At 42.4% G+C, this 68,724-nt stretch overlaps 7 protein-coding genes across 8 annotated transcripts; 5 read left to right on the top strand and 2 right to left on the bottom strand.

The window, feature by feature from the left end:
* The first annotated feature begins 8,438 nt into the window (after nucleotides 1–8,438).
* igdcc3 (immunoglobulin superfamily, DCC subclass, member 3) lies at nucleotides 8,439–33,176 on the top strand. The gene is made up of 14 exons (XM_062989751.1): nucleotides 8,439–8,481; nucleotides 16,119–16,409; nucleotides 22,981–23,125; nucleotides 23,356–23,486; nucleotides 23,932–24,069; nucleotides 25,150–25,308; nucleotides 25,812–25,977; nucleotides 26,314–26,564; nucleotides 26,784–26,948; nucleotides 28,937–29,125; nucleotides 29,577–29,681; nucleotides 31,430–31,562; nucleotides 31,679–31,907; nucleotides 32,324–33,176. Exons 1-14 carry the CDS (start codon nucleotides 8,439–8,441, stop codon nucleotides 32,402–32,404), a joined length of 2,226 nt encoding a protein of 741 aa, XP_062845821.1. The 3' UTR covers nucleotides 32,405–33,176.
* A 3,475-nt stretch (nucleotides 33,177–36,651) lies between these two features.
* Nucleotides 36,652–37,741, top strand: LOC134304214 (arylamine N-acetyltransferase, pineal gland isozyme NAT-10-like). The gene is made up of 2 exons (XM_062989808.1): nucleotides 36,652–36,694; nucleotides 36,780–37,741. Exon 2 carries the CDS (start codon nucleotides 36,796–36,798, stop codon nucleotides 37,666–37,668), a length of 873 nt encoding a protein of 290 aa, XP_062845878.1. The 5' UTR covers nucleotides 36,652–36,694; nucleotides 36,780–36,795; the 3' UTR covers nucleotides 37,669–37,741.
* A 1,418-nt stretch (nucleotides 37,742–39,159) lies between these two features.
* On the top strand, nucleotides 39,160–43,588 carry cnep1r1 (CTD nuclear envelope phosphatase 1 regulatory subunit 1). Its single transcript, XM_062989864.1, has 6 exons — nucleotides 39,160–39,226; nucleotides 40,588–40,659; nucleotides 41,684–41,757; nucleotides 41,850–41,959; nucleotides 42,358–42,412; nucleotides 42,583–43,588. The coding sequence occupies exons 1-6, from the start codon at nucleotides 39,202–39,204 to the stop codon at nucleotides 42,622–42,624; spliced, it is 378 nt and encodes a 125-aa protein (XP_062845934.1). The 5' UTR covers nucleotides 39,160–39,201; the 3' UTR covers nucleotides 42,625–43,588.
* A 74-nt stretch (nucleotides 43,589–43,662) lies between these two features.
* terb2 (telomere repeat binding bouquet formation protein 2) lies at nucleotides 43,663–46,537 on the bottom strand. 2 transcript variants are annotated; one of them, XM_062989861.1, is made up of 7 exons: nucleotides 46,407–46,537; nucleotides 45,746–45,827; nucleotides 45,417–45,556; nucleotides 45,059–45,117; nucleotides 44,887–44,969; nucleotides 44,271–44,356; nucleotides 43,663–43,840 (listed from the first exon to the last, which is right to left on the bottom strand). In XM_062989861.1, the coding sequence occupies exons 1-7, from the start codon at nucleotides 46,468–46,470 to the stop codon at nucleotides 43,728–43,730; spliced, it is 627 nt and encodes a 208-aa protein (XP_062845931.1). In that variant the 5' UTR covers nucleotides 46,471–46,537; the 3' UTR covers nucleotides 43,663–43,727. The 2 variants fall into 2 exon arrangements, with proteins under 2 accessions (XP_062845931.1, XP_062845932.1); XM_062989862.1 differs by having other exon boundaries at nucleotides 45,417–45,569; nucleotides 46,407–46,493.
* A 937-nt stretch (nucleotides 46,538–47,474) lies between these two features.
* On the bottom strand, nucleotides 47,475–51,820 carry pop4 (POP4 homolog, ribonuclease P/MRP subunit). The gene is made up of 7 exons (XM_062989715.1): nucleotides 51,733–51,820; nucleotides 51,588–51,637; nucleotides 50,542–50,765; nucleotides 50,368–50,445; nucleotides 49,737–49,798; nucleotides 47,885–47,986; nucleotides 47,475–47,715 (listed from the first exon to the last, which is right to left on the bottom strand). The coding sequence occupies exons 1-7, from the start codon at nucleotides 51,737–51,739 to the stop codon at nucleotides 47,579–47,581; spliced, it is 660 nt and encodes a 219-aa protein (XP_062845785.1). The 5' UTR covers nucleotides 51,740–51,820; the 3' UTR covers nucleotides 47,475–47,578.
* An 847-nt stretch (nucleotides 51,821–52,667) lies between these two features.
* On the top strand, nucleotides 52,668–63,111 carry shcbp1 (SHC SH2-domain binding protein 1). Its single transcript, XM_062989730.1, has 13 exons — nucleotides 52,668–52,814; nucleotides 53,435–53,662; nucleotides 54,026–54,141; nucleotides 54,393–54,601; nucleotides 55,481–55,576; nucleotides 55,939–56,169; nucleotides 56,841–57,018; nucleotides 57,488–57,608; nucleotides 58,232–58,363; nucleotides 58,569–58,687; nucleotides 59,735–59,821; nucleotides 60,360–60,468; nucleotides 61,400–63,111. The coding sequence occupies exons 1-13, from the start codon at nucleotides 52,721–52,723 to the stop codon at nucleotides 61,738–61,740; spliced, it is 2,061 nt and encodes a 686-aa protein (XP_062845800.1). The 5' UTR covers nucleotides 52,668–52,720; the 3' UTR covers nucleotides 61,741–63,111.
* Nucleotides 63,112–63,695: 584 nt separating this feature from the next.
* LOC134304107 (cytochrome b-c1 complex subunit Rieske, mitochondrial) lies at nucleotides 63,696–65,642 on the top strand. Its single transcript, XM_062989670.1, has 2 exons — nucleotides 63,696–63,927; nucleotides 64,944–65,642. The coding sequence occupies exons 1-2, from the start codon at nucleotides 63,717–63,719 to the stop codon at nucleotides 65,552–65,554; spliced, it is 822 nt and encodes a 273-aa protein (XP_062845740.1). The 5' UTR covers nucleotides 63,696–63,716; the 3' UTR covers nucleotides 65,555–65,642.
* Nucleotides 65,643–68,724: the final 3,082 nt, after the last annotated feature.

Below are 68,724 nucleotides of genomic sequence, written 5' to 3'. Positions count from 1 at the left end.
TTCTTTTTTTCTAAAGGTAATCTGCCTCCACTGCTAATGACAAATATCATTTATTTTTATTTTGTTCACTTTATTCATTGCTAATGTAACAAAACGCACTGTGATGATCCCAGTATTAATAAAAGTTGTACTTAAACTGTGAATGTGTGTCCAGTCTGTGTACTTTTCATTTAAAGTGTGTGTGAAGGTACACTATGTGACCAAAATGTGTGGACTTTTTGCCAGTTCACTAATGTTGGACAAGAAGGCCTGGCTCACAATCGACCATCCGATTTATGCCAAAATGTTTAAAAGCCCTGAGATCGGGGCTCTGTGGAGGCCAGTGGAGTTTCTATCTAACCTGTGATGGTGTGGGATTGTTATTTATATCAGTATTAAGGGTTTGGTTGGGGGAAACATGTTGGGTCTTCATGGTAAACTCGTGCATTAGCACATCATTGATACTGGCTAATATGTTCACTTTTAATGCACCAGAATTAGTCGAGCACTTGAAATTTTCTGAAACGGGTAGTTTTAATATATATCAAGATGGCGCTTCTTCCTCATCATTTCACTGCTAGAGCTCCCGCCATAGAAACTAAATAAAAAAGTTTTTACAAACTGTTTCATTAATAATTCTGTAAAATCTATTACTACTTTCATTTTAAGGCGGTTTTTATTGAAGTCTACTTGAAGTCTATTAAACCAAACGGGTAATGTAGGCTAATACTTTTTGTATTGATGTACGTTTTTAGTGGGGCAAGCCGTAGCCTAGTGGTTAAGGTACTGGACTAGTAATCAGAAGGTCGATGGTTCGAGCCCCACCACTGCCAGGTTGCTGCTGTTGGGCCCTTGAGCAAGGCCCTTAACCCTCAATTGCTCAGACTGTATACTGTAAGTCGCTTTGAATAAAGGCGTCTGCTAAATGCCGTAAATGTAATACTATTGTTATGGCAAACGTTAGACAGTTTCAACACTTTCTGTACAATATAAACACATTAAAATATGATTTAATAATAATCATAATATAAATGAATATTCGTCTCGCTTTTATGACCTTGATTGAGTCAGCTATTACCACCAGTAGTCTTTTAAAATAGGTCTTAATTTAATTTTGCACATGAAGGAATTCGGACCAAAACTATGTGGACACCTGATCATAAACAACTTAGACATTATATTTCATAACTGTGTTCAAACTCTGCTACAGCCAGGTTGCCACGGTTGGGCCCTTGAGCAAGGCCCTTATCCTTAATTGTTTGGATTAAGTTTAATTCAGTTTTTGAAATAGCTACAGAAGATCTATGTGGGAAGGGACGCCAAACCCACCCAAACAGTGGTTTATTATAATAATAGTATTTATTATTATTATTATTATTAATATTATCATCATTATAGGTTTTGTATAACATTGTATGTTTGTGTCTATGTACAGTGTATCACAAAAGTGAGTACACCCCTCACATTTCTGCAGATATTTAAGTATATCTTTTCATGGGACAACACTGACAAAATGACACTTTGACACAATGAAAAGTAGTCTGTGTGCAGCTTATATAACAGTGTAAATTTATTCTTCCCTCAAAATAACTCAATATACAGCCATTAATGTCTAAACCACCGGCAACAAAAGTGAGTACACCCCTAAGAGACTACACCCCTAAATGTCCAAATTGAGCACTGCTTGTCATTTTCCCTCCAAAATGTCAAGTGACTCGCTAGTGTTACTAGGTCTCAGGTGTGCATAGGGAGCAGGTGTGTTCAATTTAGTAGTACAGCTCTCACACTGTCTCATACTGGTCACTGAAAGTTCCAACATGGCACCTCATGGCAAAGAACTCTCTGAGGATCTTAAAAGACAAATTGTTGCGCTACATGAAGATGGCCAAGGCTACAAGAAGATTGCCAACACCCTGAAACTGAGCTGCAGCACAGTGGCCAAGATCATCCAGCGTTTTAAAAGAGCAGGGTCCACTCAGAACAGACCTCGCGTTGGTCGTCCAAAGAAGCTGAGTGCACGTGCTCAGCGTCACATCCAACTGCTGTCTTTGAAAGATAGGCGCAGGAGTGCTGTCAGCATTGCTGCAGAGATTGAAAAGGTGGGGGGTCAGCCTGTCAGTGCTCAGACCATACGCCACACACTACATCAAATTGGTCTGCATGGCTGTCACCCCAGAAGGAAGCCTCTTCTGAAGTCTCTACACAAGAAAGGCCACAAACAGTTTGCTGAAGACATGTCAACAAAGGACATGGATTACTGGAACCATGTCCTATGGTCTGATGAGACCAAGATTAATTTGTTTGGTTCAGATGGTCTCAAGCATGTGTGGCGGCAATCAGGTGAGGAGTACAAAGATAAGTGTGTCATGCCTACAGTCAAGCATGGTGGTGGGAATACCATGGTCTTGGGCTGCATGAGTGCAGCAGGTGTTGGGGAGTTACATTTCATTGAGGGACACATGAACTCCAATATGTACTGTGAAATACTGAGCAGAGCATGATCCCCTCCCTCCGGAAACTGGGTCGCAGGGCAGTGTTTCAGCATGATAATGACCCCAAACACACCTCTAAGACGACCACTGCTTTATTGAAGAGGCTGAGGGTAAAGGTGATGGACTGGCCAAGCATGTCCCCAGACCTAAACCCAATAGAACATCTTTGGGGCATCCTCAAGCGGAAGGTGGAGGAGCGCAAAGTCTCGAATATCCGCCAGCTCCGTGATGTCGTCATGGAGGAGTGGAAAAGCATTCCAGTGGCAACCTGTGAAGCTCTGGTAAACTCCATGCCCAGGAGAGTTAAGGCAGTTCTGGGAAATAATGGTGGCCACACAAAATATTGACACTTCAGGAACTTTCACTAAGGGGTGTACTCACTTTTGTTGCCGGTGGTTTCGACATTAATGGCTGTATATTGAGTTATTTTGAGGGAAGAATAAATTTACACTGTTATATAAGCTGCACACAGACTACTTTTCATTGTGTCAAAGTGTCATTTTGTCAGTGTTGTCCCATGAAAAGATATACTTAAATATCTGCAGAAATGTGAGGGGTGTACTCACTTTTGTGATACACTGTATATATATATATATATATATATATATATATATATATATATATATATATATATATATACAGTGTATCACAAAAGTGAGTACACCCCTCACATTTCTGCAAATATTTTATTATATCTTTTTATGGGACAACACTATAGAAATAAAACTTGGATATAACTTAGAGTAGTCAGTGTACAGCTTGTATAGCAGTGTAGATTTACTGTCTTCTAAAAATAACTCAACACACAGCCATTAATGTCTAAATGGCTGGCAACATAAGTGAGTACACCCCACAGTGAACATGTCCAAATTGTGCCCAAAGTGTCAATATTTTGTGTGACCACCATTATTATCCAGCACTGCCTTAACCCTCCTGGGCATGGAATTCACCAGAGCTGCACAGGTTGCTACTGGAATCCTCTTCCAGCCTGACAGGCTGACCTCCCACGTCTTCAACCTCTGCAGCAATGCTGGCAGCACTCATGTGTCTATTTTTTAAAGCCAACCTCTGGATATGACGCAAAACACGTGGACTCAACTTCTTTGGTCGACCCTGGCGAAGCCCGTTCCGAGTGGAACCTGTCCTGGGAAACCGCTGTATGACCTTGCCCACCATGCTGTAGCTCAGTTTCAGGGTGTTAGCAATCTTCTTATAGCCCAGGCCATCTTTGTGGAGAGCAACAATTCTATTTCTCACATCCTCAGAGAGTTCTTTGCCATGAGGTGCCATGTTGAATATCCAGTGGTCAGTATGAGAGAATTGTACCCAAAACACCAAATTTAACAGCCCTGCTCCCCATTTACACCTGGGACCTTGACACATGACACCAGGGAGGGACAACGACACATTTGGGCACAATTTGGACATGTTCACTGTGGGGTGTACTCACTTATGTTGCCAGCTATTTAGACATTAATGGCTGTGTGTTGAGTTATTTTCAGAAGACAGTAAATCTTCCCTGCTATACAAGCTGTACACTGACTACTCTAAGTTATATCCAAGGTTCATGTCTATAGTGTTGTCCCATGAAAAGATATAATGAAATATTTGCAGAAATGTGAGGGGTGTACTCACTTATGTGATACACTGTATATATATATATATATATATATATACCAAGGACGGATTAAGGATAGTCTGGGCCCCTGGGCAAAGTTATCTCTCTGTGCTGCCACAAAGTCTTGTAAAGACAAGAGAAGTTGTGTAGCTGTACATATGTCAATATCATGCTTCTGCAGCTGCAGGCTTGTGGCTTGGAACCTCTGTAGTATTGTGTCCCAGAAGTATGCCATGAAGGCCATCTCCAACGTGTCCAATTTGTCACAGAGTGCAGAGGCTTCACTTTGAGTTACACATTTCTCCTCCATATCTTTAGACATATCATTCAATGCCTCTCTCAGTTGTGCATAATATTTCCAAAGAGCCTTAGTTGACTCAGCTCGTGCGCTCCATCGAGTACCTGACAGTGATTTCAGTGTGAGTTTGATATCAGTAACCTTTCCCCACCTGTGTGTAGATGATGCACAAAATGTGTACATTGCCTGTACAAAGTCAAAAAAACGTCCAGCTTCTGGGCTACTGTCAACAGCATTGACACCAACTAAATTCAGTGAATGTGCTGCACAGGGGACATAACAAATCAAAGGGTTTCTTTGTTTAAGATGAGCTTGGACTCCATTGTACTTTCCCGACATGTTACTTGCATTATCATATGACTGGCCCCTACAGTTAGATAAGTCTAGGCCCAGATTCTCCACCATAGCAACGACACACTCTGCCAAACTGTCCCCACTATGGTTTTCAATAGGCTCAAAAGCTAGAAAACGCTCAACTACATGTCCGTCATTATTAACAAACCTGAACATAAAAGTAAGTTGGTCCACATGAGCAAGGTCTGGAGTGGAGTCAACTATAACAGAGAAGTATTTTGATTCTTTGATCTCATTAACAATTGCCTGCTTTGTTCTCTGTCCCATCAAATGGATAAATTCTTCACACACTGTCGATGATAAGTAGGACACAGAACCTTTTCCCTTTACTCCAAACCTTTGGAGGTGCTCAGCTAGGAATGGGTCAAATTTGGCTAAGAGTTCTATGATGCCCAAAAAATTACCATTGTGGGCTGATCCTAATAGCTCATCATCTCCCCCGAAAGCAAGTCCCCTCTCCCCCAAAAACTGGATGACTGCAACAACTCTTTTCAATTCTCTTTAATTTGTGTCTCTGCGCTTAAGAGAAATTGAACATAATAATTTTGAAACAATACAAATTCAGAAACATTAAGTAAGGGCCTGAATCGCAGGTAGCTTGCCTGGCAGTTTGTAGGTCCCTAGAAAGTCAAGGAGCCATGGTAAACGACTTCTATGGAAGTCAAGGGCCCCATAGCAGTATGCCCTAATGGTATGCCCTGCTCTTCTCTAGGGCCCCCTGGTAGGGGCTCTCATAACCAGGGCCCTCTAAAAATATGCCCCCCTTTTTCCTAGGACCCCTAATAGCCAGAAGTCGAAGTCAGAGCAGTGCCACAACGCCTCATCTATTTTCATAAGGGGCCCAAAAGCATGGCTAGGGCCCAAAAGCATGGCTAGGGCCCCCAAACGCATGGCTAGGACCCAAAAGCATGGCTAGGGGCCACAAAAGCATGGCTAGGGGCCCCAAAAGCATGGCTATGGCCCCCAAGAGGCCCTGGGGTCAAAGTCCCTAATAGTCAGAGGATCCTTAAAATGGAGGGCCCTCGGAAATAAAAATATATTGTATCATAAATGTTGATAGGCATCGCAAAATGTTTTGAGCCAGGGCCCCCCCGGGGCCCCCTGACCTCAAGGGCCCCTGGGCACTGGCCCCACTGGCCCGGTCAGTAATCCAGCCATGATATATACATACACGTTGCGTGTATTATGGTTTATGTGTATATATCTATGAATGTGAATTTGAGAATGTATGTATATATTAAATGTATATATTGGAATATATATATATATATATATATATATATATATATATATATATATATATATATATATATATATATATATATATATATATATATATATATATACAGTGTATCACAAAAGTGAGTACACCCCTCACATTTCTGCAAATATTTTATTATATATTTTCATGGGACAACACTATAGACATGAAACTTGGATATAACTTAGAGTAGTCAGTGTACAACTTGTATAGCAGTGTAGATTTACTGTCTTCTGAAAATAACTCAACACACAGCCATTAATGTCTAAATAGCTGCAACATAAGTGAGTACACCCCACAGTGAACATGTCCAAATTGTGCCCAAAGTGTCAATATTTTGTGTGACCACCATTATTATCCAGCACTGCCTTAACCCTCCTGGGCATGGAATTCACCAGAGCTGCACAGGTTGCTACTGGAATCCTCTTCCACTCCTCCATGATGACATCACGGAGCTGGTGAATGTTAGACACCTTGAACTCCTCCACCTTCCACTTGAGGATGCGCCACAGGTGCTCAATTGGGTTTAGTCCATCACCTTTACCTTCAGCTTCCTCAGCAAGGCAGTTGTGATCTTGGAGGTTGTGTTTGGGGTCGTTATCCTGTTGGAAAAGGGAGTTTTCGAAGGGAGGGGATCATGCTCTGTTTCAGAATGTCACAGTACATGTTGGAATTCATGTTTCCCTCAATGAACTGCAGCTCCCCAGTGCCAGCAACACTCATGCAGCCCAAGACCATGATGCTACCACCACCATGCTTGACTGTAGGCAAGATACAGTTGTCTCGGTACTTCTCACCAGGGCGCCGCCACACATGCTGGACACCATCTGAGCCAAACGAGTTTATCTTGGTCTCGTCAGACCACAGGGCATTCCAGTAATCCATGTTCTTGGACTGCTTGTCTTCAGCAAACTGTTTGCGGGCTTTCTTGTGCGTCAGCTTCCTTCTGGGATGACGACCATGCAGACCGAGTTGATGCAGTGTGCGGCGTATGGTCTGAGCACTGACAGGCTGACCTCCCACGTCTTCAACCTCTGCAGCAATGCTGGCAGCACTCATGTGTCTATTTTTTAAAGCCAACCTCTGGATATGACGCCGAACACGTGGACTCGACTTCTTTGGTCGACCCTGGCGAAGCCTGTTCCGAGTGGAACCTGTCCTGGAAAACCGCTGTATGACCTTGGCCACCATGCTGTAGCTCAGTTTCAGGGTGTTAGCAATCTTCTTATAGCCCAGGCCATCTTTGTGGAGAGCAACAATTCTATTTCTCACATCCTCAGAGAGTTCTTTGCCATGAGGTGCCATGTTGAATATCCAGTGGCCAGTATGAGAGAATTGTACCCAAAACACCAAATTTAACAGCCCTGCTCCCCATTTACACCTGGGACCTTGACACATGACACCAGGGAGGGACAACGACACATTTGGGCACAATTTGGACATGTTCACTGTGGGGTGTACTCACTTATGTTGCCAGCTATTTAGACATTAATGGCTGTGTGTTGAGTTATTCTCAGAAGACAGTAAATCTACACTGCTATACAAGCTGTACACTGACTACTCTAAGTTATATCCAAGTTTCATGTCTATAGTGTTGTCCCATGAAAAGATATAATGAAATATTTGCAGAAATGTGAGGGGTGTACTCACTTTTGTGATACACTGTATATATATATATATATATACACGCATGTGTCGTATCTATCTAAGAATTACTCTGCGCGCGCGTGTATCTATGTATCTGTGTGTGTGTGTGTGCGTGTGTGTGTATCTGTGTGTGTGTATCTCTGTGTGTGTGTGTGTGTGTATCTGTGTGTCTGTCTGTGTGTCTGTCTGTGTGTGTGTCTGTGTGTATCTGTGTGTGTGTGTGTGTGTGTGTGTGTATCTCTGTGTGTGTGTGTGTGTGTATCTGTGTGTGTGTATCTGTGTGTCTGTCTGTGTGTGTGTATCTGTGTGTGTGTCTGTGTGTGTGTGTATCTGTGTGTGTGTGTATCTCTCTGTGTGTGTATCTGTGTGTGTGTACCTGTGTGTGTGTATCTGTGTGTCTGTCTGTGTGTGTGTCTGTGTGTGTGTATCTGTGTGTGTGTCTGTGTGTGTGTGTATCTGTGTGTCTGTCTGTGTGTGTGTGTGTGTGTGTGTGTGTGTGTGAAGAAGGAGGAGTGGCTGCTGTGTACAGAGACACGGAGATACCGAGACCCGAGCGAGCGTGGTTGCGCGTGAAGAGGAACCAGTTCGGGATTAAAAGGACGTCGACAGTGATGTGGAGCATTAGAGAGAGTAATATTGTGTAATAGATGAATGAAGAACATGGCGCTGATGTTCTTCACCTCCAGGAGCTCAGTGCTGTGGATGTGAGGGAGGTTTCAGTGCTGCTCTTCGCTCCTGCTTTGTTTTTGCTCACTGGTGATTACAATGGCTGCTGCTGAAGGGCACAGCATGGCAGCGCGCCTCCTGGGCATCTGTCTACTGGTTTTACTGGGTAAGTCTTAATTTCCACTATATCATCTAACATAAAATAGCACTAGCAGGAGAAATCCCAGAACCGAATGACTGCACCCCAAACGGGTCCATACACTGAACAGTCATGGACTAACGCTGGCAGAGCCGTTTGGTGCCAACCTTACATCTAAATGAATTCAAGTTTATTTGTTACACTGTGGCCAGGGGTGAGAGGGCAGGGGTAGGTAAACAACATTCAGGTGCAAAACTCAAATACATAAACACGTTGCATTAATTATATTCCACCTTACTTCATCAGCATAAACAGTAGATCAATTAAATACTATAGTAATACTATAATAATAATAATAATAATAATGATAATAATAATAATAATATGTGTATTAAAGGTGAACAGGAGCATCCGTATCCTCCAGGCGGGCACATTCTTGGCGGGTTGTCGTTTGTTATTCAATGATGACGTGCCCACCCTCGTACCTACAACCCCACCGGTGGAGTTAGAATGTTCTCTTTGTGTTCATGTGAGTTTCCTCCAGGTGCTCCGGTTTCCTTCCACAAATCCAAAGATGTGCAGTCAGGTTAATTGAAGCTACAAGAAATGTGTGTGTGTGTGTGTGTTTGTTTGTTTGTTTGTTTGAAGACCAGTATGAACTAATAATGTTTGTAATAATTTGTGAACCTTCAGTCCGGTTCCTCGTTGGTTCCTGTAACCAGTAACGCAGCGGCCTGACCTCACACTCATAGACACGGGCAGTTGTGTCTGTTGGACACTCGGCCTGGTTGGCAGCACAGCTTTATTGAGATTTGATGGTGCGCTAGTGTAAAGTCAGGTCAAGTAAAATTTATTTGTACAACGCTTTTTACAATAGATGTCGTCTCAAAGCAACTTTACAGAATCCAGGACCGACAGACCAAAAAAACCCAAAAAGCCTTGTTAAGCAGCCTCGGGGGGCCAGTGCAACTCCCTTAAAAATACAGGAAGAAACCTTGAGAGGAACCAGACTCAGCAGGGACCTCCATCCTCCTCGGGTGACCTGGAGAATCATTTGAATGAATTAGACTTACACAAATCATACACACACACATACAATTAATTTAACTAAAAGTTATTGTTAGTGAACGTAATCCCCACCACCACTCTGTTCTGTGTGTTTGCATGATGTAGAAGATTCGTTCTGGTGGATTCTGTTCCTCATTTGTATGTTTGGGGAGTACTGTGCCCTTTGGCCCTGCTCACAGATGAACATCGATCTGTCCATCCTGACTGATGTGACCTTGACCGTATCGTCAATACGTTTTTCTCGGATTGATCCTGTTCTGTGTTATTTGAATCGTCGCTTGTATTGGGTTAGAAGAATGAAAATCTGACCCGATGTCCAACAAGCTGACAGTCAGGCGTTTGAACACTTCTGTCTATATATAGTGCACATTTTAAGGTGTGTGGGTGGTGCGTGTGCAGTCCTGTTGCATCTGTAAGCAGGTTTGATGGAAGTATTGGAGGATGTCGGTTGTTAGCCATCATTAGTGCGTGTTTGATGTATGTGCTGGTGTATAAGATGCTCAGCGTGTACAGGTTTGTGTTTGTGTGGATTTCTTCTCCCTTTCTGTGCTCTTTTTAAACAGATCGTGGCGGTTATGTGCCGGAGGACACCGACCCGCTGCTTCTTTGTAACGTGGGGGTATTGTTGTGAAGGTTTGGGGGGTGGGACTCTCGTGGCCTGCTGGGAGACGACATGGTAACGTCGAGCGTCAGTGCTTCGCTTCTGTTTTGTTGCCAGATCTTTTGTTTAAGGTGATCAGCAGCGTGAGTTGCTTTGCTCTCATGGACGACCAGAGTTTTTCTGTCTGGCTTTAATAAGAGCCAGCATGATTACTTCCAAGTTACTACAAAGTTTAATGTTTAACGTTCCTATTTGCTTTTCACAAATAGATTTTCATCTCCATCATCTGAGGGTTTCATAGATGTGGAACATGTTTACCTCTAACGATTAATTATTCTTATGTTTGGTTTGGATTAGGTGCTGTTACTTTTGTAAAATATTAAAAATCATTGCTTTGATATAATGCTGTGTGTTTGAGGGGGAACAACAGATCTAAAGTGTGGATTTTAAGGTATTTTATTTTAAGGAGCCGGAAGAATTTCTGAAGAATCTCTCTAGTCCCTTTGTTCCTGATATAATGTGATTTGGGAAAGTGTGTGTGTGTGTTTATATTATTTTTATATATTATAGGGACGCAACATTTTGGGATTTATTGTATGCAAAGATCTACCATCATTAGTGAATGCAGTAATGATGTTTTAGGGCAGGCTCGGTGCCCACACTAACCCACCTGGTCCAGGTAAATATTAGTGGTCAATACTGCACACATGTCGGAGGAATAGAGAGGAAGTGAAATGCAAAAAAATAGGATTAATGAATGTGTTTAAAGGTCGCTGGTTCAAGCCTCACCACTGCCAGGTTGCCTCTGTTGGACCCTTGAGCAAGGCCCTTAACCCTCAATTGCTTAGACAGTGTACTGTCACAGTACTGTAAGTCACTTTGGCTAGAAGCGTCTGCTCTCAGTTGGACCCTATCCTAAGGCTTAGCAAGTGATGGTGAGGTAGTAAAGTGAGAGGAAGTGTGTGTGTGTGTGTGTGTGTGTGTGTGTGTGTGTGTGTGTGTGTGTGTGTGTGTGTGCACACGTCAGATCTCTGAGAATTTGTCGTTATCTATAAGGCTCAAGGACTTGAAGGACGCGAAGATCTGCTGAAGGTTTTGGAAGTGCTGGAGTCAGACTGACGGATTGTTTTGAATAGATAAGAGTAGAAGGTCTCCGGTTCTCATCCCGCTGATCTACTCGGTTGTTCTTTATTTTTGTAAAAGCAGATCACAGAAACCAGGTTTCTGCAGGTTTATTTCAGCAGGAAGGTCCTGGGTTCAGTTCCCAGGTGGAGTGGTCTGGGTCCTTTCTGTGTGGAGTTTTGCATGTTCTCCTCGTGTCTGTGTGGGTTTTCTTTGGGTTCTCCAGTCCAAGGACGTGCAGTCATGACAACCGGAGCTTCTAGTACTTACCCTAAGTGTGTGTGTGTGTGTGCCCTGTAATGGACTGGCGACCTGTCCAGGGTGGTATCCACCGTTCACCCAGTGAATCAGACCATTAGCAACCCTGACCAGGTTAAAGCAGTGAATGAATGAATGATTATACAGTTGGTGGTCTAAAACAGGGATTGGGTCGCAAGCCGAAAAAATGGGTTGCAGAGGAAAAATTATAGTAATTAAATAATCTTGTGCGTGAGCGCCCTCTTGTGGAGGCTTTATGGTACATCTTGTACAGAGATACAAGATGCATTATTTGTGTTCCCTGGGTCGCGCAAAAAGTCAGGAAAAAAAAGAATGTCCTGGAATTTGTTTCATTATATTCGACTCTACCTGGTGACTTCTCTGTGCCCATATAACTAGATCTAGATGAATTGCACCTGTGAAATGTGCTGTTTATTCCACAATTCACGTTTAAACGAGCCATAATGAAATCTGAAGCTGGATGAGAAGGAAGGTCCAGCCGTCGTGTGTGGAGTTACACTCAAACTCAAACTCAAAAGAAGCTTTATTGGCATGACAAATAAGGACATTCGTATTGCCAAAGCAAGTTACAGAGAAATATTAACAATAAAAATAAGAAAGAACAAAAATATACAGAACAGTTACATGTGCAAAAATATAGAATAGAATAAAATATTAATAAAAACAGTGCAAAATAATAACAATAAAAAGTATAATATTTACATTAATGAGGTACAAAAACAATCAGTTTGTGCGTGTGTGTGTGTGTGTGTGTGTGTGTGTGTGTGTGTGTGTGTGTGTGTATGTGTGTGTGTATGTGTATGTGTATGTGTATGTGTATGAGACATGGTCACCCACTGTCCCTCACCTGGTGGCAGGTGTGTGTATAGAGTGCTGCTAGTGTGCAGCTCTCTCTGTGCTCCCCCAGTAGGTGGGGCAGTTTGTCGGGGTCTGGGAGGGAGGTGAAGTTGGGGATGATGTTATTAAATTTAGGGAAGAATTGGGAGCGGACGTGGTGGTACTTGGTACACCGGGTGAGGAAGTGCAGCTCCGTCTCTACTGTACTGAGAGTGCAGTGCTGACACGACCTCTCCTCCCGGGGCAGCCAGGACCGGGTGTGTCGCCCCGTCTCCACGGCCAGGTCGTGTGCGCTCAGTCTGTACCTCGTCAGGGTGTTTCTTAATTTAGGGTCGGATACTGTGCTCAGATAATCTGCTGCACTGTAGTGTCTGTTTAGGGCCAAATAACAAATAACAACAAATAATAAATAACAACAAATAATAAATAACTGCATTTTACTTTGAGTTTTAGTTTCAGTTTCCCAATAATTCAGATATTTAGTTCTGAGTTTTGTTCTGGTTTATTCTAATTGGGTTTGCAGATTTCTCCTGTTCCTGAGTCTTTATTGTGTTAGTGTGTGTTAGTGGTGTGTCGGCGTGTGTTAGTAATGTGTTTGTGTGTGTTATTAGGGTGTCTGTGTGTGTTAGTGGTGTATCTGTGTGTGTTAGAGTGTCTGTGTGTGTTATTAGTGTGTCAGTGTGTGTTAGTGGTGTATCTGTGTGTGTTAGTGGTGTATCTGTGTGTGTTAGTGGTGTATCTGTGTGTGTTAGTGGTGTATGGGTGCAGTGACTCAGGACCAGTTGGATGAGGGGACTGGTATGTTTGCTCAGCTCTTGGTGTTTCAGGGCTTTATAATGATAAGTTTGGGGGTCGCTCTCATTTAGATGGTTCCAGAAGTTGATTGCTCTTCTCTGTATGTTGATAATTAGAGGAAATCGGCCTAATTCTGCCCTGCACGCATTGTTCATGGTGTGTCTGTGCACCTTTAGGATGCTTTTACAGAACTCTGTGTGCAGGGTCTCTAATGGATGTTTGTCCCAATTACGGAATTGATGGTGTGTAAGCGAACCCCAAACTTCACTGCCATATAGAGCAATCGGTTCAATTATTGATTCAAAAATTTTAAGCCAGATTCGAACTGGAATTTCTACGAATGTTTGACGTTTTATGGCGTCGACGCCCTGCGAGCTTTTTCTCTCAGTTCATTTACTGCCGGATTAAAGTTTCCTGTGGAACTGATGTTCAGTCCGAGGTAAGTATAATCTTTAGTGTGCTCAATTTCATGCTGTCCTAATTTATATGTGTGTTTGGTTCCCTGAGATCTGCCTCTTTTCTGGAAGGTCATAATTTTGGTCTTTTTGAGGTTGACGGTCAGGGCCCAGGTCTGACAGTACTGCTGCAGCAGGTCCAGTTTGTGCTGGAGACCCTGAGCGCTGGGGGACAGCAGGACCAGATCATCTGCATACAGCAGGAGTTTAATCTCTGAGTCGTGTAGAGTGAGACCGGGCGTGGCTGAGTGCTCTAACATGGAGGCCAATTCATTAATATAGATGTTAAATAGAGTTGGACTTAAACAGCAGCCCTGTCTCACTCCACGCTCCTGAGAGATGAGATGTTTCTCTTACTGCCGATTCTTATTCCACACTGGTTTTCTGTGTACATGGATGTAATAAGATCAGATGTTTTACCCCCTACACCACTCTCTAACATTTTATAAAACAATCCTTCATGCCAAATGGAATCAAAAGCTTTTTTTAAATCAATAAAACATGCAAATATTTTAGAGTTATTTTGAACTACATATTTTTCGATCAGGGTGTGTAGGGTGTAAATATGATCGGTAGTGCGGTAATTTGGTAGAAAACCAATCTGACTTTTACTCAGGACGTTGTGTTGGGTAAGGAAGTGTAATAATCGTGAGTTAATGATACTACAGAATAACTTCCCCAGGTTACTGCTCACACAGATGCCCCGGTAATTATTAGGGTCGAATTTATCTCCACTTTTGTGGATCGGTGTTATGAGACCTTGATTCCAGATTTCAGGGGAGGAACCGACACTCAGAACCAGGTTAAAGACTTTTAACATCGCCAGGTGAAATTTGGAGCTGCCATGTTTGATCATTTCATTCAGGATCCCGTCAGGTCCTGATGATTTCTTTGTTTTTAGTTTTTTAATGTTGTCTTTAAGTTCCTGCTCAGTAATGAGAGAGTCTAGAGGATTCTGGTGGTTTTTAACAGCCCGTTTCAGTTCCTCTAACTTACTAATAATTTGATTTTGTTTAGGATTTGAATCTAATTCTACATTTTTAAAGAGTGATTGGAAATGGGTTGTCCAGATATCCCCATCCTGAATGGCCAATTCTTCCTGTTCTCTATGTTTTAAATTGTTCCAATTGTCCCAGAATTGATGTGTGTTGATTGATTGTTTAATAATTGTTAGTTGTTTTTGGGTGTACTGAGCTTTTTTGGTTCTGAGTGTACGTTTATATTGTTTGAGGGTTTCACAGTAAAGAAGTCGTGTGTTACTGTTGTTTGGGTCTCTGTGTTTTTGGTTTGATATTTTACGGAGTTCTGTTCTTAGGATTTGACAGTCTTTGTCGAACCAGCTGTCATCTTTTGTAGATTTAGGTTTTGATTTAGATTTAATTTTTAATTGAGCTTTATTTGCTGTATACACACACTCACACACTTACACACACACACACACACACTCACACACACTCACTCACACACACTACACACACACACACACACTCACACACTCACACACACACACTCACTGACACGCAAACACACTCACTCACACGCACACACACTCACTCACCCACACACACTCACTCACACACACTCACTCACACACACACACACACACACACTTACACACACACACTCACTCACACTCACACACTTACACACACACACACACACACACACACACACTCACACACACTCACTCACACACACACACACACACTCACACGCACACACACTCACTCACACGCACACACACTCACTCACCCACACACACTCACTCACACACACTCACTCACACACACACACACACACACACACACTTACACACACACTCACTCACACTCACACACTTACACACACACACACACACACACACACTACACACACACACACCTTTGCAGGAGGATTGAAGTTCAGACGCTGCTGTTGTGTATTAGTGAGCTCAGGAATCTTGTGGGATGGAAGGGGGTACCGGGACCCGGGGGTCAAAGGGTCAGAGACAGAGAAGCTCCGGTGTCTCCAATCAAAGCTGTTGGAGAAAGAGAACAGACAACCCTGAAGATCAGAAGAGGAAAACAGAGGAAGATGTTCCTCCTCCTGATTCTGTATCTGTGGATGTAAATTTGTTCTCCATCCTTTACTCTCTTCACTGGGGGGGTTTAGACTGGGCCGGGTTGCCAATTGAAGGCAGAATTCCCCTCAGACTGTTTCATCATAATTCTTTTATACTGATAGTAGCACTTTATTAGGAACACCTCTCTGGTACCTACATTCATTGATTACTCTATAAGCTACAGCAACCATACACATTAACTTCATGACTGGGTATACATTAACTGACTGTAGAACATCAAATGAAACCCCTATAGGACCTCCCCAGATCAGATGATGTGTAGGTGCACTGCACCGACACTAACTTGGTAATGACGAGGTACTGGTGCTGTTCTGTGTATGTATGAGTGCAGCAGGCGAAGCAGTGTTGTTGGGATTAATCAGAAACGTGGTGTTTGTGTTCTCAGGTGAAGCATCCGGAGCCGAACTGTCCTTCACCCTGGAGCCCGGCGACGTTATCGCGGTGCAGGAGCAGCCGCTGGTGCTGCACTGTCGGGCGGAGGGGATCCCACCCATCATTACACGCTGGAGACGCAACGGAGCGCTTCTCCAGCAGGACCAGGACCACCTCACGTTCACCAATGGCTCTCTGCTGATTGGTCGATTCCAGAGGACTAACAACGAGGGAGATTACGACTGCGTGGCACAGAACTCCTTCGGGCGGGTCATAAGCCGCAAAGCTAAAGTTCAGGCTGCAGGTAAGTGTAGTGAAACTGAACGGCTGATCTCTGTATAAGTAGAGCGTCTAAATAATCTGCTTTATGAGCTCCAGGTCTGATTAGAACCCTCTCTACTGAGGCAGCTGATCAGGTAGGTAGAGGGAGCAGGGCGGGTCACTAGGTTTACACACAGACCCAAGGACTATAAACTCAATGCCATGAATATAAGCACTGTGTTAGCACGGCATAAAACATCATCCCTCCACGCTTCTGGTTCTTCCTGTCTGAGTTCTTTTCTTCTTCCTCCACTTTCATCCACACGCTGTGCATCTTTCACGGTTGCTAACGGCGATTGTTCCAGCAGTAGGTTGCAGGGTTTATTTCCGTACACCGGCCGATCGAGCGAACATTCCAGCGCCGTCTCCCTGTGAATGGACTTTTGCGTACACAGCTTGCATCCCGTCAACAATAAGCCCGACCTCGCATGAGCTAGCCGCCTGTCGCCGTCAGCCAGTCTGTTATTGTCTGAGCCGCTCTCAGCTGCCCACAGAAAGCAGCGTTAGAGAGCCGAGCAGACGGCAACGTCTGGAAGTTTCTTTAGCTCGGCGGAGACGTTAGCGTGCTGCTGCTGCACGGGCAGATCAAGGTCTCTGGGTTACTGAGCGACTCTTAGACAAAAGAGGATAGAGAGTATAATTTTAATGAGTTAAATAATGAAATAGAGCCTCCAGACCTCAGCAGATCCTCTGCAGATCCCGATGATCCTCTCTCTGTAGAACCACAGAACCTGATCTTCTCTGCCCACCTATTGGTGGATGTTAGACAAGCCTCATAGCGGCTCACACTGTCCGATTTTCATCCCAAATTTTAGACATTACCAGAACTTTGTGGTCGGCTGGTGGTAAACAGGTCACATTTTGCGTTCCAAGACATGAGGTCATGGTTCGAATCGCAGCAATACTATCGGCCGCTCAAGCCTCTACTGTGTCTGAGGGAGGGACTGGCTGAAAACACTTTTTTTCTGGAACCCCACCCCCATTAATCTCCCAATTTAGTCATATCCAATTCCTGATTGTGAACATGGTGCCACTTGCACGACCCACAATCTTATCAAGGAGAGCCGGATCACTGCTCCACCCCTTAGTTTAGTCCTCCCAAAGTGTCCTCCCAAAGCGTCCTCCCATTGTTCTCCTGTCTCTGTGGGTTTGCTTTGGGGTTCCTGGCTTGTGTAGAAGGTGGAGTGGCTGGTAGAAATCAATAGATACACACGAGTCCTTCAGCTTCACCGGGATGGATACACGGTGTGAAACCTTCCCAGCCAATCACATCGTCATTTTTCATCATTTTTTGCATTAATATTTATACTGAGATTTAATATAGTTTTATCTGATATTATGTGGACGCTCAGTTTCTCGGTGCGCTGTGGTTTAAACGCAGGCGGATTTGTATTCAGGTCCCTGTGTGTGCATTGGGAGATAATAATTACCTTCTGACTGGAGCTGATATGGAAATGATTTGATGAATAAAGACGACGGCCTTGTGTTGAATCGGCTTCTTCAGCGAAACTAAAACCGAAGAGTCAGTGGAGCAGGAAATCTAATTTCATCTCCTGTTAAGGACAAACCTGGAGCTGTAGTAATTCCTTTCACTGCCACACCCTCTCTGAATAAGCACCTGGGCTTGTGTTGGGAGTTTGGTGGTCACTTTAAAACCCTCTTACCTGAGAACCTTGACCTGAGAGGTTTGAGGGAGTTTATCACAAGAAACCCTGCTGAGGTGAAGAGTTCTTAGGGCCGCTGACCTTCTCAAAGCTCCTCCAATGAGAAAAGCAACTCAGGCCGTAGGAACAAAACTTAACATGACTTATTGTACTGAAACAACAAGCTCTTATTCTTTTATTGGAGGGTTCTCGATGGTTCTTGGTTAGAGTTGCACTCCTTCAACCCTTTTGGGATGAATTGGGGTAAATGAGGAGGACGAAGAAGCTTCAGTCGTTCCGCTTGTGTGTCTCCTGGAGTTGTGAGCTGTGCTGCAGTGCCACCGCAATGTGCCAGGCTTGTTGCCCGTCCCATGGACCTGCTCCTCACCCTAATGTTCCACCACCAGCCGGCTGTGTTTAGCATTTAAGAGGTCCTCCTCTTTCCCCTCTCCACTTCTTTCAGCCTTTCAGGGGCACGTAACCCGCTGCTAGGCTTTTCCATCTTGAAGTGAATGGCCAGATTTGTTCCTCAGCCTCCCACCAGATCAAAGACTCTCTCCTTTTACGTTCCCGTTCCGTTTCCTTTTGGTGTGCACGTTTCAGGGGCTCTGGCTCAATTTGTACTTCCCAGTAATTTGGGCCGTGACGTGACCCCCTGAAACGCCGACAGAGAGAGAGGAGGCAGCAAAGCAGGTCATGATTAGTGAGGGTTCTTCACAACCCCTTCATCTACTCGCCCCTCCCGGAACTGACCCCCTGCCTCGCTTCGTAAATCTGCCCTCGTTTTTTCTGTACTGTGTTTTTGTGAGCGATGGGGCGGGCGCTGCTGGACGGTCTGCTCTCCTGTGGGTCCTCCTAAATGCCTGCTCCTCTCAGGAAGCACTTATCTTTGTTGAGGTTTTTTCTTTGATGGATTTTCTTGTTAGCCACCCCTCGGTGCTCAAGGTCCCTGATGAGCTAGGAAGTTTTTCATTAAGCCTGAAGACAGTCCAGTGGTCAGAACCAGTACAGTACCCAGTATCTGACCACAAAACCTTTAGAGTTCTAGTGAAGGTCTTGATTGGCGATGGTGCAAGGGAACATATAGGGTGAAGTTTTGGTAGTACGGGTACTAACTGGTTTTCTGGTGTTAACAACTTGCTCATGAACGTGAAACATCTTCTGCCCCCATAGTAGTGGGGTAACACCCCTAAAGATCACGTGACCAGAGACAGTGTGGTCCTGAAGGTTGTGGATGTTTGGCATTGTGTTCTCAGGCTCTGGTGTAACTGGTGTTCCTGCTATCGCTTCAGCTCGTCCATTTTAATAAAAACAATTCTTAAAAATTGTTGATTGATGAGAACTGGAAACACCCAAATACAATCAGGTGCACGTATTACCCCCATCGCTGACTGTTTGTATTCAGGGCTTGGCAGAACCAGTAGACCCTGCAGAAGCTCGTGTGTGGGCGATGGCAGGAGGTTCTTTTGGGAAAGTGCTGGGGAGGGAATGAACTCCGCCTCGTTCCGGATGTCTCCGGACCACCCGAGCCTATATGGGACAAAAAAATAAAAAAGAGGCAGCAGGTTCCCTGTTCCTCCATCGGGCGGGTGGGATTTGGGGCGCACTGGGGGGAATTCCACTGGTAATTAAGGTTTAAAGACTAGAGTGGCCAGGGTCAAAGTGAAGGTCGGGGATCAGACCAGAGCAGAACAACTTTTCCCTGGATGTTGGGCACCATTTTACACACTTTTTTTTACTATTTTATTTCTGCATTTTCTGCCAGTTTAGTCGTAGCCAGTTCCTCTTCCTCTGGGGGTGGGGGTGATGTGAGATATTCTAGTTTATTTGTGCTGGTTGTGATATTATTATTATTATTTTTATTACTATTATCATCATCATTATTAATATTATTGTTATTATTATTATTATTATTAATATATTATTGTTATTATTATTATTATTATAATGTGTTTCTGATCCCTCGTACAGTCTTCTCTCGTTGAATCGTGTGGTTTGGGCTCAATCTTTTGTCATGGTTCTCCATGTTTCTCAGTGTTTTCCCCTCCCCCAATCCTCCTCTCCGTCCCCCTCTCACCACCACCACCAGTCTCCAGCTCTGCTTTTATGCAGTGATAGTAATGCCATAGGTCAGCCCAGGCTAGCGGGTGGAGGGGGTACCGGCTGGGGAGCAGTGACCCCTCCGTGTGTGCGGTGGCAGATACGCCTCCCGCCTCTTTTTTCTCCCTTTTTGTAAAATCCTCCCCCTCTTTTGTTCGTGTTCTTCTGTCGGATGGCTGTCCCTCTTTCACGGCCTCCGGGGGCCACTGGCATTGACTTTGTGAGTGAATCAACTTGTGATGTAAGCGGCGGCCATGGTGTTACCAGTGTTCCACTGAGTTCTGGAACACCTTGTACTACTGGGCATCGGGTTCCACTCAGTCCGGACCTGATCTGGTACAGAGTCACAGAGACAAGGTGATGGGGGGGATTTCTCCTCTGGGCTTGTGAAGCGCTCGTCTGATTGAAGAACGTTGAAACGTTGGGATTAAACACCTGAAATGGACACAGAGGGTTAAAACCCCTCTCAGCCCGGGGCCGGGGTCGGGGCCGAATTCCTGAGGAACAAATCAAATAGAGTTGCTGGGTCGGAATGTGAGCAGGGATTCTGGGAAGGGCCCCGTTTCATTTGTGCTGCCCCTACCGGACGTGTTTATGAGGGATGATATAAATTTATTTATTTCCTAATTTAAACCACACAGACATGTGCCTAAAAAAACTGGTGTGATATTTAAAAAGCAGCAACACGACGGCTCAGACAGGGCGGATGCAGAGGTGAAAGAGCACACCGAGATTTTCGGGGTAAGGGGACCTCGTGTTCGGCCCTGTGGAGGTGAATTTATAAAGAACAATTAAATTCCCACAGCTCCAGTCCAGAGTGCGTAGCGGTGGTGCTTTACACCAGTTTATCTGATGCTGTGCAGTGCACCTGGTTTACGTCAGGGGTCGAATCTCAGCTCTGTATTAGTATTTAACGTCAGGTTATTATTTTATTGATTTATACAGTCAGTTAATGATGATATTTAATAATCAGATTTATTTAGGCCAGGTTTGATTATTTCCTGTAAGGTGAACAGCAGGAATTGTGTTTCGCTCCCTGCCGCTGTTCCGGGGGAGGGGGGTTTGGTAGATTTGCACGGACAGGCCTGATTCCGCATGTGTGTGTTTGCACGTTAGCATGAATTCACACGGATTAGCGTGTAGCCGTTGGGGTGTAGCTTTGTGTTGATTTCCCCAGTGACCGTCATCAGCTGGAAGCATGGGGGGGTCTGATAGAAAAACAACAGAAAAGAAAGGAAGCAGAGGCGAACCCAGCTGGTACAGAGCGATGGAGACGAAGGAAGAAAGAACGAGGACGGGGGGTGGAGGGGAAGCGGGCATGGTGTGGCCTTGGTCTGCTTTACATCTAGAACGGGCATCTGAACGTATTTTGTGTTTTGAGCCGAGCGTTCTGATTGTTCGGCTCGTGTCTGTTAGAATGATTTCTGGGATCAAGTACCTATTGCCTTTTTCTTGTGCATTATCCCCTCTATTTCCCTCCCAATCTAGTCACATCCAATTCTGCGATTACCTCCACTCTGAGTAGAGCCGTGACTAACACACGCCCCCTCCGACACGTGTTCAGTACCAACCGCTTCTTTTCACCTGCTGCTTTTACCTGGATTCATATGTAAATCAGCTTCTTGTACAGAAAGACACACCCTGTCTACATTATCTCTCGACTCTTTTTTATATTTATTTTATTTATTTCTTTTATTTGACAGTATTCTGTTCTGGTTCTGCTCTGGCTTGACTATCTGAAGATGGTTTGTTGTGGTTCTGGAGTGTGTTAATTTAGTAAATCAGTGTCAGGGATTTTGGAACATGACTACCGGACGTTCTGATCTCTGCTCTCTGGAACAGTGGACCCATCCTGTGAATAAACTAAAGACGGGTCTGCATTTCATCTGTGGATTCCTGCTGTGTGAGTGTGTGTGTGTCCTGTCGACAGACCTTGAGGATTGTTGTAGCACATTTGCACGCACACACACACTCGAGGTGGCACTGTGCTGCCCTAGATTGTGATTAATGACCAGAGTGCGGGTGAAGGATTCCCTCGAGTGGATGCCAGTTGGCTCAGGCTGAGAGGTGTGAAGAAGAAGCTCATTACTGCTGTCACATCAGCTGACCAAGCAAGACTGTGTGTGGGTGGGGAGGGGGGGTGTTAGAGGGTGTGATGGGGTGTTTACATTTGTGTGTGTGTGAGTAGGTGTGTGTGTCAGCACTCCACACACACACCTGCCACCAGGTGAGGGACAGTGGGTGACCATGTCTCTCACACACACACACACACACAAACTTTTGGTCTTATTACTGCTTAGGTTATATCACTATTAACTATTATTACTATTATTATTGTTGTTGTTTTTCCCCACAGAACAATAAAGAACAAAAACTAACGTGTGTAATGAATTACTTATTATTCCCATGATGCTTTGCTCTCTTATTGGTCCTAATGGACCTTCGCTCACCACTAATGGAGCGGAGCAACATTCAGTCACTTCCAGAGGAGCAGAAACAAAACGATCGATTCATTTAACACCAAGCGTTTATTACATTTCTCCTCTGGTAATGGATTATTAAAAGCATCTGGAACTCAAATACACCAGTGTGTGTAAGTGTGTGTGTGAGAGAGAGTTTGTGGTGTGTGTGTGAGAGAGAAAGAGTCTGAGGGTCTGTGTCTGTGTGTGTGTGTGTGTGTGTGTGTCTCTCACTCACTTTCTGTGTGTGTGTGTGTGTGTGTGTGTCTCACTCACTTTCTCTCTGTGTGTGTGTGTGTGTGTGTGTGTGTGTGTGTCTCACTCACTTTCTGTGTGTGTGTGTGTGTTTTAGTCTTGGCTGATTTTCATGAGCACCCACGGTCGGTGAGGGCGGAGTTGGGAGGCATGGCCCGGTTCCAGTGTCATGTACACGGCTTACCTGAGCCGCTCATCAGCTGGGAGAAAGACGAGCGACCTGTGGACACCAATGATGAGAGGTCTCACACACACACACCTGCAAGTTCCTTCGGGATCAATAAAGTGTTATCTTATCTCTTATCTTACACACAGGGCTGTAAAAGCAGCTACTCAATCCACCAGTTAACCACATTCAGTTAACAACCAGGTTAAAAAATCATGGTCAGTGATACACAGGCGGCTTTATTTAGGTTTCAGAATGTGATTGTAGAAATTTGTTTCCACTGTGTGTGTGTGCTGTGGTGTGCAGGTACACTCTGTTACCCACCGGCGTGCTGCAGGTCACCGCGGTCCGCCCGGGCGATGCCGGACTTTTCGGCTGTGTTGCTCACAACAGCGCCGGAGTGAAGCACAGTGCCGGAGCTCGGCTCACCGTCTCAGGTACGAGATTACACACACACAGCAGGGAGTGTGGGTGTGGCACAGAGTCAGGGACCTGGCAGATAGTTCACACACCTCACAACACACACTCCGCAACACACACCTCACAACACACACCCCGCAACACACACCTCACAACACACACCCCGCAACACACACTCAACAACAAACTGAACATCTCCATTCTACCCTGCCCATAATCCTGCCCCGGATTAGCTATTTAAAAGGTGCCCCAAGTGAGGTTGTGACTGAGTGAGTCTGTGTTGCTCTGCAGGCGTGTTACTGCCTTCTACTTGTGTGTGTGCAGGTTAGTGTGTGTCCCTGTGTGTGTGTGTCCTTGTGTGTGTATGCAAGTGTGCATGTGTATGTGTGTGTGTGTTTCTCTTTGTTATTGTTATTTTTTATTGTTCTCTGTATCTCCTCATGTTCATACCTCTTGTTTCAGACTCTCAGTCGTCTGTGTTTGAGGAGCCGGTGATCGTTGTGGGACCAGAGAACCTCACCCTCACCGTGCACCAGACCGCCATCCTGGAGTGTGTGGCTACGGGCTTTCCTCGCCCCATCGTGTCCTGGAGTCGCCTTGGTAACCAAAACACTCACATACGCACTTCTGACTACATGGGCACAAATTCCTACAGATATACTTTATAATCTTAGAAGCTGCTGGTCAGGTGTGTGTGTGTTTACTTTCAGCCACATACTGTGAATATCTCCAAGCAAACACACAGCAGCATCATCAAACCCACCTACCAGCAGGAGGAAGGTGGGCGTGCTGTGACAGACAGGTTTGGTGTATCTGCACTGTTTTTATTTCGATACACTCATACACACACACATACGCTCTCTCTCTCTCTCTCGCTCTCTCTCTCTCACACACACACACTCAGATCTCTGCGATGCAGCTTGATGAAGTCCCTCACCACTGTTTCCATGACGACAGAGGATGTGTGTCCCTGTAGAACCGTGACCGTTCCTTATTCTCTCGGTTCAGACAGACGCGGAGCATTGATGTCCGCCTCACCTCCACTCCACTTTTCACCATATTTTGGAGCATCTGTAGGAATTTGTGCCCAGTTAGTTAAAAATCGGGTGTAACCAGAAGGCCTGGCTCACAGTTCCAGTTCATCCCAAAAGTGTTCAGTGAGGTTGAGGTCAGGGCTCCTGGAGTTCCTCCAACATGTGCAACAGGAAAGGGCCTTCCCCAACCTCCCGAATACACCTTTCAACAGTGTGTGTAACAATAATAATATAAATATAGTAAAAAAATAAATAACTGTACTGTAGTAATAATTAATATGGTAAAAATAATAATAATAATTATTATTATTATAGGAATAATTACAGTGAAATAATAATGTAATAATAATATAAATATAATACAAAAAAGTACTGTATTAATGATAAATAAAGTAAAAAAAAATTATAAAATATGTTAATAATAACTATATAATAATAATAATTACAAATGTAGTAAAAACAAATAATAATAGTAATAATAAATATAGTGATAATAACACTAACAATATAATAATAACAATACGTATCTTGTAATAATAATAATAAATATAATAATAATATAGATTAAACTGCCAGTGTGTGCTCGTGGATATGAATATCTGATTTCTCTCTCCTCTCTGTCTCTCTCTCTCTGTCTCTGGTATAGACGGGCGCCCTATCGGAGTTGAAGGTATCCAGGTTCTGGGTACGGGGAACCTCATGATTTCGGACGTCAGTGTGAAACACTCCGGCATTTACGTGTGTGCCGCTAACAAACCAGGAACGCGTCTGCGCCGAACGGCTCAGGGTCGACTGGTGGTGCGAGGTGAGTCTCTTAATCGGATACACCGATTAAAACATCGACACTAACATGGTGATGACACGGTACTGTGTGCTTTTCTGTGTGTGTATGAGTGTAGCAGGTACAGCAGTGTTGTTAGGATTAATAAATCCTCTTTATTAGGAACATGTACCCTGTTAGTGCTGGTTGTAGGTGGACACTTAGAGACACGACGTGTCTTCATATTTTTCTAGTCGTTTATCAGTGGACGCTGGTGGTTTTATATTTTATTATAAATATAAAACTGAGTAGCAGCAGAGTTTTTGGTGTATACATAAGGAAGCTACAGGGTCCAGAATTGATGATGCATCATTTTGTGTGATGAAAGCAATACGGAGGAAACATCCAGCAGATAATCAGAGAGTAATAAGGTGCCTGTAATTGCCGCAATTACAACTCAGATTCTGTTCATTATGGCTAATGAAACACGGACGACATCACAGTAATAAAAATATGTTTGATGATCGTGTTTGTCTGGCTCTGTTTAGCTCCAGCCGAGTTAGTTCAGCCTCCACAGTCCATAGCTCGTCCAGTGGGCACCAGTGCCATCTTCACGTGCCTGGCGCAGGGTGAGCCGATGCCCCAGATCACCTGGTTGAAGAACGGTCAGATTCTGGAACCCGGGGGCCACGTCAAGCTCAGGAACAACAACAGGTGAGAAAAATAGCCTTGATTATGGTCGAACGTGGTGAGCTGACCTGTACTGAGAGAGGATGTGTGTGGGTGAGGTTCAGCTCTGGAGCATCATCTCTATGCATGATGTAACATGAAGCCTCCACAAGTTTATTTAATTATTTTGTCATTTTGTGACCCTGCTTCCACCACAGGTGGGGGTTTGCGTAGAACCAGAGCTTGTTTGAAGGTTCTAACATTGCTGTGTGTTGTTGTGTGTTGTTGTGTGTGATTGTCAGTAACGTTGTGGAGGTGTGAGTGATGATGATGATGGCATGAGTGATGATGGTGGCGTTTATTATCTCTCTGCTCCTGCAGCACACTGAGCATCTCCAGCATCAGCGCGCAGGATGAAGCCATATACCAGTGTATCGCCGAGAACAGCGCCGGATCTTCCCAGGCCAGCGCCCGTCTCACCGTGCTGTGGGCTGACGACGGGCTGCCCGGTGTACCCACAGACGTGCGGGCAAATGCTCTCTCACCCACCTCCATACAGGTGTCATGGAAAGAACCTTCTGTAAACACACAGGACATCATCGGCTACGTGCTGCACATCAGGAAGACTTCAGGTAGGAATTTAAATTTGTTCTGCTCCTGTATCTGAGCTCTACTGCATTTTATTTTCATTTAAAGAAACGCTGAATTCAACACTGTTGTTCTGTGAGGGTCACAAGCTCTGATATGTAATAATAATAACTATAATCATATATTAACATCATCTCTCTCAGCAGGAACAGGGTATTAATAAAACCCCGTCAGTGATTGTAAAACTCTCTCCTGTGTCTCAGAGCCGCTGGAGATGGAGTATCAGGAGGCCGTGAGTAAAGTCACTCTGCAGCAGGTGGTGGGAGATCTTCAACCTTCTACAACCTACAGCTTCTACTTAAAGGCCTACACCTCCCACGGTGCCAGCAAAGCCTCCAGCACCGCCCAGGAGAGCACGCTTGGAGAGGGTGAGCATAACACACACTCAACACACTAATCAACACACTCACCAACACACCAGGAGAGCACGCTCAGAGAGGGTGAGCACAACATACACTCACCAACACATCAAAAAGTTCCCTGTGCATTAAAAAGTCTCATTAATAGGAACTCTGATGGAACACAGGGGGGAACACGGTCCCGTCCTAACTTTTTTTGAGCGTGTCGGAGATATCAGATTCTAAACGTGTTTCGATTTACATATTACAATAAAGTTGATAAGTGAAACACTGGAAATCTTTTCTACTGCATTTAAATAAACGTTCCAGCTTTGTAGTTTTATATTTTTAACGTGCTTCATTATTAATACTCTGTGATTTACAGTAGTGTTCAAAAAAATAGCAGTGATTTTAAAAAAGTGATTATAGAAAAGTCATTATAATAACTTTTATTTCCATAAATGCAAATGCACTGAAAATACTACACTTTCAATTCTAAATCAAAACATTAACAAAATTTAGCCAGTTTGTGTTAATCCTTTACAGAAAGTTAAGAAAAATGAATATTAGGCTGTTCAAAATAATAGCAGTGCCAGCATTTTTCTTTAAAAACTCCAAAAATGTATCTATAAACTGAAAATGTTTGAGGTTTCACTTTACTTTAAATTACTGAACTAATATTTAGTGGCATAACAATTGTTTCCAAGATCTGTGTTGCATGGAGTCGATCAACCTCTGGCTCCTCTGAACAGGAATTCCAGTCCAGGATGATTACACTACATTCCACAGTTCTTCTGCAATTTTGGGTTTTGCCTCAAAAAAACGTGTTTCACATATCAGCCCACAAGTTCTCTATGGGATTGAAGTCAGGGGATTGTGCTGGCCACTCTATTACCTCAATCTTGTTTGTCTGTAACCAAGATGTTTTGGGTCATTGTCATGTTGAAACACCCATTTTAAAGACATTTCTTCTTCGACATAGGGCAACATGATCTCCTCAAGTATTCTGATATATTTAAACTGATCCATGATCCCTCGTATGTGATAAATAGGCGTAACACCACGGTATGAAAAACATCCCCATATCATCATTTTGTACCAGCCTTGCTTTACTGTCTTCACAGTGTACTGTGGCTTGAATTCAGTGCTCAGGGGTCGTCTGACATACTGTCTACGGCCACTTGACCCAAAAAGAAAAATTTTGCTTTCACCAGTCCACAAAATGTTGAGCCATTTCTCTTCGGACCAGTCAATGTGTTCCTTGGCAAATTTGAACCCATTCAGGACGTCTTTTTCTTAACAACGGGACTTTGCAAGGAGTTCTTGCTGGTAAATTGGCTTCACTTCATCATCTTCTGTACTCACTGGGAACTTCAGATGTTCCTTGATCTTTCTGGAGGTGATCACTGGCTGAACCTTTGCCATTCTGGCTATTCTTTGATCCATTCGAACAGTAGTTCCACGCTTCCTTCTGCATCTTTCAGGTTTTGGTTGTCACTTCAAGGTATTTGAGATCATTTTAGCTGAGCAGGATATAATTTGCTGCACTTCTCTGTATGTTTTTTCCCTCTAAAATCAACTTTTTAATCAAAGTACGCTGTTCATCAGAACAATGTCTGGAACAACCCATTTTACCCAGTATTTCAGAAGGAAATGCGCTATGACCAACCTGTGCAACATTTGCCCCCCTCCTACCTTAAATAAGGGCCAAAATTGACACCCGTTCTTCTGCAGAATGAATGACTTCACCAATTGAACTCCTCACTGCTATTATTTTGAACAACCCCCTTTCAATCAATGCTTCGATTACTCAGAATGAGTGGCATGCATGTCCTAATTGTTGGGTTTGTTTTGTTTTCAATACTCTACTACACTTTCAAGTAATTTTTTTGCTATGTAGAAATAGCATTTCTACTAAAAACTTTGATTTATCAAGTTAATGGTGTTGGACTGCTATTTTTTTGAACACCACTGTATCAGGCTGATGTTGTAACATGGTGATGATGTGATTCCCACAGTACCGGCTCCTCCGTATCTCTACACCAAGGTTCTGAACTCCAGCGTGGTGCAGGCCACATGGGAGCCGTCCACAAAAATGGGTCAGCACGACGGATTCAGACTCTACTACCGCCGGGCCCATGACGAGCTCTATACGGGGCCCGTCACCTTGTCCCGCAACGTCACCCTCTACAACATCTCACTGATGGGTACGTATCCGAACCCCATCACCTCCAAAACACGGTGTTAAAATACAAACAAACTTTATTACTGTCATCTTTGCACAATATTGCATTTTTGCATCTTACTCTTTAACATATGCTGCTATATAAACTGTACACTGCTAACTGTATATCAGAATATGTTTTTTACCTCACCTACCATTTACTCAGTACCATGTTCTGGCCGACATTACACTTGTCTTTGGTCCCCCCTCAACTCCTTTAGATTATAAGTGTCTCTTGTATTTATTGTACTGTCATTTATCTGCACGGTGTGTATTGTATTGTCTTTCACTTTTTGTTCTGTGTTGCACCCTGGTCCTGGAGGAACGTTGTTTGGTTTCAGTATGTACTTGTATAGAGCCGAAATGACAATAAAGCCTCTCTTGAACTCTTGAACTTCTGAACTCTTGAAACGTTCTCGTGTTCCTGTCTGCAGATCCAGCAGTGGTTTATGAGATCAAGGTTCTGGCCTTCAATCGGTACGGAGAAGGAAATGCCACGCTGCGCTTCATATCTCTAAAGGAGGGAGTGGAGAAGTCAGGTGAACGCACATGCACACACACACACACACACACACACACACACACACACACACAAATGAATGGTATAAGTGGGTGTGTTCACCTGTTTAACACTGTTTATGCCAAGTTCACACTACACGACTTTCCAAGTCGTCAGGTCGCTGTACAGTTCACACTATACGACTGAATCTCCTGCACTCGGGAGTCTTTCAGTCGGTGTATATTTCACACTACATGACTGATCGGCGATAGGGGGTTTCACACTACACGATCCATCACCAACTGGAATCGTAGGCGTGCTTTTCTGGTCTCCTTTTTTTTCTTCTTTACAAAAACACACGTGAGAAGTGACGAGGGGTTTAATGATACCACATCCAAAAAGGCACGTCAACAAGTAGCGAGTGATCAAAGTGTTTGTGGTCTGATGTGCAGCGTAAAATCAAAAAGGAAAAATAAGTGAATCTGAGTGGATTTGGCAACACAAACAGTATATGGATTGTTCTGTAGTAAAGTGGAGGTTAATTAATAATTTTGTAATGCAGCGTGGGTATTATGTTTTGTAGAGGACGATCAAATCAGAAATACTGTAAAACGTGTGTGTGCCGGTGTATTCTGATATAAACTATATCCTCTCCTGCGTTTCCCCTCACGCTGTATCCTGCGTTCTCATTGGCTGTTCGACATGTCACTCATTCCCAGTCGCACATCTGAGATCAGATATCTGACCTGCTAGATATTTCAATCCAGTCGCCGAGCGCTCGGCGAGCCGGTCGGATCGAGTTGTTGGATAGTTCACACTTAGCGACTGAGAGCCGAGTTTTGATTGCCGAGTGAACGCTGAGTTGCTCCCGACCCGGAAAATCAATCGCCGAGCGAAAATCAGGGCAAAAATCGTGTAGTGTGAACTAGGCATTAGCAGTAATCACATCTCTGAGATGCTTGTTGTTCAGTGGTTGCTCCCGGGTGTTTCTGTGCAATGTTTACCACACGTTTTTTCTCTCGTTTTGTGTCATCTTGATTTGGATATAACCACTTTTTCCTTTCCTTTCCTTTTCCTATGGAGTGTGGCGTTGCTGCTTAGCTTGCCGGTGCAGTTCCCTGAGGAGCGCACCGCATACTTTTGCCACGTTGGGCTCATGATTTCTGTTCACCCGATTGAACTTTAACCTAGTTTGCTGTTTGCTGACCCTTCCAAAGCTCCTCCAATGAGACGAACTGTTTGATACGAGGTGGTAAAAGCGACTCGGGACGTACGACCAAAACTCACCGTGACTTATTGTAGTAAAACGGCGAGTGAGGAATGTGATTAGTGGAGGAACTTATGAGCAGTAATAATGAAGAGAAGTTTAGTGCTCCTGTCTCCTTCTTTTACTACATTAAACCACGTTAAGCTTTATTTTCAACCAGAAGCGTTTTAGACTCTGGGAGAAGCTGATTCTGATTCTCACCGTTTCTCAGAAGCTGGAGCTGTAACACAAGTTTAAAAGTGAAACAGGGAGGAGAATCCAGATAAACACAGATACATGTGGAGCTGTAACCCTGGATCTGACAGAAGTTTGTGTCGCTCATGAATGCATCCTCACAGAGAACCTGTGCAGGTGTGGAGGACCACGCTACCCCCTCCATATTTGTGTGATGCCCAAGCCAGCGCTTGAGACGGTCACTTTTACAGCGGCATGGATGTTTTTAGTTTTTTTCCTGCGTTCTGTCTGCGGTTCGTGGGTGTGTTAATTAGTGACACTCTAACACTAATTGCATCTCTCAGCAGTGCTGAACGTCCCGTGTGACTGTGTGAAAGAGGAGCAAAAGAGCTCGACCACTGGCATTATCATCGGCATCCACATTGGCGTCACCTGCATCATCTTCTGTCTCCTGTTCCTCATGTTCAGCTACCGGAGCAGGTGAGCGTGCACAGACTGGCACCCGGAACCCCGTTTAATAACCCTGTACTGAACCCAGGGGTGAAGGTCGACTGGTGCCAACCATGGTATTCTGAACATGCTTTCTGTGTCTGCAGGTTAATGCTGTGTAAGACGGTGCAGGCTGCTCCTCAGGTGGGACTCAGTGCAGTGGTCACTGCAGCCGCAACACTGGAGTCTTCTTCATCTTCTCATGGAGCACTAGACTATAACGGGCTTCACTGTGCCAGCGCCAATGCCAGCGATGTTCCCTGTGGCACCAAGGCTAGCTCTAGGTTGAATGAGAGGGAGAAGCTGGTCTCAGGTTCGGCTGATGCTGCACAAATGGTGAGCACTGCCAGCACCGATCCCTCACCCTCACACGCACCATCAGATCCACATCCAATAGATCCCTCACACACACCATCAGATCCACATCTAATAGATCCATCACACACACCATCAGATCCACAACTAATAGATCCCTCACACACACCATCAGATCCACATCTAATAGATCCCTCACCCTCACACACACCATCAGATCCACATCTAATAGATCCCTCACCCTCACACACTCCATCAGATCCACATCTAATAGATCCCTCACCCTCACACACACCATCAGATCCACATCTAATAGATCCCTCACCCTCACACACACCATCAGATCCACATCTAATAGATCCCTCACCCTCACCATCAGATCCACATCTAATAGATCCCTCACCCTCCATATTATTTACTTTTATATCTGTTTTTAGATGGAAAGCTTGCTGGTCTCGGGTTCCCTGAATAAGGTGTCCACACTTACTTTGGATAACTTGGTCCAGGTGGAGGAATAGACGGAACCTCCACATACACACGGAGCTCCCAAATTCTTCTCAAACAGACCCTACTGTTCCTCTCAGGTCAACCCAGGAGTTTCCTATTTTTATCTTGTTGTTTATTGTGTGTAGAGTTTATTTGTTGGATTGTTGACGTGGGAGTGGCGGGACTCTGTAGGAGTCGGGGTGATTCTGCCATCGGCGGGTTTGATCCCCTCATCGGAAGGAAATAACGGTCGAAAGATGGACGTAGGAGTTCTTCAGAAGAATCTTTCTTCCTGCTGACCTCTGACCATCGGGGGGCGCCACATTCTCCAGTGATTTCACTCTCCATCTCAGGAAATGTTCCTCAGAATCAGTTTTATAATCAGACTCCAGGTGTTAGGTTTGGATCCAGGACCTACAAGTCCTGGGATTTACATCAGGAAGCTACCTCAGCCAGGAACGAATGTGTGTTGGGAAGCGTTTTTGCGTAACGTTTCACTCAGAGAAGTAAACGGGCGACGCCCTGTCTCAGATGCCAAGAGCTGCCAGTTAATGGACTAATGAAGCAAGTCAAGGGAGAAATATTCAACATATAGCACTTCCAAAAGTCGATCATCTACCTCATGATGACAACGCTCGGGTTGTTGTTGATGTTATTCTGTTTTCATAATGAAATGAATCGTTTTGTTTTGTTTTTATTTACGGGCGGTCCAGGCCGGATGGGTTGTGTTTAACACCTCGTGATTTTTCGGTAGGGTTTTATTTTGTATTTTTAATTTTGGTCCTTTCAGATGGACGTGAAGACGGTTCAAAATTAATTTGCACTTCCACTGATGATTTCAGGAGCAATTTTGTGACGCCTGTGGTCGAGGTTGCACGTCTGTAACATATACATATAAATGTGTAGATGATGTATGTTAAGCACCGATTCAGCATTGTACACACCCTGTGTTTATATTAGTAATAAGGGTGGAACATCACTGTTATTATATTTTAATGGGGGGGGGGGGGGGGGGGCAGTCAGTGTCACTGTGTGATAGTTCATCAAGAATTTAATCGAATGGTCGGTCAGCGTTGGCAGGAAGTGCGCGGCCTGTCCAGCAAAATCTAATCTTATTCTTCCTTCACATGACCACGAGGCTATGCTAGCGTCCGTGATTTTTGTATTTTTTAGAAATATTTATGCCTCTTTTAAACTGGATGTTATTTACATTAAAGCCTGCAGTCTGACGAGCAGTTATGGCTGTGTTACAATCCACATCATGCTGTGTTTATATAGCTCACAGGATACAACTAGTAACTGTAAATCACAGCAGCGTTTTTCAAGCGACCTGCATTTTGTCTGTGATTTTTTCTGTCACGTAGGAAACACAAAGAATGCATCAAAACCAAACACATAACTGAATAAACCTAATTAATAAATATGGTGCCAATCTGGTCCCACAGCGGTTTACAAGAAGTAATGTAAAGCCTCCACAAGGGGGCGTTTGTGTACAGGTTTTTCGCGTTTATGTGCCTGTTAAAATTATTTTTCTCTTTGACCCGTTTTTTGGCTCAGTTCTGACCCTGCATTAGAACACTTTAGTACATTTTGTTAGGGTTAAGGTTGGGGTTAGGATTTAACTATTTAGTTAAAAAGGTTCATCGTACATCTATACAGTGATGCAGCCACCTGAGCGGCAAGAGTTATTAAGTTTGAGGAGATGAGAGGGGGTGAATATTTTTTCACGGCACTGTAATGCTAATCTCCGATTTATTTCTAATTAGATAAAAACGTGAATGTGGCCTTTTATATAACACACAACAAAATACAAACAGAAAAATCACTGATGACTTTATGTATGAGTTTATAAGCGTTTAGGTGAACTAAATATAATAAATATATTTATTTTTTAAATAAATCTAAATAAAAAAAATTGTTTGTTACATGAACCACAGTTTTTTCTATCTATCTAACCATGAATAAAAGCAATTATTTAGCATTTTTTATTCAGTATTTATTCTTTAACATCAGTTCCATTGCTGACTGGTTTTGAATAACTGAAATATGTAATATTGTCCATGTTGAATATTTTAAGCACTGATCTGTCGTCCTCTGTAGGGACCATCGTGCTGGACCACCGTCCTCCTCTCAGAACTTTCTCTATACTGTAGATTTTTGATAAACTACCTCAAACTCTCAGGTTCATTCACCCTCTGATCGTCTGATGAAAGACGTTTCTGTGTTTTTGTACACGTGAGTCCTTCAGTACGTCAGGATTCTGGTCGTGTCCTTCAGTAGAACATGAGGAACGTGTGTTTGGTGCTACTGTAACTGTGTGTAGATGTTCATGTAGAGCGTGTTGAGTTTATGCACTGTACCTGTGTCCTGCCTGATGCTCTGATGAAGACTGAATATTAAACACAATAATAAAAATCACTCTTGATGGTTCACGGCTCATGATGAGTGTGTGCTTGTGCAGTCTGAGTCTGATGCTGAACAATGTTCTACAATTTCATACCAAGGTTTTTCACTACAAACCTCAGAACCCACATCTGAACCAAAGAAGATGAAGCAGCGCCGAGCGTCCATGATGGACTTTCCTCCACGGTCCACTGGTCTAAACTCTGATCGTCCAGCGTTCACGGAGCCACTTGGACTTGTAATCGAAAGGTCGCTGGTTGTAGCCTCACCACTGCCAGGTTGTCACTGTTGGGCCCTTGAGCAAGGCCCTTAACTCTTAATTGCTTAGACAGTATACTGTCATACTGCTGTAAGTCACTTTGATGGTCGGTTCCCGCTGGTACTTCAGGTGAACATGGAGCTCGGCAGCTTTGCTTTACACATCCGGAGCCGCCGATGCTAATCCTCCAAGAGCAGCGAGGAGCTGCGGCCTCAGCGGCGGCCTGCTGGTCCCGGCGTCGCTTTTGTTTTAATCTGGTCTGTTTCTTTTATTTGGGCTGAATAATCTGTAATGGAACAAAGAGAGTATTAGGGTTCTATTAACTCCCCCCCCAGTAACTCCCGCACACACACGCTAAAGAATGGCCTATTTGTCAGATGGGTGCCCTCTGCCCCAGAATTCCCAGTAAGGCGACCCATTCATGTGTAGTAGTCTCGTTTTTAGTGCCGTCGCCATGGAAACGGAGGAAAAACTCCAGCTCTGTAAATCAAACTTTGTCTTGTGTTCCGCATTATCAGATCTCTGGATTCCATTCAGTAATAATAAACAACTGGATTCTGCCTAATAGATCCCTCACCCTCACACACACCCCATCAGATCAACATCTAATAGATCCCTCACCCTCACACCATCAGATCCACATCTAATAGATCCCTCACACGCACCATCAGATCAACATCTAATAGATCCCTCACCCTCACACACACACCATCAGATCCACATCTAATAGATCCCTCACACGCACCATCAGATCCACATCTAATAGATCCCTCACCCTCACACACACACCATCAGATCCACATCTAATAGATCCCTCACCCTCACACACACACCATCAGATCCACATCTAATAGATCCCTCACACGCACCATCAGATCCACATCTAATAGATCCCTCACCCTCACACGCACCATCAGATCCACATCTAATAGATCCCTCACCCTCACACGCACCATCAGATCCACATCTAATAGATCCCTCACCCTCACACATACCATCAGATCCACATCTAATAGATCCCTCACCCTCACACATACCATCAGATCCACATCTAATAGATCCCTCACCCTCACACACACACCATCAGATCCACATCTAATAGATCCCTCACACACACCAGCTCTGCAGAATAGATTTGTTGGGGTGGTTTGAATGTTTCGGTTTTCTGGTGTTTAAGAAATATGAACCGTTTCCCAACATGGAGTTACAGCGCCATTCAACGGTCAAAGCATAACAACCACCAGAGCGACTGTAACAGGCTTTTTTAAAACTAGGATCGATTTGATTTTGAAATCTGTTGAGATTAGTATGTGAAATAAGAGAGGCGATCAGAAAGTGGGTGATTATTATTATTATTATTATTATTATTATTTCACAGCGCTGTGTTCATGAATTTATGATTATTTTTTGAGTAATTTGATCCTGCTTGGTAAAAAGCTGCACTGTTACTACTGTGATTTACATTTCAGTACAAGCAGCACTCTGGTGGTGTTAGACCTGTAAAATAATCAGACATTCAGTCCTATCTAAACATTAACATCTGCTCAGGAGTCCAAGGGTTAAATTCCTCTCTTATGTAAGGGTGATTTTTACTACCCTGATCACATCCTGCTCCAGTCTTCAGAGACTCTCACCAGTTTGACCAGTTCTCCTAACAAAAGTAAGCTGTGTGTTTGAAATGATTTGTTTTTTATTGGTTTGTAAGCATTTTTATTTCTGATTATTTTATTTGTCTGCTTCTTTAGTTTGTGCAGGACTGTAATGGATCTGAAGGAATACTTTAACAGAATCGGATTCACCGAAGTCTTCGTCAGACCTGACCTGGCCACACTCCGCACCGTGCACAGACTTCATGTGATGAGAATCCCCTTTGAGAACCTCAGCATCCACTGCGGAGAGCACAACACCATGGACCTGCAGACCATCTACCAGAAGATTGTGCACGAGCACCGCGGTGGATGGTGCTGTGAAAACAACCTGCTCTTCTCCTGGGTGTTGAAGGAAATGGGCTACAAGTTCAGCAAGTTGGGCTCCAAAGTCTTTAACTCGCTGACAAACGACTACAACCCCAGAGAGGCACACCTCATCAACATGGTGGAGATCGAAGGCCAGGCGTACATCGCCGATGTGAGTTTTGGAGTGTCCTCCCAAATCTGGCACCCACTAGATCTGATTGCCGGCAAAGATCAGGAACAGCCTGCCGGGGTGTTCCGCCTACTGAACGACGGTGAGAAGTGGATCCTGGAGAAGACCGGGAGGAAGCCGCTGGTCCAGAACCAGGCCTTCGCCGACTCCAGCCTTATCGACAGACGCCTGACCAAGACGGTGTACTCCTTTGTTTTAACACCGCGTGAAATCGATCATTTTCTGGACACGTCTGAGTACCTGCAGACCAGCCCCGAGTCTCTGTTCACCCAGAAATCTATCTGTTCCCTCCAGACGCCCACCGGATTCAGAGTTCTGATTGGCTGGACCTACAGCGAGGTCACATTTAAGTCTGAGGAAGATGTGGACCTTGTTGAGATGAGGGACGTATCTGACAGTGAGATAGAGACTCTACTGAAAGAAAAGTTTCAGGTCACTTTGTTTAATAAACTGGAACCTAAAAACTACAAAGCTGCATATAAAATGTAAAACAAACGGGCACAATAACCTTTGATAAATGCCTAATCATTTTTGTCTTAAGATGTTAAAACCTAATAAAAAATCAAACACGTTTTGATGAGATGGTGTTTTTTATGTTGTGATTTGGGACCTGATTGGATTTGTTACCTTCTCATGTTGAATTCCTGCTGCAGCACATAGGTGCATAAAAATATTCATAGTTGCACTGGTTTAAAAATGGCACAATCCACGGACTAATCCACGGACTAATCCACCTCCTGGCAGGTCCTCACCCCACATCCTCTACCGGACCTCTGCAAGTGATGTAAAACTCAGAAAGCAGCAACAGGACTGGTTTTAATCACCTCGCCATGTTGGAGGGGGGTTTGTGATAGTCTGGGGGATGGAACACTTTATCTGTATTGGTTAGTCTGTGCAGAGACGGCGCAGTTTGTTGGTAGGTAGCACTGTCCCCTCACAGCAAGAAGGTTCAGGATTCGATTCCCTGGTGGAGCGGTCCGGGTCCTTTCTGTGTGGAGTTTGCATGTTCTCCCCGTGTCTGTGTGGGTTTCCTCCGGGTGCTCTGGTTTCCTCCCACAGTACAAAAACGTGCTGTCAGAATAACTGGAGACACTAAATAGTTCATGACTGTGTTTGATATTAAACTTGAACTGATGAATCTTGTGTAATCAGTAACTACCTGTCACTAGGTGTCACGTGACGTTAAAATCCTAATTTAAAAATCTCATCTGATCAAACGTGTAAATGGGTACAGAGTGCTTGGAACAGTGGTCTCTATGCCAAGGTTGAAAAAGAAAAAAAAACTAAAAAAAACCGTGACAATCTGAGAGAAAGTGAGTTTGGAATGTCAGATATCTAAGACGCACAGAAATCAGCTCTGCTTTTAATTACAAGCTGCAAAGCTGAAAGTTTGTGTCCCAGAACTGCTGTTAGAACGCTTATATGTGGGTTAAAATGATTGAAATGTAGATGATTGTTTAGAACACAATGTAATGTAACACAACCAACAACAACAGAGACGCAGAAGTCAAAACCGACGGAGGGCGGCACGGTGGCTCAGTGGGTAGCACTGTCGCATCACAGCAAGAAGGTCCTGGGTTCGATCCGCAGGTGGGGCGATCCCCATCTGGGTCCTTTCTGTGTGTAGTTTGCATGTTCTCCCCGTGTCTGCGTAGGTTTACTCCGGGTGCTCCGGTTTCCTCCCACAGTCCAAAGACATGCAAGTGAGGTTAATTGGAGACACTAAATTGTCCATGACTGTGTTTGATATAACTTTAAGAAGTAATGAGTAACTACCGTTCCTGTCATGAATGTAACCAAAAGTGTAAAACATGACGTTATAATCCTAATAAACAAACAAACAAACAAAACCGACGGATGAAGCATGTATGCACAAAAATCGCGCAGTAGCAACAATAATGAATACACGCGCAGTTCTTTTTAAACTGTGACGCGTCAGACTTTTGACCAATGAGAAGAGAGCTTTAGGTTGTAGGCGGGTCGCAGGGCGACAGTTCAGTGCAGCGCAGCCGCAGAGCAGAAATGAACTCGTTAGAGCAAGCGGAAGGTTTTTATTCATTTATTTAATTTAATTGATGTTTAATATCGAGACTCGTGTGTGATTATAATGTAGAAATTTACCTCGCGTGGTTAAATAATGTGTTATTTAGGCCTGAATTAAAATTTCACTCCTTACTCTCGTGTTAGCAACACGCTAACGCTGCTGTTTATCTAGTTTATCACCTGACGCTTTATTAGGAACCCTGAACCCGCATCAGTGCCTGTAGATTAGGTTAAGTTAGGTCTGGTTAGGTCTGGTTAGGTTTGGTTTCAGGTGTTTTGGTTTGTTCTGTCACATACATGCACTAAAGCTCCTGTTCAGATCTGAGCACTAGGGAGGCGATTAAAGCACTACTGGGAAATGTCTTATGCAACGTTCATTGCAACAAGAAGGTCCTGGGTTCGATTCCCAGGTGGGGCGGCCCGGGTCCTTTCTGTGTGGAGTTTGCATGTTCCTCTGGGAGCTCCGGTTTCCTCCCACAATACAAAGACGTGCAGTCAGGTTAATTGGAGCCCAGTGAATTGCACCCACCGTGACCCTGACCAGGATAAAGCAGTGGTAAAACAGACCATGAATGACTGAATGGAATCGATTAAACCTGTTTCTGTCAGTCCATGTCGAAAGGTTTCTGAAGGAGCTGTCAGATTTAAACGTTGTATCACGCATTTCCAAAAGTATATGGACGCTTCTTTTAAGTCCCACGGTGCTGACAGTTGCATAAAGCCAAACAGATGAGACTGGTAAACCGAATGGCAGTAACCCTGAATACTCTTCATGCAGAGCCAGTCGGGATCGGGGCGGTGTAAAGTGGGTCACCATTGAACCCTGGAACAGTGGAAACGCATTCTTTTACTGTGTGAGAGTGATGGTGCAGGATGTGAGTGCACCCTTCACACTGTACCAGTCTACACACACACACACACACACACATATTTTCACTCACTGGCAGCTATGATCAACTGAGTGTAACCAGCACACCTACTGGCATGCTATTTGGAGGTGGGAGTAAACTGAAGTACTTTGAGGAAATCCATGTACACCTAGGGGGAACATGCAAAACCCATCACATGTTGCTGCACTAAGGTGCCACCTTTGCCCGATTGGTTTACGTTGCCGTTAGTTGTGTTGGCGTTCGTGTTTGTGTGTTATGCTGTTAGCCGTGTTCTCACCTCATGTCTGGTGTTTTTGGTTAAGATTCTGGATTCTATAAAGAGTTAATGTGTCTCTCTCTCTGTGTCTCTCTCTCTGTCTCTGTCTCTCTCTCTGTCTCTCTCTCTGTCTCTCTCTGTGTCTCTCTCTGTGTCTCTCTCTCTCTGTGTGTGTGTGTCTCTCTCTCTCTCTCTCTCTCTCTCTGTGTGTCTCTCTAGATCTGAAAGCGTTTGAGAAGAGACTGACCGAGTACGTGTCCTGTCTGCAGCCTGCTACCGGCCGCTGGAGAAGTGAGTCACTTTATTTCCTAATTTCAGGTAAAATCAGTGTGTTTTTGGTTCACAGAGGTGAAGATGAAGCACGAACTGTAATTCCCATCGATAATCACGTCGCTTCACTCCTAATTTGCATCAAGTTAAACTTTGCTCAACTTTTTTGTGTCGCCAACGTTCGGGCTGCCTCCTGACGGCGGGATTCGACCTGAACTGAAAACAGCTTTGTCGTGTGGCGGTCTGAAGGTAGGGTCATGGTGGCACGACCTGTTCTCCTCTCACATGGGTAACGCTAAGTGTTGCGTCACCTTTAACCTTCAGTAAAAAGTTCAGGTGGCTCTGTGGTTAACACTGTCACCTCTCAGCAAAAAGGTCCTGGGTTTGATTCCCCAGGTGAAGCCGTCCGTGTGCTTTCTGTGTGGAGTTTGCATGTTCTCCCCGTGTCTGTGTGGGTTTCCTCCGGGAGCTCCAGTTTCCTCCCACAGTACAGAGGCGTGTAAGTGAGGTGAACTGGAGACACTAAATAGTTCATGACTGTGTTTGATATTAAACCTGAACTGATGAATCTTGTGTAAGCAGTAACTACCCGTCCTGTCATGATGGAACCAAAGTGTAAAACATCACGTTATAATCCTAATATATAAATAAAGACCTTAATAAACATTACAGTGTTATTATCATAGTTATTTATTATATTTACTATTAATTATAATGACATACATTTTTCAATCTAATTACATATACATGTCGATGTAATATTTACATTTTCAGCATTTAGCAGACACCTTTATTTTAAGTGACTTACAGTGCTGTGACAGTATACATTCTAAGCAATTGAGGGTTCAAGGGCCCAACAGTGGCAACCTGGCAATGAACCAGCAACCTTTCGATGACTAGTCCAGTACCTTAACAACTAGGCCACAACTGCCAATTTAAATGTATTTATGTTACTCCTCATGAGAGAAGTTTTGTAATCATCGCTCTTCCTGGAACTGATTAACGATGAGTGATGAGTTATGACTGTGTTCTGTGTTTCCTCCAGTGATTCTGATTGTGGTGTCGGTGTGCACAGCGACTGGAGCCTGGAACTGGTTAATAGATCCGGACACTCAGAAGGTGAGAGGAGTCGGGGAACCTCATTAATAATTCATTCATTAATAGAGCTTAATTACTGGAACCCCTCAGAGCTGAGTGTTTCTCTTCTGCAGGTTTCCTTCCTCTCGTCCTTATGGAATCATCCTTTTTTTACCATCAGCTGCATTACTCTCATCGGCCTGTTCTTCGCTGGCATACACAAGCGAGTGGTGGCGCCATCTATGTATCCCTAACCAGCGTTAATCGTTAAGGTTCCATGTATTCCTTCACGCCTGGGCTAAAAATGAGAACTTATGAAGAGAGTGGAAAGCGACGTTTCTGTGGCTCTGTGAGGCGGATGTAAGGAATATCGTGAGGAATATACGTTACACAAATTTACAGTTTTATTTAGGTTGTTCATTTTACTGTTGATCAGATGTGCATGTTTACCACTTTTGTGGACCTTAGTGCTGTGTTTTCATATATTTTTGCACCCCTGGACCAGTGCTCCCCCTTTTAGTAAAAAAAAAAAAAATCGAGGTTCCTCTGTTCTTTGATTCTCCTGACTTCTTTAAATCAGTATTTTATCATTCTGAGTTTGTTCTAACAGCAGCTCTGTCCATCCTTAACCTGATCCTGCAGTATAGCTGCCCGCTGCCGGACGGTGCTGGCTGAATACAACATGTCCTGTGATGATGTAAGTGCTGGACTCTTCCAACCACTCAGAAACACACCCACAGCCCAACACCCCAACACCCCACAATAATTTAAATACAGAGCACCATAAAAGAACTCACTGACATTTGTTTTTTATTTGTAATATTTGTGAGCTTTAGATGTAACGCTGCCTCTTTCTCTTTATCTTAGACGGGAAAACTGATCCTGAAGCCGCGGCCGCACATTCAGTAGCGCCACAGGTTGTAGGGTGTAAGGTACTGATCACCATGTGAATCGCTTTAATGTCGAGACCTACAGCTGGACCGAGCTTCTCACCGTCGGCACTCTGGCGAAGAACCCGATCTGAACGTTGAATTTTTTTTTTTTTTCCTTTTTGTTTGTTTGTTTGCTGTTATTTTATAATCTGCTCCTGCATGCACACATCCCGGTGGGTATAAAAGAAGTTTTATTTGGTTTTGCACTCAGTGTTTTCCTTTATTAAGGACCTGCTGCTGTTTAGTAATTAGAAGAAAATGATTTAACACAAATACTGAGCAGAGAAACGGAGCCGGCGTATCACTTCATGTTGTTTTTTATCATTATTACTGATATTAAAGTGTCTTTTTAATTGTTCATGTTTCTCTGAAGCTTTTATGACTATTGTTGAGCATGTATTCATTATTTAAAATCAAATGTTTTACTTCTAAAATCAGATGATTTTTCTATTGGTGGTTTTTGTATATTAAATAATATAATAACATTTTGGTCGGAATGTTGTACACATCAGTTTTGTAGAATTTATTCAGTGCCTTAAGTGTCCGACGTTCAAAACCTAACATACGCAATTTGGACAAAAGTATCTGGACACCCCTTTTGATTACAGAAGATATTTTGAAGATGTTAAATATTTAATGCCTTCAAATATGTGGACACAGTTTGGGAAAGGTCTTTTACTTTTACTTCAGTGTAACTCATTCTACTCCATTGACTGAGTTCAAAAGATGGCCTGACCTAGGCAGTGTAGCTATTGCTTCGTATGTTTACCACCTCTGAACTGATCTCTTTGTCCTTGGTAAACAGCTGAAATGTTTTAATGCTCAGTGAGTTTTCTGTTTCTATTATTTTGACCAAGCTGACAGCGAAGTGCGACGTTTATCCCCCAGATAATTAAAAGTCTAGAATTTAAATAATAAAGTCAGCGAGGTCGAGATGTCTGCTCTGGTGTGCTAGTGTGTTTTATTCCTAAGTGGTCATATTCTCTTCATTCAAAACATTAACATTTAAACTCTGTAACAATTAAAACAGAAGGGGATATTTTATTATGATTATGATTAGTATTATTAGTATTGTTATTGTTACTGCTTAGAGAGTCTCTTGTAGGAACATCTGATGGAGGACCCAGAGTGGGATGGGAGGAAGTCGTGCAGTTCACCTGTGAACTTTTTCAGCTGGTCAATATGAACAAATCCTGGAAACAACACGAGTGTGTTAATATCACAGTCTGATTCCAGCATCCTACAAATGTAGAAAACTGTGCATTTTTAAAGGTTATATGGCCAAAAGAATGTGGACACCCATTTTAATGAGCGAGTTTGGGTGTTTAAGCCACACAGGTGTATAAAACTGATATCAAACAAATGCTTCCATCAAACGATGAATTCAGTAAGTATTCAGACTCCTTGACTTTTTGCTAAACAGTGTCCAGTTTGATTCTTCTCCCAGTTTGCTTATGTACATAACTTTGGGGGTCTACTGGCCTACATTTTAATTTAACCATAATTCTAGCCATAGCACACCATGTTAACAAAGTCCCTGATGTGCCCAGTGTGTTATTATCAAACTGTCGGATGAAGCATCCTAAAAGAAACATGGCTTTGAGGTGTATGATGATGAATTACCTGAGATCATGTTGTTTACAGGGTAAAGCTGCACCTCACAACAGGCTGATGGATCTCTGGGTGGAGACGTCATCATGATGTTCTGCCTAGGAGACAAACAGGAGCAAAGTGTATGTTTTAAGCTGTTCTAATAGGTTCTGATCAGTTCTGATGTGTCCTGTTAGGTTTTGTTCTGTTAGGTTCTAATCTGTTCTGGTGGGTTCTGATCTGTTCTAATCAGTTCTGATTTTCTGTTCTGATAGGTTCTGATGATCTGATCTGGTTTGTTTTGTTTTACATCCAAATCAGCTCATCAAAACCTTCATTGTTCAAAGCACATACTGTATATTAAAACCACTGTGGCCAAAAGTATGTGGACACCTGTCTATAAACCTGTTGGACCAAAACCATAGGGACAAAATTAAGAGCTGGCTTCTGTTTTGTGGCTATAACAGTCTCAACTTTTCTGGCAAGGCTTTCCACATGATGTTGAAGTGTGTCTGTAAATGTTTGACCCTGATGTTGGTAGAGAGTGGCGGTCAGGGCTGTAGTTCCTCCCCTCCAAACTTGCCAGACATCACATCCATTATGTTAAAACTGTCCATGCCACAAAACATCTTCACAACTTCCTGATTACCTGATTGGTTCTTCAGTTCTTGGACTTCTTCCACCAGGCTGAATGGTTGAAACCTGCTCGGTTCTTCTGGTTTCCTGCTGTGTCTTTAATGGAAAAATCAACAGGATCTCTACACACTAAAAACCCCCGGCTTAATGCACAGAAAACAAGTCGTACATAATTATATACTCACGACATTTCCCAACAGCTCCTCCTGCTCCCAAATAAATCTTCCAATCACGGCCTTCACCTCTGAGCACATTCACACAGGTCAATACAGAGTTTACACACCGAGATACATCAATGTCATCAACACAGAATATTCAACACCTGACTATTTGCAAACTGGAGCAAAAATGTTTCAAGGATCGGTTCTGATCTGTTCTAGAAGGTTCTGATTTGTTCTGATAGGTTATGATATGTTCTGGTCAGTTCTAATCAGTTCTGCTTTGTTCTTATAGGTTCTGATCTGGGAATTACTGAATTTTAGACCTTCCTAATCAGGATTGGTAGTGACCACCAGATTCCCTAAAATTATAAAATCATCTTACCCTTCTGTACAGAAAGAGGAGGCAGCAGATAGTGACCAAGTGGCACAGATTTAGTACTCCACCGTAGTCTACAGGTATCCAGGTAGGCACTGTGGAACACTGTGGCTCTGTCTCTCACATACTCATCACTACAATGGATCCTTAAAGAAACGTCTGTTCAATTAATTCAATTTAATTTCATGTGACTTCGCAGCACCGTACACAGAATTAAATCTGTTCATATCACCCAGCCTTAAAGGCTTTAATAGTACGGCTGTGGGGAAAAACGTAACCAAAATAACCAAATTAACATTTGAACAAACACAAAAAAATATTAATAATGCTAGTACCTTTGTGTATCAGGACAGACCGCATCGTTGCTAAAGAGGTAATCAGCTGTTTTCCAGTCGGAGATAATTCCACCCTGTGAAGCTAAAAATAAAACCAGTTTATATAGTTTTATAATAAACATGGATTTACAGCAGTTATAAAGACGTCATCAGTGGGATTTGACTGTCTAACCCTGACTGTAATTATTATGAACCTGATGATTAAAAAACACCACCGTGATTACAGTGTGTTATAGGGCTGTCTTGATACTATATGATGGTCAATGTTCAAAATGATAAATTAGAGATAATTTCAAACAGAATTTTTTTTTTTCTGATCGAATCTACCAAACATATTTGGTGAATGCTGTGATTTTAAGTCACTTGCACAAGGGCCCAAGAGCAGAAACCTGGCAGTAGTGGGGCTTGAACTAGATACCTTCTGATTACTATTCCAGTACCTTAACCGCTAGGCTACAATGTCCCCTTTTAAAGCAATTAAAATCTTGGTCCTCTGTGCTTTATACAGTAGAGCTTATTAAGACATTAGGTTATTAATTGATTTATTATTTTCCAAAAGTGAGTTACAGTTTTACTGTAATTTTTATTAATCTTGATGATAAATGCTAAAGCGGACTAGTTAATGATTCATTCATTAATGCGGATTTAACAGGTCACTCACCCCAAAATCTCCTCACATCTTTATTTACACTGTCTGAAAACCAAGCTGTTTTGTTTTTGAACATATTTTGTCAATGTTCACTAGTATAAACGGTAAGTTAGTTAGTTAGTTAGAAAGTTTGTTTGAGATGAATACAGATTTCTACCCTAGAAATAAAAAGGTAAAATAAGTGATAACTTAAATCAGGGATGACGCTCGATTCCATTCCAACATGAGCCGATTCTTTAAATGTATGCAAATTTATGAATTTATACGATTCCAAATCTTAGGAGCCGATTCTTAATATTAAACGTTATCGTGTGCTTATCTGCATTTTGAGCCAATAAGAACGCAGTTAATCTAACACATCAGCCAATCAGAAGCGTAGAAACGACACAGTTGTGGGGATTGAGTGCTGTTGCTAGGTTAAACGGTTTCATGGTTAGAAGATTCATGATGCTGTAAACAAACATGGCTTTAGAATCATCTTTAGAAGGCTTTAGAATCAAAACCAAAAACACCGAGTAAAAATAACTAAGTTTTTTTTCCCCATTAGAATATTCTGCAGGATGAGAATATCGGTTAAGATTATGCTTCTGATTTCTGTATATTGATGTGTTTTCACTCTGTTGGACATCCATTAGTTTATAGAAGCTAGTTATGAATTACTGCGTCAACTGTTAAAACATTTTTTGAGCATAAAGAAATATCGCTTAAATGGAACGACTATTTAACTGTTTATTCATTATCATTTAACTACCACTTGAATAATTCTAGCCCCCCAGCCCAATACTTCCCATATTTAACACACAAAACAGCCAACAGTACAGAGCCAATACTTTATACATTATGGTTTTCTTTACATATACACGTCATCTAAATTTTTACAAGTGTACCTAGAATCCACAAAAATACCATTTACTTAAGGAAAACCGAAAAAATGACAAATTATTTATGACATTTTTGCCATTACGCTAATACATTATTTGTCCGGCAGATGGCGCAACATGTTTTTTTCAATTTGGTTTACTTTTTATTGTCTAAATAAAACACAGGAAATGTAAATAAAAATGCGATTTGAGAGAAGAATTAAATCAAATCTTTATTCATATTTTTGTTTTCAAATAAAAACAGAAAAACAAAATACACAGACGAACCCGAGCCAGGGGTCCACAGGAAAAAAAATACAATCTTTACAGGTCAATGGTTCCTCTGGTTTTGAATTTTTTGGCTGAGCGCTCACTGGAACGAAGTTCAAACCTGCTGCCATAAATATGAGTAACAAAGTTGTCCATTTCCACACTGAACACACTGTTCTTCTTTGGGATTGCTGCACACACATAAAAACACAAACACACGATGTAAATTACACAGTGAAGTAACTTTTCTCCTGCCAAATTTTTGCTGTTTGCTTTCCGCTTGTTAGTTTTGCTGAAGTTTATCTCTGGTTGCTCATTTTTGGAGTGATGTGTGAAACTGAAGAATAATGTTAATCTTACTTTTTAGCCGGTCGTCTTTAGTGACGAGTTTAAATACATGTTTCAGTTCCTGCACCAGGATGCCAGTGGTACCCACATAGGATGGGCACTTAGATCGAACAACTGTGAAAATCAAAAACACACCGATCAGATAAAGAATGAAACAACTACAAGTACAGTAGGTAGAAGTATTGGGACAATATTAGGAGTGTCATGATCTGTTGATGTGTGATTCTGATTGGGTCTGTAGAGATAAATGACGGGAAAAAGGTTACACGGGGGGTGGAGGGTGTTAGCTTCAGATTTACATTAAAGTCATAGCTGTAGATAAATACAGTGGGGGAAATAAGTATTTGATCCCCTGCTGATTTTGTAAGTTTACCCCCTTACAAAGACTTGAACAGTCTATAATTTTTATGGAAGGTTTATTTTAACAGAGAGAGACAGAATATCAACAAAAAATCCAGAAAAAAAACATTAAATAAAAGTTATAAATTAATTTGTATTTAATTAAGGGAAATAAGTATTTGATCCCCTACCAACCAGCAAGAATTCTGACCCCCACAGACCGGTTATGTGCCCATGAGGCTACAAATTAGTCCTGTCCCTGTATAAAAGACTCCTGTCACAGAATCAGTTTCTTCCGTTCAAATCTCTCAACCACCATGGGCAAGACCAAAGAGCTATCAAAGGACGTCAGGGACAAGATTGTAGACCTGCACAAGGCTGGAATGGGCTACAAGACCATCAGCAAGAAGCTTGGTGAGAAAGAGACCACTGTTGGTGCGATCATTCGAAAATGGAAGAAAAACAAGATCACAGTCAATCACCCTCACTCTGGAGCTCCATGCAAGATCTCACCTGGTGGGGTAAGAATGATTCTGAGAAAGGTGAGGTCAGTCCAGAATTACACGGGAGGAGCTTGTCAATGATCTCAAGCGAGCTGGGAGCACAGTCACCAAGAAAACCATTAGTAACACACTTCGCCATAATGGATTGAGATCCTGCAGTGCCCGCAAAGTCCCTCTGCTCAAGAAGGCTCATGTACAGGCCCGTCTGAAGTTTGCCAATGAACACCTGAATGATTCAGAGAAAGCTTGGGAGAATGTGATATGGTCAGATGAGACCAAAATTGAGCTCTTTGGCATCAACTCCACTCGCCGTGTTTGGAGGCAAAGAAATGCCCGTTGGGGATGGTGTTCTTGGGGTCATATCCAGCATCTCTCTGCTCCCAGCTCCCTTGAGATCATTGACAAGCTCCTCCCGTGTAAATCTGGACTGACCTCACCTTTCTCAGCATCATTCTTACCCCACCAGGTGAGATCTTGCATGGAGCATGGCGATTGACTGTGATCTTGTATTTCTTCAATTTTCGAATTATTGCACCAACAGTGGTCTCTTTCTCACCAAGCTTCTTGCTGATGGTCTTGTAGCCCATTCCAGCCTTGTGCAGGTCTACAATCTTGTCCCTGACGTCCTTTGATAGCTCTTTGGTCTTGCCCATGGTGGTCGAGAGATTTGAACGGAAGAAACTGATTCTGTGACAGGAGTCTTTTATACAGGGACAGGACTAATTTGTAGCCTCATGGGCACATAACCGGTCTGTGGGGGTCAGAATTCTTGCTGGTTGGTAGGGGATCAAATACTTATTTCCCTTAATTAAATACAAATTAATTTATAACTTTTATTTAATGTTTTTTTCTGGATTTTTTGTTGATATTCTGTCTCTCTCTGTTAAAATAAACCTTCCATAAAAATTATAGACTGTTCAAGTCTTTGTAAGGGGGTAAACTTACAAAATCAGCAGGGGATCAAATACTTATTTCCCCCACTGTAGACTAATGAGTAGAAATATTTATACATCATTACTGACCTGTTAGAATAGCACCATGAAAATCAGCTTTTAGAAGTTTCTGCTGGATCATCTGAGGGTTACTACACACACACACACACACACACACACACACACACACACACACACACACACACACACACACACACACACAGAAACTCAACACAGCTCATCAAATTACATATATGTAAATAGCTGTAGTTATAATTATATATTAATATTATTCACAGAATATTTGTAACTTTACTAACATTCTTTGTTTTCTTGCACAATGCTACTATTTGCACTTCTGGTAGAGCAATGACAATGAGCAATGATCTGTCTGTCTGTCTGTCTGTCTGTCTATCAAACGTAGTTATGATCACATCACACTTTTCATTTTACATTATTATTCCTGACATCTTTCAATAATTGAACTTAGTGGTTCCCAATTTGGGGGGCAATAATATTAATTAATATCAGGTTAATCTGGTGAAGTGCCTTAAAAATATACATTTTTGCCAACTGGAGTAAACAATTAAACATTATGTATTTATATAATTTTAATGTAGGCAAATCTTTATTTTCTTTATTTTATTTTAAATTAATCTAACAGACAATGAATTGAAACAGAAGACTGTAATGCTACAGTGTGATGTTCCTCAGTTCTAACCTCTCTGGTTTGAGTGCATTACATAGATCAGTTATGTACTGCTTCCAGAGTTCATGCAGAGGAAGGAACAGCTCATATCTGAAAAAATAAAACACCATGTTACACTCACAGTGAAGCTGGATGGTGGATTTAAATTCTAACAGTAATAATGAAGGACTGAAATATAAAACAAACTTGTGATGTTCAGGTTTGAGGTGGAACACACGAAGTTCTCTCCTCTCTTTGGAGTTTAATCCCTTAGCAATTGTTTTCTTCCCTTTTTTCTTCTTCTCACGTTCGTAGTGCAGAATTACAGCTTTACGCTGCAGAGCATCTTCAGCTTCTTTGCCACTCAGTTTGGGAATGCTATTCTTCAGGAACGCACTGGTGAACTTATCAGCCGCCGCACCATGCTGAGACTGAACACAGGAGAGAAAACACAGCTACATCTTCTGAAAACACTCATCACATATAATTTATTATGATTATTAATTCATCTAGTCCAGGCTTAAGTTGTGTACACCCTACTATCTAAACCCATCAACAACCGACATCCACGGGCAAATCTAATCCATGTAACCATGGTTTAAACCTGTCTACTGCTCAGTCTAGTCATATCCAACTCCCCAGCTGTAGCTCCTTTGCACCTTTATCCCAACCCTGACTGAGAAGAAGAAGAAGAAGATATACTTTATTTGTCAAAAATACATATACAGTACAATGAAATTCTTTCTTTGCATATCCCAGCTTGTTTGGAAGCTGGGGGTCAGAGCGCAGGGTCAGCCATCTTACGGCGCCCCTGGAGCAGAGAGGGTTAAGGGTCTTGCTCAAGGACTGAATAGTGGCTGCATAGCAGAGCCTGGATTTGAACCAATCTTCCGGTTGATAGCCCAAAGCTCTACCCACTAGGCTACCACTGTCCCTTCCGAAAGAGGAGGGCTGTAACTAACACACGCCCTTTCCAATACCAGTGAGCCGCTTCTTTTCACCTACACTAGGTGGGTTCATGCAGAGATCATTACTGGCGAATCACTGACCGCTCTTCCATTACTCCCAATCACCTTTCTGCTCCTTAGACCAAGCAGACTTTACACCAACATGGGTTTCAATAAACTCATGCTCCAAAAATAGAATATTGAAGCTTAATACTCACCACAAGAAAGCAAAAGCAGAGGATTATTTATCATGAGACATATGTTCACTTAGTTTTTATTATTTAGATATTATTTCTCTAAACTCACCTGGACTCCCAGTAGTGTAGCTTCATCTAGAGGAAGTCTGGACAGCACGTCTTCAAAAAACACATACATACATAGTTTTACATACATTAGAAACCAGGTCAAGTCTAACTTTACTCACAACATACGTTTAAAGAAATGTACTTACTTTCCATTTTTGTTATCCGTTTTTCTCATTAAATATAATAAATAAACCCGATCCTTCTGTCTTAGTTGACTTGTAATTCCACCCGTTTTCAGGCATTTCCCACCCCCTTGTTATAATTGGTTGACACGGTTGACTGTGACGGTATTAGCCAATCAGAGCGCAGAAGGCCGAATTTAATGACCAATCGTTTTTTGGTGCCGCTGCTAAAAACACGCGGATTGTCTGCATTTATTATTATTATTATTATTATTATTATTATTATTATTAGCAGTAGTAGTATAACATAGTTAATATAAAACAAGGACAGTTAAACATAAATACTGTAGAATATAATAAATGCAGTTAAATATAAATACATTAGTTGAGTTTTTCCAGGAGCAGTACATTATATGACCAGCAGACGGAACCAAAATGTATCTGAATGACTGATTCAGTGAACCATTTATTTGATTGATGAATTCATTTAATCAATTATCTAAATGCTTGATTTAATGACCTGTCGATGTATGTAACTATTTGTCTATCTGTCTGTGTATCTATCTGTCTGTCTGTCTATCTATTTATCTAATCTATCTGTCTATCTATTTAATCTATCTGATTGATTCAATGAACCGTTTATTCAATGAACTGATCAATTCAGTGAATTTTCGACTTTTACTCCTCTCTGGTTTGTTTAAACTTTAAAGTGTAGATAAATGTCCGAAGTAGCCGAAATATTTATTTTAATTTATTTACGGACTCACCGCGACCCTGACCACAATAAAGCTGCGATCGTATTTTGATTGATTCCCCTTTAGAATCGCTGTCCTCGTAGCTCCGCCCCTATAATGATGCTGAGATTCTATTGGTTGGTTATTGAGTGCCGGTCAAATTTTGAAAATGCAGGAAGCGTAGCACCATTAGCATATCAGTAGTAATAATAGTAACAGTATTAAACAGAGTGATTTTCGAGTATTTATTATATTTTAATATTTATACTTTATTAATAATGAGTGAGTTAATAGAGCAGAAACAGCAGATCATGGAGGAAAGCGGAACTGAAGCTGAACACAAACCCAAACCCAAACCTAAACCTGCAAAAGGTCTGATTTATTATTATTATTATTATTATTATTGTTATTATTTACAGACCTTTTATTATTATACTATTTCATATATTTATTCGATTATAATTTAGCTGAGAGTGTTTTTTCATCATTTAATAAACACTAAGCTACATTTAGCAGCGACATTTAGCAGCTACAGCGAGCACAGTGTTCCGTATACCAACAGTTTATTTACATTATGTTTATTTTATAATCTACACTAAAACTGTCTTTTAATTGCGTGTCCCTGTCATTCGAAAATAATCAGCAGTCCTGTGTTCAGTCAGAACCTCTGAATGTTGTATTTGAGTTGTCCAATAGGTACTTTGATAGATTTTTTTCAAAACATGCAGGAGGTGGATTTGTGTGAGTGAATGGATGAGTGTGTATGTGATGCACTGTAATAGGTTGGCACTCAGTCTCCAGTGTATGAGACTTTTGCCTTTGATGGCACTAAAGATAAAACAAATCATTCAGTTGGTTTCCCATGAGATTGTGTGGCTTCATCATTTCTTTGTAATTCATGACTGGTGTAGAAGTGATGGGCTGATTAAAGTCCCTCTAGCATCATTGGTTACTATAGGAACTGATTTGTACTGACTGTCCACTTTTCTCAGAGCTCTTTCCTAAAGAAGAGCCTCACCATGATGAGGATGATGATGGAGATTATATGGAGAATGATGTTGATGATGACAGTAGTGCAGACAACATCTCCACTGATGTCCAGACGTGCACTCATCTCCAGCGAGCAGAGCCGGTGGGGAATGGAGGATTACCTGCTGTCTTCCAAACCAATCACCTGGTTTTCTATGAGAGGTTCAAAGCCTATCAGGATTACATGCTCGGTAAGTCATTACAGAACTATCAACATTCATCGCATGACTCTACTGCCGATTGTATAACATGAAACTTTGATATAAAATTAAAATGTTCATATGAAGTCCACATGTTAGTTAGATTGGACTGAAATCCACTTTGCTGTGTGTTGGATGGTACGATCCATATTTTTCTTTCACTGTTGTGCTTTGTATTAATTATTTGTGCCCCTCTACCGTACGAAGCCCGGTGCAGATGAAGCCACCTGATTCTGGGATGTCAAATTCCATTCATGAGCACTGAGGAGCGCTTCATAGTCCACTCTTGGCTTGAGGATCTGTTGAGCAGTATATAAGGTGTTTGTGTGTCATGAGACGGTGTTTGTGTTGTAGGTGACTGTAAGCCGTCAGAGGTGAAGGACTTCACTGCTGATTATTTGGAGAAGGTGGTGGAACCGTGTGATTGGCAGGCACTGTGGCACACTGACGTGTTTGACGTGCTGGTGGAAGTAAGTGTGAGATGAAACTCGGACCTACTCACGCGTGTGCTGTAAAGTCTAACATGTTAATCTGTTGTATATTGCATCTACACCTTGTGGGCAAAAGTATGTGGACTCAGTAGGGTGCATTTGTACAACGGCAATTAATTCTTCCTTTTCCCCTACTCAAGTACAGCCAGTCAAGCCTGAATAGGTGCCCGGCCAGGTCAGTAGCACCATCCGTAATTTGAGAATGTTTATCCTCCTCACTGTTTTTCCAGGTGGTGGATGTGGACTATAAGGAGTTGAGGGCGAAGGTGGCGTTGGCGGTACCTCTGCAGTGTGAAACTAGAGGATGTGATCTGACGGAGGAATCCATGAGAACGTTACTAGAAGCCACACTGAATAAGGTGCCGCTGCAGGAGCTCATTGTGGTTTTTGATGAATCGGGAGAATTCAACCACACGGCTCTGGCGCTGGAACATCTCAGGTGCACTTTTTCATCTTTCAGATAAATTGAAGCTGATAATAAAGGTGGTTTGTGATTTTAGTGATACTGGATTGGATTTGGTTTGACTGGTTATGTTGCTGTTCTGGTTGGACTGGTTATGTGGCTGGATTATTGGAATGTGTAGTCCTGGAGGGGGATCGACTTTCACCTCAATGATGAGACTGGTTCATCTGATCTGTCAGGATTCTCTGCAGCAGTAAGGTTGTGATGCTGCAGAAAAGTTGCCGACTCTGTGCCCATATAAACGGGGCTGTTCTGTCTGTCCCTATCAGGTCTGCCCTGGATTAGACTCTGCTGTCCACAGTCGAGTGAGCTGTATGTCAGTCTGTTTCATGTTTCCTCTTGGACTGTGTAATCAGCAGCAAGCTTCTGTTGAGCTCTACGGTGCCGATTTTCTTGCACTGCAGTTTCTAAACCCATGCAGAGTTTAAGCTTGCTTGACCGTGTCGTTCAATATAGAGAAGTAAAATCTGCATTAGCAAAATCTGCAGAAACAAATCAGCTGGCCTAAATTTATTTTCAAAATATTTCTAACAACAATGGAATAAAACCCAGATGTGATGGAAGCCGAACACCAGCTGTGTGCAGATGTTAGAGCCATCAGCTACCGTTAACTTATTTCTATAAAAAAGAATGGAAAATGTATAAAAACAGACAGAACTCAATATTACTTACATATTAATGTTATTGATCTTATTATTTATATAACTAGAGGATGGGGGGGGGGGGGGGGGGGGTTCTTGTGCACTTTGTGTACTGTGTGTATATTATTGATTACGCTCTGGACCCACTGTGGCCCTGTCCGTGATGACACAGTGAGTGAATATGACTGAATGTTCTCTCCTGGCTTCTCTACAGGTTTTTCTATAAGCACGTATGGAGACAGTGGGATGAGGAAGATGAGGATGATGAATTTGATTATTTTGTCCGTTGCGTGGAGCCACGACTGCGGCTGTAAGTTCAGTTTCATTCATGATTATTTTGTTCCCACTGCTCATTTAACTTCTACTCACTCAAGAAGGAATAATTCTTCATCTGGAAACAGTAGGTACATGAACGTTAGTAACGTTAGGGACCGTGTTGCATAATGTAGTAACTGTAACAGGCAGGTTCTTCCTCTCTGTTGTGCTGTTGTGTTCTCCCCTCTATTTATAACATGCTGTGAGGCGACAGTGCTACCCACCGAGCCACCGTGCTGCCCAAATAATGATAATAAACATAAGACATCCAGCATACAGCTTGTTTAGTTTTTTTGTACATAAATAAAAGTAGTTTTGTACACATAACGAATAAACATGAGTGTGTGATGTGTGCAGGTACTTTGATATTCTGGAAGACCGTGTACCGGCGGGGTTAGTGGAGGAGTACCACATGCTGGTGCAGCGCTGCACCAACACTTTTAAGGAGTTCTCACGGCTGAGGAACAGCCTGAGCAGCGACTCTGAGTCTGAGATGGATAACGTGTCCCTGGTGGAGGGTCTCCGCATGTACGAACAGATGGAGATGCTCAAACGGCGTCTGCGCATCATCGAGAACCCTCTGCTCAGGTCTGAGTCCAGATAATAACTGATTATAGTGTCTTTCTCAGATGTTCCATAATATCCATTTGATGGTTCTCTAGTTTGTTTGGTTTCTGGTACTTGTGCAGGGGATCTGTGGGTGTTTGTATTTGATTAGCAACATCATCTCAAAGCAGCTTTACAGAATCCAGGACCGACAAACAAAACCTCCCGTTGAGCAGATGAGCGGAACAGTGGCAAGAAACTTTGAGAGGAACCAGACTCGACAGGATCCTCCAGGCCTCCTCTTTGTGTGACCTGAAGGATCATTTGACTAAATTAGAATGAAACAAAGCATACAGTACAAAAGGGACATCAGCGCCCACCTCCCCCACGACAGAACGTCAGCAACCCAACATCCCTGATCACCACAAATCTCAATGACCTTGAACCCCTTAAGCTCTGCGTCTTTGTCTAAAGGTGGGGTTTGCAGGCCTGGTTCTTAGGGGTCAAACCCAGATGCAGACTGATGAGCCAACATATCGTACCCAGACCCTCATTCTCAGAGCCACACACCCTTTGTTTGGAAAGACCAATCAAAAGCCTGAGTATACAAATATAATACGTTTTCAATCTGGACTAAAGCAGAATTCACGGTTCGACCTGCTGGTGCACGTGGACATGTTGTTGACTTCGGTTTGGTTTTGATGTTCTTGCAGGTACGTTCTGGGTTACAAGATGAATTGTGGACAGCAGCTCTACAGTTCTAAAGGAGAACGTGCTGGCGGAGGTAGAACCATTCACGTGGTTTCCTCTTCCACCACCGTTCATTCTCTCCAAAACCTGATGAACGATAAACTGATTCCGCTGTACACAGGGAAGGAATTCGAGCTTCAGGTACATGAACAAACACTAACTTGATGCCGTCAGCAAAATGTTTTGGGTTGAGTTCGTATTCATTGATGCACCGCTGCTTTCACATCATCATCACATGAAAATCTTCTTCCCCTTAAAGCTTCTTTTAGCCTCCAAAAAGGTGGAAATCAGATGGAGCTAAATCCCGACTATAAGCATCTCTCAGTCTCTCAGACACGAGCGATTCCTCCTCCTCCATCCTCACCGCTTATAACCACAATATACACGTGCAGAAGCTTTTTGAAGATCCCTCAGATGTTTTTTTTTATGTGTATGTATACAGTGGGTATATGTGTAGGCAACTGTAGCTTATCGATTAGGGTACTGGACTAGTAATTGCCAGGTTGTCACTATTGGGCCCTTGAGCAAGGTTGTTTTCACTGCAGTTATAAATGTAATCATGATTACTTCAGGCTGATTAGTTTATAACCAAATAAATTAATTTGTTTAGTTTCACAGTGAGCCGACAGCAGCGGTCGCTTCCTGTTATGAAGGGGACGTGGTGATTGTGTGTCCGGGTCATTACATCATCACTAAACCCATCAGCATCGCCGACTCCATCCTGCTGGAAGGTAACGGCATGAACATCTGATTATAATTCCACTTTTATTTATTTCTGTCAGTGTTGGAACATGTTAGGTTTAAACAATTAAAGCTGAACTACAAAAATGAGAGAAGAAAAATATAATCTGAGTTACCCTCAGTCACAGCATCTCTGCTTGCTCAGACGAGCACTTTTAGCACTTTTGAGTCTTTGGAGAACTTTCAGCAGGCCAGTCACTCATGGGTAGATTCATCACTGTTTAAAACTTCTTAATTTGTAGGTAACTGCTCTCACTGTGGTTTGGTTGAGTCCAAGTTAACGGAACCATAAATACTGAATGTCTGGTCATCAGTTCGAGACCTGAATCTTAGGCGCCCGTTGGGTTATGCAACAAGACAACAATCCAAAGCACAACAGCAAGTCTAGCAGAATGAAGCTTTTGTAATGGACTAGTATAAGTCCTGAGATGAAACCAGTTGAAATGCAGTTGCAGGACCTTAAATACTGCTGCAAAGCTCCAGTGTAACTCAAAGCAGTTCTGTAAAGCAGCCTCCATAGTGAAGAAAAGGTTTAATCTCATTAAAAAAATTAAATGAATTAAATACTTATTCATGGCGCTGTAGTCATTTCATTATGTCTTTCTGCGTGCAGGTTACGGTCTGCCCGATGAGATTGTTATTGAGAAGAGAAGCAAAGGAGACACCTTTGTGGAGTCGATCGGTACTGACGTCAAAATCTCCAACTTGAAGTTTATCCAACACGACGCCATCGAGGGAATTCTCTGTGAGTTTCTCATAATTAACATGAATTTATTTGAATTATGGGTCAGACAGTAAACATTTTCTTACTCCAGTATAAATCACATAGATCAGAACTCCAAATCCTGAAAACATCAGAATAATTTAGAACAGATTCATTGTTCTGAAAACTTGATTTGTGTGTGTGTGTGTGTGTGTGTGTGTGTGTGTGTGTGTGTGTGTGTGTTTAGGTGTCAGACAGGGGAAGTTGGAGATGGAGAACTGTGTACTACAGTGTGAAAACACAGGAGTGATCGTTCGTACTTCGTCTGAGCTCATCATGAACATGTGTGACCTGTACGGATCAAAGGTTTGTATTTAAAAAATAAAATACAATTATGTAAATCTTCATTATTAAGTAAATGTTCATTCATTTCTGATGTGCAACTGAAGCAGGTGCTTCCATGTCCTCCATCAAACCCCTTCAACAAACCTTTATACAGAGGTACCTTGAAACTGGACGTCAGTCAGTTCTGGGAGTGGCGTTGAGTTTAAAGACGTTGAGTTTCTAAGGTATTTTTTCCAAATAGGATGTTTGGGAAACCTGTTAATGCGTCCATGGTCCCGTGGAGCTGCAGATATTTTAATCTCATGTAAAATAATGAGGTTGTTTTTGACACTTAAACACTGAAAATAACACAAATATAATATAAACACACTGAAATACAATTACAAACAGTTAAAAATCAATAAAAATACAATAAAAGCTGCACTTTAGTTTTACTTCTTTATTGTTTCCTGGCGCTTCTTAATGGTGGAGATGCTTGATGTTGGAATACCGTATTCCCTTCAGCACCAGCGCATTCACATGAGAAGTGACAAAATGCATTTGCGCCACTTAAAACTTAGCGTGACTTATTGTAGTAAAACGGTGAGTGAGGAATGTGATTAGTGGAGGAACTTATGAGCAGTAATAATGAAGAGAAGTTTAGTGCTCCTGTCTCCTTCTTTTACTACATTAAACCACGTTAAGCTTTATTCTCAACCAGAAGCGTTTTAGACTCTGGGAGAAGCTGATTCTGATTCTCACCGTTTCTCAGAAGCTGGAGCTGTAACACAAGTTTAAAAGTGAAACAGGGAGGAGAATCCAGATAAACACAGATACATGTGGAGCTGTAACCCTGGATCTGACGCTTATTCCACACTAATGCAGATTCAGCTCAGATTCACACACGTTTTACCGATCAAGCCGAGCGCTGAACAAAGTGGCTTAAACACATTGAGGTTAAGGGAACAGATTTCTCTATGAAGGGTGTTGAGTTTTAAAGATTTCAAGTTTACGGGACGTCAAGTTACAAGGTACCGCTGTATTGATGTATCTAGTGTTTGTGTTGACATTGTTGTCCGTGTTTATTAGGGAGCAGGAGTGGAGATCTACCCCGGCAGTGTGTGCAGTTTGGTGAATAACGGGATCCATCACTGTAAGGAGGGTGTACTCATTAAGGTAAGGTGAGCCGGGCTCATCCATTAATTAGCTCTTCCATTAATTAATCTTACAGCACTGTAAAAAGTCCTGGCCCTTATGTTCTACACTGCGTATACAGTGTGTATGGAAGGAAATGAAGAAGTAAATAAGAAACAATGAAGATTACGCAACACCTCTATTACCCAAATGAAAAAGTAACTGTCCCATGAATAAATGATACTGGTTATAACTAAATGGTTATAATAACTAGAGACCAGATCAGCTGCTCAGGGGAGCATGGTGGCTTGGAGGGTAGCACTGTCACCTCACAGCAAGAAGGTCCTGGGGTTGATTTCCAGGTGTATCGGTCCGGGTCCTTTCTGTGTGGTTTGCATGTTCTCCCTTTGTCTGTACTGTGGGAGGAAACCCACACAAAGACACAAGTGAGGTGAATTAGAGATACAAAACTTTAACTGATTAATCTTTTGTAAGCAATAACTACCTGTCTTGTCATGAATGAAACCAAAGTGTAAAACGTCACGTTAAAATCCTAATAAATAAATATGGGGGTGTGTAGGATTTTGCAGATGAGCTGGACGTCCTCCCGAAGATTACCATGGTGAATAATGTGATCCACAATAATGCTGGATATGGAGTCATCATGGTGAAACCAGATTATCACACAGGTACGCCATCAGAAATGCTCGTTTTATTACATTCTGCTTCACACAGCACTACGTTTCATCAGTTAGACCGTGTGTGTGTGTGTGTGTTAGTAATGTGGAGCAGTGGGATGAATGTCAGCAGATCAGGATTTTCATTTATCTTAATGTTTTGCCAACACTCAGTTAGAATATTCTGAATATTTATCTTCCTTAATCTGAGTGCTAGCAGAGTTTTATGCTGTTGAATTATTCAGTATTTCTTTACCTGACCATGAGGGGATTTATTTTTGGTTTGCTGTTCCCTCCTACAATATGAGATGCCACTTAGACCTTTTATGATATAACTTAGATGATTTTTGGACTGGTGTTCTGTACATTAAATCATTTTTGTCTCATTCAAGCCCCATTTGTGTATGTTGCTAAACAAACATCCTGTAACCATAAATGTATTATTAAGGTAAGAAGTGTCTGGGATTACCTTTTCTGTCTTAGTGGAGGGTTAGAAAACAAACCTCAAGATTTTAAATGTACTGCAGGACCAGTGATGATGCAGTCAGGGTTACTGAAACAGTCTCTCACACACTGTGGATGGAGAGGAAGCTGAAAATTAGCTTAAACGTTTGTCAGAGCTAGCACACCTGCATCCACATCACTTTGTTAGAAGTTTATCTAAGAGGACATGCTTTGATTTGGAATATAAAATCACTTTTACAGGAAAGAAGTTGATGTAGTTACACACCAGTTGAGTAGAGACATTGTTGAGGGGGTGTTGTAGAAAAATAATTTGACATAAATTATTCATCTGGACTGTTAACAAAAATTGAAATAAATATTATCTAACCAGTGATGGTAAAAGTTTGTTTACAGTCCAGATGAAGTACATTTTGGTCGTAATGTCACTTTTTTTTTACGCTGCTGGCTAATGCATTTCTACCGTGCTTTCCATGTGTAGCTGCTACAGAAACAGAAGTGGATGATGACCAGACAGAAGGCGGAGCCACAAAGTTAAAAGATGAGACTGATTTGAAATCTGATGTGGAGCCGGCCTGTGAGGTTATTGCTGAGGTTCATCCCAGCAGCCTTCACCCAGAATTCACTGCAGGAAATGAGGTCATTAAACAGGAGCTGCTGGCGATGCTAGGGACGAAGCGTCACGCTCAGAGAAGTTGCACCAAAGACGTGGGTTCCATGCAGAACGACGAGAACCTGCTGAGCCAGGAGATGTTTATCTCTATTGAGGGAAATCAGTTCCGCAGAAATGGCATGGGCAGCTTCGGTACCTTCCTGTACTGAGCGTGGTGAACCACGCCCACAGAGACGAACTCCACCCATGCACGTGCACTGTATTTATTTCATTCTTGAGATATCCTGAGGGTTCATAACGAGTGTTTTGATTTCACATTCATTACCCTTCATTAGCTCCTAATTGTTGTGATGTCACACATTTTATTGTCATGGTAACAGGTAAAGTGACTTTTTTTTCTCTAGTTGTTCTTTTCCAGTTCTTTCCTTTATCTATTCCAGTTTTCCTCCACCTCCCAACCTGGGTTCAGGCCATGGTCAAGTAGTGGTTCTACGTTCAGGCTGTCTGAATAGGGTTCAGACAATTTACGCTGTTCAGGGCATCTTAAGGGGGCTTTATGTTTGGACTGTTGTTATGTTATGGTCATGGTGGTCATGCACAGTTATGTTCATGGTGGTTTGGACAGAGTTCAGGCTGTGTTTAGAGGGGGGTTCAGGTGGAGTTCAGGTCGAGTTGTGTTTAGAGGGGGTTCAGGTGGAGTTCAGGCTGTGTTTAGAGGGGGTTCAGGTGGAGTTTGGGCTGTGTTTAGAGGGGGTTCAGGTGGAGTTTGGGCTGTGTTTAGATGGGGTTCAGGTGGAGTTTGGGCTGTGTTTAGAGGGGGTTCAGGTGGAGTTCGGGCTGTGTTTAGAGGGGGTTCAGGTGGAGTTTGGGCTGTGTTTAGAGGGGGTTCAGGTGGAGTTTGGGCTGTGTTTAGATGGGGTTCAGGTGGAGTTTGGGCTGTGTTTAGAGGGGGTTCAGGTGGAGTTTGGGCTGTGTTTAGATGGGGTTCAGGTGGAGTTTGGGCTGTGTTTAGATGGGGTTCAGGTGGAGTTTGGGCTGTGTTTAGATGGGGTTCAGGTGGAGTTTGGGCTGTGTTTAGAGGGGGTTCAGGTGGAGTTTGGGCTGTGTTTAGAGGGGGTTCAGGTGGAGTTTGGGCTGTGTTTAGATGGGGTTCAGGTGGAGTTTGGGCTGTGTTTAGAGGGGGTTCAGGTGGAGTTTGGGCTGTGTTTAGATGGGGTTCGGGTGGAGTTTGGGCTGTGTTTAGATGGGGTTCAGGCCATGCTTAGGGAATGTTTAAGGGGGTTCAGGTTTGATTAGGGTTCTGATGGAACATTAATCCAACATCATGATGAACACTTGAATGATTTGAATGTCAACATGTGTTGAACCAGTTGTTTTAATATTGGAAGCCTCAGAGCTCCGCATTCGTGTGAAGTGCATCGGTCAGTGCATTTGAGGAAAAAAACACTAAAACTGAAGATTCTTGAGCTACCATACAGCAAAATGTATTTTAAATAAAAGTGTAAGAGACGTTTTCAGTTTAAATATAATTTAGATTAAATTGTGAAATCACTTTGAATAAATTATTTATTTTCATGTTACACTTTCATGGTCTTTCAGTGTTTTATATTTTTTATAGTTGCAGTTTAGTTAGACATCACACAGACCACTGTGTGTAACCCAATCAATGGCACAAGTGCTTAAATTTAATAAACTTGGTAATCATCTTAACACTTTAAAAAATATGACCAGGGCATTGTTTATTGGGATTTTAATGTCATGTTTTACACTTTGGTTACATTCATGACAGGAACGGTAGTTACTCATTACACAAGGTTCATCAGTTCACAAGGTTATATCAAACTCAGTCATGGACAATTTTGAATCTCCAATTCACCTCACTTGCATGTCTTTGGACTGTGGGAGGAAACCGGAGCACCCAGAAAAAACCCACGCAGACACGGGGAGAACATGCAAACTCCACACAGAAAGGACCCAGACCGCCCCACCTGGGGATCAAACCCGTAAGCGGAGGTAAAACAGATAGCGAATGAATGTTTAGTCTGATTGAATATCTGATGGTTGATTTGCAGACTTTGACGTGAGGTTTTTTACCGGTGTCCACCAGTCCGTTCTTTATGACGTCACATCTGGACTACGTGTATGATTAGCCCCGCCCCTCAGGCGGCAGTAGCAGTAGGGGAAGATGGCGGTGTTCACCCGCTCCGGTTCTTTGGCAGCATATCTCCAGGCTTCTCATTCGCCTGTATCCGCTCCACTTCGCGCTCTGGTCCCCGGGATCGCGCTTGGTACCGACAAGCGGCTGCTGCTGGATGTAAAGAAGCCGTTTTTGTGCCGGGAGTCTCTGAATGGGCTCAGTCCTAAAACTGCTCACCCTGTGTCCTGCTGTTTAAGCGGTGAGTCCGGCCGCGTCTTAAATATTGACTGATGTTCACTACCGCGCTGTGCTCTTTAGTATGAGAGCGCGGTGCTACACACACTATCTAGTGCACTTCATTCTTAGAACATATGGATTAGTAATACAGCCTTTCTACTAACTACTCAAGGACAGAGTGTTTTCTGTGCACTTATTATAAAAAATTTTTATTGTGTATTTATTACAAGTATTGATATGTTCTAATATTTAATCATGTTTACTGACACGGTTTGTTTTTTTAATTAAGAACTAAAATTAGTTTAACTCATGATTATTGGTAGCATGCTAATGCTAGCGCTAACCTTAGCCTGTTCGCAAGCTGACATGTGTACTGCACATGCGCAAATGCACTCAGGTATATTCTGACCGATTATCAGTATTACAAATGTTATGACGTAGTCACTTTGATTTATTTATTTTTGATAATTGATTTCATAATGAAATTTTATTTTATGCTATTTTTACCAGAATGTTTTAATAATTATTGTTTAACAATGATAATAATAATAATGATTGGGCCAGTGGTAGCCTAGTGGGCGGAGCTTTGGGCTGTCAACTAAGAGGTTGAGAGTTTGAATCCCAGCTCTACCATGCAGCCACTGTTGGGCCCTTGAGCTAGGCCCTTAAGCCTCTCTGCTCCAGGGGCTCTGTACAATGGCTGACCCTGCTCTTTCACCCCGGCTTCCAAAACAAGCTGGGATATGCAAAGAGAGAAATTAGTTGTACTGTATGTGTGCATATGTATTTATGACAAATAAAGGCATTATTTATTTAGAAGAAATGAAACAAAGCAAAAGTAAAAAAATATGTAAATTTTTAAGAGCCATTGTATTAGGAAAAAGCTTTTAACATTTACAATCCATTCATTGTCATCTTATAACATCTCAAATAGTTCTGACTGTGAATACTTCTGCTTTTTTTATCTTTATCCATTATTGGAACCTGCAATAATAATAATAATAATAATAATAATAATGTCATTTTCTTCTGTTGTAGTTCGTGCCAGCGTGCGTTTTGCCCACACAGACATCCGGGTTCCTGATTTCTCTGATTATCGTCGTTCTGAGGTGCTGGACCCGAAGCAGCCATCGCAGGAGAGCGGTGATGCCAGGCGTGCATTCTCCTACCTGATTACGGGCTCCACGGCGGTGATGGGGGTCTACGCCGCTAAAACAGCCGTCACTCAATTCATCTCCTCCATGAGCGCCTCGGCCGACGTATTGGCTCTGTCCAAAATCGAGATCAAGCTGTCCGATATTCCAGAGGGGAAAAACATGACATTTAAATGGAGGGGGAAGCCATTGTTTGTACGTCACCGTACAGAGAAGGAGATCACTGCTGAAGCAGAAGTAGATCTGTCTCAGTTACGTGATCCCCAGCACGACCGTGATCGGGTGGTTAATCCTTCCTGGGTCATTGTGATCGGAGTGTGCACCCACCTGGGCTGCGTACCCATCGCCAATGCGGGCGATTTTGGAGGGTACTACTGCCCCTGCCACGGATCGCACTACGATGCCTCCGGTCGTATCCGTAAAGGTCCCGCTCCGTTAAACCTGGAGGTTCCTTATTATGAATTTTCTGATGAGGAAACCGTGGTGGTTGGTTGAAGAACTGAACGTGCAGAATCACTTGCTTTATCATTGTTGGTGAAACGGGTGATTATGATTGGCAGAAATAAAATATATATTTATTCTAGTCTCGTCATACTGTTTTTTTTTTCTTTCTGTTACTAAAAATGTTATAAATCAATTAAAATGCTAACATCTGTAAAAGAAATATTAAATTTCTGTATTACAATCATTTTAATTCATGCAGTTACAAAGAAGGTTTGTATCTAAACAAAGCTCAGGAAAAAAAAAAAGAATATGAACTGGAAGTAAAAAAACTTATACATTTTTAGGGGTAGCTGCTAATGAGTTGCTTTAGTGTTCTATCAAATGTATCGGTACTTGCTAGCATGGATCAGTGGGCGCCCAGTGGCACAATCAAGCAAAAAGTGCTTATTTTAAACATAAAATAAAATAAGAGAGCAGGTCCACTCAAGAACCAGAGTAAGGAACAGACAACACAACGATAGTAGACGACCTTTTAGCACGTGACCTGTACTAGGTGAGGGGGACGTTTTCAGGGTGCAGCGATAATTAGGGTGGCCACATTCATAGTCACAAAAAGGAGCACATTACACCCAAAAGGAGGACATCATGCCAGGAACAGGGGGACATGATACTGCAACACACAGAATGAAACCATAACCCATATAACAGAGTTTTTGACCAATTTAAGCAAGAATTCTATAACAAATTACGGTTTTACTCACTAAATGTTGTGTCTACTTTTCATATTTAAGTCCGTTCCTCCCTGCCTCCAAAAGTTTACTTTTTGGCATTTTTACAGCGTTTCTGAGCATGAGAGCTGACAAAACTGACTCAGGTAGAGATGTTTACAGACCAGAGCGTGCGGCCGAAATTCAACCACCCAATCACAGACTAGCATTTAGAGGGCAGACCTTCTGCGATTGGCCAGTGGTAGCACTATAAGCAGTCAAATGAGGACGTTAAACCAATGAAATACAAAGCATTTGTTTTGACATGTTCCTGGACTGTCTGAACTAAAACTGGAAGTCTGGCCACCCTAGCGATAATCGAGTCTGATAACATCTGTGATGATATAGCTGGAGAAAAATCAGGGATTCAATACGCATGCGCCAAGCCGCCAACATGTTCAGGCTCATTACTGCAGTGTAACACCTGTAACACGCGTTCCGACAGGTGAAGCAATTCAATACAAAACAGTCATTTTAAATGACTTTTAATTATAAAATTATAATTTATAAACTTTTAATTATAAAAGTTTATAAAACCTTTATAGATAAATATTTTTTAGAATGGACAACTGCATTCCTATATAAAAATACCGGTTATTATTCATCTTTGTATGGGTTACAGAAACATAGAAGATGGCCGGCAAGACCAAACAAGTGGATTTAATCTCTAAGGAAATAACACGGATAAAGATTTGGGTTTAATTTGATGAAGTGAAGCTCAGGTAAAGCTGTGTGTTTGACTCGGGTCGTGGTGTGCTGTTTACCGTTCGCTTTAATTTTCATTTCCAGCATTTAGCAGACGCTTTTATCCAAAGCGACTCACACAATGAGCTGAACACGATGAGCAATTGAGGGTTAAGGGCCTTGCTCAGGGACCCAACAGTGGCAACTTGGTGGTTGCAGTGCTTGAACCGGCAACCTTCTGTTTACTAGTCCAGTACATTAACCACTGAGCTATCACTGCCCTGTGTGCACTGCTTTGCAATGCATAATGCAATGACATCAAAGCATTATGAAATATTGAACTTTTTCTTTTTTTGATGCTGATTTATTTGAAGTACAATGGAGCATAAATGTGATTGTGAGATTTTGCTGGTTTGATATAAATATTGTCAATATGAATGCAAATACAACTTTGTAATAAATCAAAATATAAACACAATTTATTTCATCATAATTGATCAGAACTACAATGTTTTGTTTTTAAGATAACTTATAAACAATATAAGGTAAAATTATTATTATGTTAATTAACACCTATGATGGGAGGCTCACTTCAGAAAAAGTGAATAATTAATTAATTGAAATTCATTATTGAAAAATGTAATCCCTACACATGAATGTAAATAAAAAGTTTGAGCACTTGGTATAGATTGTGTTCCTGGAATGAAGATGTGGCTTTTAGAATTACAGATTGTATTCTTGGTATTGAGAGATGTTGGAATAGTTTCACCTGCTTGATAGTTTTTCAGACATAACATTTTCGCTAATTTGTGAATGAAGCATTGTGTTCTCTGTTTCAAGTGCATTTCTCTCTGACTCGACTTCATCTAACCTTTTCCTAGTTAGTTTGTATGAAGCGAAAATGGCATGAAGTGCATTAGCAAAATTTTTCTTCTTATTATTCCTAAGCATTTTAGGATCATTTTCGAACCGGGATATAGCCCACTGATAGGGCTCATCCCCAGTGTTCTCAATCCCTTCAAATAATCCACTTGAACCATGCTTGGCAATGTATGCAATGACTAGTTTCTCCATTGTAAACTGTTACTAGATTTAATAGTCTAAAAGCACCCTGCTTTAATGACCAAACACTATCTAGTTCAGTTAGCACAACGTAGGGCAAACTATATCAGGACACAACCACACTGCGTTGGCTTAGACAACTGCTTTTACTGCCTTGAGTTTACTGTTTAATTTAAGGCTATACTAGTCACAGTACTTCGGACTCTGAAGCTTTAAACTACTGCCACACTACTTCGGGCATAAACCACACTGCTTCGGGTTTATTGTAAAACTTAGGCTTATTAGTCACAGTATGTCGCATTCCAAACAGTTACGCTTTAACTACTGCCACACTACTTCGGGCATAACCCACACTGCGTCGGGTTTATTGTAAAACTTAACTTAGCCTCTTCTGGAATTTCAAAACTCCCCAACAAAGTCTTGTCTGTTTTAGAAACACTACACAGACACTACACAATAAGTTCCAATTCATTTTCAGAAACTTATTACAAAACCAGGTTTCAATTTTGTTAGAAACCAACATGTATACCAAAATCTGAAAACTGTATACCACAATACGTCGGGTGAATTCACTTACTTTAGAATATTTACAGAATTATCAGAAATTTGGTATATAGCTCCTCCTGCTAAACTTCCATACTGTAAATCTTACAGTGCCTATTGTTGGAGGCCTAGGTGTGAATTGAGGGGCAGGGCTAAGCTTAGTAT

This window comes from Trichomycterus rosablanca, chromosome 27 (genome assembly GCF_030014385.1).
Source record: "Trichomycterus rosablanca isolate fTriRos1 chromosome 27, fTriRos1.hap1, whole genome shotgun sequence".
Lineage (NCBI taxonomy): Eukaryota > Metazoa > Chordata > Actinopteri > Siluriformes > Trichomycteridae > Trichomycterus > Trichomycterus rosablanca.
This window is presented reverse-complemented; position numbering and strand designations above follow the sequence as displayed.

Excerpts from the sequence above, each read along its gene's own strand:
- igdcc3 (XM_062989751.1), top strand. The coding sequence starts at position 8,439 with ATGGCAGCGCGCCTCCTGGGCATCTGTCTACTGGTTTTACTGG. Across the intron at positions 26,565-26,783 it reads GCACATCAGGAAGACTTCAG|AGCCGCTGGAGATGGAGTAT; the intron begins GTAGGAATTTAA and ends CCTGTGTCTCAG. Across the intron at positions 31,563-31,678 it reads ATGTTCAGCTACCGGAGCAG|GTTAATGCTGTGTAAGACGG; the intron begins GTGAGCGTGCAC and ends CTGTGTCTGCAG.
- LOC134304214 (XM_062989808.1), top strand. The coding sequence starts at position 36,796 with ATGGATCTGAAGGAATACTTTAACAGAATCGGATTCACCGAAGTCTTC.
- cnep1r1 (XM_062989864.1), top strand. The coding sequence starts at position 39,202 with ATGAACTCGTTAGAGCAAGCGGAAG. Across the intron at positions 41,758-41,849 it reads TAGATCCGGACACTCAGAAG|GTTTCCTTCCTCTCGTCCTT; the intron begins GTGAGAGGAGTC and ends TCTCTTCTGCAG. Across the intron at positions 42,413-42,582 it reads ACAACATGTCCTGTGATGAT|ACGGGAAAACTGATCCTGAA; the intron begins GTAAGTGCTGGA and ends TCTTTATCTTAG.
- terb2 (XM_062989861.1), bottom strand. The coding sequence starts at position 46,470 with ATGTTCAAAAACAAAACAGCTTGGTTTTCAGACAGTGTAAATAAAGAT. Across the intron at positions 45,118-45,416 it reads TCCTCTTTCTGTACAGAAGG|AGGTGAAGGCCGTGATTGGA; the intron begins GTAAGATGATTT and ends GAATGTGCTCAG. Across the intron at positions 43,841-44,270 it reads TGTAAACAACATGATCTCAG|GATTTGTTCATATTGACCAG; the intron begins GTAATTCATCAT and ends TGTTGTTTCCAG.
- pop4 (XM_062989715.1), bottom strand. Across the intron at positions 49,799-50,367 it reads AATGCACTCAAACCAGAGAG|TAACCCTCAGATGATCCAGC; the intron begins GTTAGAACTGAG and ends GTGTGTGTGTAG. Across the intron at positions 47,716-47,884 it reads TAAAGACGACCGGCTAAAAA|CAATCCCAAAGAAGAACAGT; the intron begins GTAAGATTAACA and ends ATGTGTGTGCAG.
- shcbp1 (XM_062989730.1), top strand. The coding sequence starts at position 52,721 with ATGAGTGAGTTAATAGAGCAGAAACAGCAGATCATGGAGGAAAGCGGA. Across the intron at positions 57,019-57,487 it reads GGAAGGAATTCGAGCTTCAG|TTTCACAGTGAGCCGACAGC; the intron begins GTACATGAACAA and ends TAATTTGTTTAG. Across the intron at positions 60,469-61,399 it reads GAAACCAGATTATCACACAG|CTGCTACAGAAACAGAAGTG; the intron begins GTACGCCATCAG and ends TTCCATGTGTAG.
- LOC134304107 (XM_062989670.1), top strand. The coding sequence starts at position 63,717 with ATGGCGGTGTTCACCCGCTCCGGTTCTTTGGCAGCATATCTCCAGGCT. Across the intron at positions 63,928-64,943 it reads TGTGTCCTGCTGTTTAAGCG|TTCGTGCCAGCGTGCGTTTT; the intron begins GTGAGTCCGGCC and ends CTTCTGTTGTAG.